The following is a 72,089-nucleotide window of genomic DNA, read 5'->3' as shown; positions in this document are numbered from 1 at the left end:
GTGTGCCAGATTTGGTCTTTGGCCCATAATTTTCTGACCCCTGTTCTAAATCGCTATTGGTTTTTCAGTCTGCTTGTCCTGTGAGTTACTGAGAGAGTTGTATTAAAAACACTAATTAAAATTGTGTGTCTGTATATCTAATTTCTCTCAACTATTGTTTATATATATACAATATACAGTAATACTCATTGTTCTCTGTAGTTATGTTCTGTAAAGTGGCCATGAACACTGAATTAGCAAATACTGAATCATTGCTCCCAGGGGAAATACAGGATTAGGTTCCTGCAAGCTCCTGGTCACAACGTTTTGGTTAGCCAATCAATATGTAACCTGGTTATGTGTGTTTCTGTTTAAGAACATCTTATTTAGTAATATTGTTGATTCATGAACATGAAGTAACAGCCAACAGCACCGTAATTAATGCTTGAACACAGCCTATTAGACATGCTTGTTTTCTGCATAAGGCATATCACAACTTTTTTGCACTTAGGGACACTAGATAGCACTTCTTTTTCTTTTTTTTTTAAATATGGAATTTTATAAATTTATTTTTATTTATTTTTGGCTGCACTGGGTCTTTGTTGCTGTGAGCGGGCTTTCTCTAGTTGCAGCAAGCAGGGGCTGCTCTTCATTGCAGTGCACAGGCTTCTCATTGGGGTGGCTTCTCTTCTGCGGAGGATGAGCGCTAGGCACGTGGGCTTCATTAGTTGCAGCACGCGGGCTTAGTAGTTGTGGCTCATGGGCTCTAGAGCGCAGGCTCAGTAGTTGTGGCGCATGGGCTTAGTTGCTCCATGGCATGTGGGATCTTCCCGGACCAGGGCTTGAACCTGTGTCCCCTGCATTGGCAGGCAGATTCTTAACCACTGTGCCACCAGGGAAGTCCCTAGATAGCACTTCTGTAATACACAATGGGGCCATTCTAAAATGTGAAACCACCAAGAAATAGCACAAAAATGAAAAAAAGTGCTAAATAGACTACAAAAAGGATATGATTACTGTACAGCAGCTGAAACAAGAAGGCAAGGCATTATCTTGTTCAGATTCAGCTGGGAAAACGTGTATTGGGCAAATTTTTTATCATTCTGTGAATGTCTGCAAATGAATGCAAAATCACAAGTACTAATTTGGAAGTTAAAAGTAAATTTTAGTGAGTAGGTGAATTTGCAAATACAGAATCTGAATAATGAGAATTGACTGTATTTGGAAGCTGTGTTGATATGCTGTATTTGGAAGCATATCAATTTATGTTATACCTTCTGTTAAAAGAATCATTTTATCATTTATATATATGTGTATGTGTATATATATATATATATTTCATACTTTCTTACATTCAGGTCTACTGCTTTTCATGTTAATATAACCACATCAATTTTCTTTTGGTTAGTGATTATGTATATATCTTTTTGCATCCTTTTCCTTTCAATCTTCATACATCTGCCTCTATAAATTGTGTTTTCTTTGTTATTTTTATGCTGTCAGTCTTCCCTTTAATTGTATTTGTTAGTCCAGAGGTTGGCAAATTTTTTCTGTAATGTGTCAGGTAGTAAATATTTTCAATTTTGGTAGTCATAAAGTCTCTGATAAAACTGCTAGGCTCTGCTTGTTTTTGCATAAAAGCAACCATAGACAATACAAAATTATTGGGGGTAGGGTGGTTGCTGTGTCCCAATAAAACTTTTATTTTAAAAAGTGGCAAGCTGGATTTGGCCACAGGTCATAGCTGACCGCTTCACTGGAGCATGCCCAGGGTAGTAGAGTGGGATGAAGATTGTAGGAAGTGTATTTATATTTTTCTGCTAAAAAATAAATTAAAAAGACAGAAGTTTTACTAATATACTTATTGAGAGTACAAGTATATAACTCATAAGTACATACAAATTAAGTTATTAATATTTTTACTAATTGAGCACCTCCAAAGTATAAGCTAAAATTAGATCCAAAATAGGCATCCTTTATATTTGTTTCAGCTCTTTACGGTAAACATAAGAACTGTTTTCATGCGTATTTCCTATGTCATCTAATTCTAAACCCAGATTAAACAGAAATGTACTCTTGCAGGCATCAGTGTCATTCAAGGACATAACTGTTGAACTCACCCAGGAGGAGTGGCAGCAAATGGGTCCTATTCAGAAAACCCTCTACAGAGATGTGATGCTAGAGAACTACAACAACCTAGTCTCAGTGGGTGAGCATATAAGCATAACTTACCCTCATAACTCCATACAGAAGGCATTTCCTTTTTATGCATCAGTACACATGAATACTTTAGATTTTAATGTCATTTAGGCTTTTTATTAAGGAATATAATATAACCAAGCCCTACTGAGGGATAGAAAGTGTTTGACTGCCGTTACCAACTGCCAATGATAAATTCAGCTGAGGGCCTTCAGGATGCTGTTCCTGAAGCTTTTTCCACTTCTGGAGACTAAAAAGCTCGTCATCTGGCCTAAGTACTCAGTTGTTGCCTGTTTACAGGTAACTGCATTTTCAAACCAGAGGTGATCTTCAAATTGGAGCAAGGAGAAGAGCCTTGGTTCTTAGAGGAAGAATTCTTAAAGCAGAGCCATAAAGGTGAGTTACTGAGCACTAATAGAATTCTGTGGGGTAGTTAGACTCCAGAAGGTCAGTTTTGCAGTGAACACCTTCATATTTCAAGACTTTTCTTATAAGTCCCAAAGGCACAAAAAACACCAGTCAAAAGAGAATGATTAATAAACTTGACTACATTAAAATTGAGAATTTTGTTCATAAATGATACCATTAAAAGGATGAAGAGACAGGCCACAGAGTAGCAGAGTAGATATACAATACAAGTAACCTAGAAAGGATAAGCATCCTGAAAATGTAAAAACTTCTGCAAGTCTAAATAGGAAAGCATAGCAACTCAGTTTAGGTGAAAGACTTTATATATAGGAGCTTTCAAACAGCTGTTAAATCTTTGAAAATGTGTTCAATCTCATTACTTTTCACAGAATGCAAAATAGAGTATAAGGTGAGGTGAGTAATATGTATAGCATGAAATGAGATTAACAAATCTGGCAATGGCAAGTCATGGGGAAGATGTAAAATATTAAAGACTCTTATTTATTGACTGAAAATGTAAACTGATAAAACCACTATGAAATCAGGAAGATGTTATCAAATAGTTAAAGTTTTACACACCTGTAACCAAGTAATCATTTTCCCAACTGTATACCCTATAAAAAGGCATGATTGTATTCTCTAGAATGAATAAAACAATATTTACGGCAATATTGGTTATTTTTGCCAAAATTGGGCTCATCAGCAATAGAATAAAGGAATAGTATTTCTTAAGGGAGAATTATACAGCTATATGAAATCTTATACAATGATTGCAAACATAATATTAAACAAAAAATATAAATATGCATGTATGGTTACATTTATGTAAATGTCAGAAACAAGCAAAACTCAATTACATTTTTAGGAATTAATATATAGGTGGTAAAACTACAAAGAAAATCAAGGAGGTAAATATCAGGAGAGTGATGAACTCTTAAGCATGAGGAAGTTGTTACCAGGCAGGGATTTTTGCAGAGCCATTTATGTTCTGTTTCTTGACATGGTTTCTAATTCGATGAGTGTTCACTCTATACTGTTAAATTGCACATATAAGTTTTATGCAAATATAAATTATGTTTCATGCTTAACAGAAAGTTACAAGATGAACCAAAAGTAAAATAGTATTCACAGTTCATATAAGCCAGAAAGGATGGGCATCTAGAATGCATAAGGAATTTGGATCTTTGCAGTAAGGTCTTCCATGATACCTCATTTAAAATTGCGCCCCTCATATCAAACTGAAATGTGGAAATTTAGAATGAAGTGATCAGGTTCACTTATCTGCACTTTTGTTAGATGATATAAGTCAAAGGTATCACAGCCAGAATTGAGCAGTGAATCTAATTTAATTACAAGAATTGATTTTCCTTTTATCAGTGTCATACTTGTTTGTATTTCTATGACTCACAGCTGCAAGATGGGTTTTATCCTGAGCTATAAACCTCTTCATTTAATCATGAGGAGGTTGGTGCTATCAATTTAATTTGATTTTGAAAGACTGAATGGAAATAAGGAATGATATCAAATTGAAGTATGAAGACTCTTGAGGATTCTACCAGTAGAGCCTAGATAATGTTGGACCTCTACTGTAATTTACTTCCTCAAACCAAACCATTCTCCTGTTGGGCCTAGCCTATCAATGCTTATTATCTCCTAATTTTCTTGTTATTCTACTTAAGTTTATAACCCCCCATGTTGTATTAATTATCTGGTTTTCCTGCTCCCTAAAATCATTCCCATAAAAGTCTAATTTCTCTCCCTTCTCCACCCAGGTAGGAAAATCCAATTTATCACAATCCAACTACAGATAATGTATTTATAACCAGTTTCCTCTCTAATTTTCACTGTGTCAGTATTATTTTTTAAAGGAGGGTGTCTCTCTCTCATACGCACAAAACCACAAATTAATCTTGAGAAACCAAAAAATGAAATGCAACAAAGGCTATATGTTTATAAGCCTCATCCATAAGAATAGTAAGATTCAAAGTGTTTTCAATTTTTCTGTTTTAGAAGACTACAGAGATGAAAATCTAATCAAGAGGAACAAAAAAATCAAAGACAAACACCTGCAGCAAGTAACATTTATAAATAATAAACAGTTGCCTAGAGAGGAAGAAGAAGTTTTGAGAAAACCATTTAATCTGCACATAGTTCCTGTTTCTTCATCAAAAATGTCCTGTAAATGTGACTCATGTGGAGTGAATTCACAAAGTATTTCTCAATTTATCATTAATAGTAGAACCTACTCAACAAAAGATACAGATTGTTATAATGTATGTGAAAATTTGCCTTTCAAAATTAAACTTGAAAGAACTCATACTGGAGAGAAATTTTATGAATATAATAAAAATCAGGAAGCCCTCAGTTATAAGGAAAATCTTCCTGAACATCAGAAGTGTCAAACATTAAAGCAAGCTTTTGAATTTAATGGGATTGGAAAAGCCTTCTATGTTGAGGCTGCCTGTGTTAAACATAAGAGTACTCATACAGGACAACAATCCTGTAAAGATGAAGAGTTTAGGAAAAACTATGACAAGACAACTCTCTTTGACCACGAAAGAACTGGGACAGGAGAGAAACACTCTCATCTTAACCAGTGTGGGAAATCCTTCTGTGAGAAGTCAGCTATCAAGGAATACAATAAATTTAACATGACTGTGAAACATTGTGAATGTATTACAAGTGGGAATAATTTCAGCAGGAAGTCATACCTTACTCAACCTCAGAGAACTCTCACAGAAGAGAATCCATTGGTATGTAATGACAGAACACAAACCGGAGATAAACACTTTGAATGTCATGAAAATAGGAAGTTTTACCAGAAAGCCCACAAAATATGCCAGAGAACTCACTATGAAGTAAAACCCTATAAATGTAATGAATGTGGGAAATCCTTCTGTCAAAAAGGACACCTCATTCAACATCAGAGAACTCACACAGGAGAGAAACCATTTGAATGTAATGAATGTGGAAAAACTTTCTCCCAAAAGTCACACCTCAGTACACATCAGAGAATTCACACAGCAGAGAAACCCTATAAATGTAATGACTGTGGGAAAACATTTGTCCAGAAGTCAACCCTCAGGGGACATCAGAGAATTCACACAGGAGAGAAACCCTATGAATGTTGTGATTGTGGGAAAACTTTTGTTCAAAAGTCAACCCTCAAAGATCATCACAGAATTCACACGGGGGAGAAATCCTTTCAATGTAACGAATGTGGGAAAACTTTTGGCCAGAAGTCAAACCTCAGAATACATCAGAGAATTCACAGTGGTGAGAAAACTTATCACTGTAAAGAATGTGAAAAATCCTTCTGGCGAAAAGACCATCTCATTCAGCATCAGAAAACACACACAGGAGAGAAACCATTTAAATGTAATGAGTGTGGGAAAACTTTTGCCCGGACATCAACCCTCAGAGTTCATCAGAGAATTCACACTGGGGAGAAACCATTTAAATGTAATGAATGTGGGAAAAAATTTGTCCGGAAGGCAATCCTTAGTGATCATCAGAGAATTCATACAGGGGAGAAACCCTTTCAGTGTAATAAATGTGGGAAAACTTTTGGTCAGAAATCAAACCTTAGAATACATCAGAGAGCTCACAGTGGGGAGAAATCTTATGAATGTAATGAATATGGAATATTGCCTAAGAAGTCAACCCTAAGTGTATACCAGAGAATTCAGGGAGGGGGAAAACCAAATTGATATAATAACTGTGGAAAATTCTTCTGACTAAGAGACCAACCTATTTGACATCAGAAAATTCACAAAGGAGAAAAACCATATAAGTCTGAATATAGGAAGAATTTTGCCCAAAAGGCAACTCTGAGAGTGTATCAGAGAATTCACACAGGATTTCTTTCAAGGTTCTCTGGAAACCCTGTTGGATGGAGTCATGCCTTGTTAGATAACTCATATCACATGCACTGGTAATCTCATTAGTAAGAATTTCATAGCTAAACTAAATTTCCCTATCTCCCTTTCATCTAACTGGGGCTTTGTGACTGTCTAGTAGACTGAGAATGCTCATGTTGTATGCCACACCTAGTTCTGACTTCCTTGGTCCCAGCAGTATCTCAGTCATACATGGAATAGTAGCAACTATCCCTTAGAGAGGAAATGTATCCCCCACTTTGCTGCCTTAAGCAAAGCTGCTGGCTCAGTTTGACCCTCAACTCGTAAGTACTCTAATTGGGCCTGTTTCACTGATGGTTTTGCTAGCTGAAACCACTTGGACACTGAATGTTCAACCTCAGTGCCATTATGCAGACCACAAAACTAATGTGGCTGCTCCTGTCACTGGGCAGAACACAAAGATGTTCTCAACTCTAGCCAGTATTCCCTCTGATGAAACTTGGTGCGTTTTCATTGACTCTTGGGTTCTTACTGTACCTAGCTATCTGACATGCCTGTTGTAAAACTATAGGCTTATAAAAGGATCCCTGTTTGGCACTGTGAACTGTGGGGGGAAAATCACAGCTGCTGAGCACAACGTCTGGGTTGTTCAACTAGATTCACATGGTAAGAGACTATTCTCTGATAAGACTAACTGGAATCAAGTTGCTGATCAAGCCCCCACTACCCTGATTCAGGATTGCTACCTGAATCCATATCATACTGATGGCAAAACATTTACCATCTTACCCTGGATAGACAGTAAAGGTGTGTGTATATATCCAGTGTTTCCTTTGATGTCATTTGATACAAGAATGTAGTTATTTTCTTCTGGATTAGTAGCCAGTGCTCCATATGCCATTTGATTAATTCATCCCTTTCCTACTGATTTTAAATATCTTCATATACTAACTTGTCATTTGTAAACATATTGCATATAACTGACTAATGACCATATTAGTAACAAATTCTCCTTTTATGAACAGGGATGGCACATACCTCATATGAGCCAAAATAACCTGTCTTTCTGGCCTGATAATGTTTCACTGAAGGGTATTTGAATCAAGTTTAGAAAAGGAGAATACCTCCTAGGACTTTGGAAATGAAACATCACAGACCAGTTACATTGTTACTCCAGAGCTGCCAGCAGCATTGTGAAGAAGATTCAACTGCGATAAGAGAAAATAATGTCCAGTTAGTACTATATCCCCTGAAAATCAAGAGATTACTGTTTACTCCATCTTTATAATTGTTGGTAATATAAAGTCATTCTTTCATAAAATTTCTCTGTTTTCTTAAGATACATAGAATCATCTCCTTTACACCCCCTTTCATATATCATCTTTTAGGATTATGATTGGATTTGCTATTAAGTTCAGGACCATCTACCCTCCAAGATGGAACCAGTTCACCCAAGTGGCCTGAATGGGAGGCCAGGTGACAAAGTCCCCTGATGGCACTCATGCTGTATCTGCTGTCTCCTTGGTGAGGAAGCCTCTCCAGATAATACATTATCAACTGGAGACCATGGTCTATGCTGTAGTCATGAATGCTCCATTCTCCCTGCCTGGTTCATCTCCTTTCCAAGTATTAACTTTTATTCCAACAGATGGGTTCCTTATCTAGAGACACTGGCAGAGTCAATTTTCTGTCTGCCTGCCTACTAAGGGTCTTCGAGCTAATAAAAGAAGCCTCCATGAAGGCAGGAAATTTTATCTGTTTTGTTCATAACATGTCCCTCTATGTATTGGGCATTAAAAAATTATGAAGAGTCCCTCTACATATTGGGCACTGAAAAATACGTGTTGAACATAGAATTATAAAAGTGATATCTGAAAATTTTTCCTTTTGATTCTTCAAATTATATTTTGAGATTATTCATTATTATTATAAATAGTTAAGGAAATTATTGCTCTAAGCTCCCACTCAGACTCGTCTTTTGGATATTTTCTAAAATTGCTAAGAGAAAACTCAATATTCAGAAGTGTTCTTCAGATCTCTTTCAGCCAAAACAAAATTTATTTTCAATAAACTAGTATTCCCAGTTCAAAATTATGTCTGCATAGCTATGTATGGGTACATAGCTATAGCTAAGTACCAATCAAAAAAATTGTGCATAACAATAACAATGATAAATTAGATTTTCAGGATCAACCAAATGGGAGGGCAAAATAATTAGTTCTTGGGGTCATGTATTTAATTCATCATATCATTAATTCTCATTTTTACTTCCCAATCAACTTCCTGACAGTTACAAGGAAAAGTTTTTTATTTTCTCAGGTCCAAGAATCTATCTCCTAGGAGACATGTCTGACCCCAAAAGAACAGGTATAACATCTGCTCTGACCTACCTCCATGTTTTGTTTTTCCTTGCCAGGTATATACTACCTCTTCTGTCACATTAAAGGTCTCTCTAGAAGCCTAGCAGAAATAGTATATTCTATCCTTCTACCAGGGCAGCTTCACACTATAATGGGGGTGAAACAAATTTGTTTTGTGGAGACTGCAGTCTCCAAGTACCATTAACCTGCCTGACCAACTGGCTATTTTAGTGATCTTCCAGTTTTCTAAGGAACTGACTGCCAACTGAGAAAAGCATAATTAGCTTAATTATCAGCTAACTAGCTTGATACACAATTAATAAACTGAGAAACTACTTGGAATATTACTCAGCCATAAAAAAGAACAAAATAATGCCATTTGCAGCAACGTGGATGGACCTAGAGATTGTCATACTGAGTGAAGTAAGAGAAAGACAAATATATGATATTGCTTATATGTGGAATCTAAAACAATGGAAATGAACATATTTACAAAACAGAGTCACAGATGTAGAAAACAAACTTATGGTTACCAGTGGGGAAAGAGTGGGGGAGGGACCAATTGGAAGATTGGGATTGACATACATGCACTACTATATGTAAAATAGATAACTAATAAGGACCTAGTGTATAGCACACAGAACTCTAATGAACTATATGGAAAAAGAATCTAAAAAAGAGTGCTTATATGTATATATATAACTGATTCACTGCTGTACACCAGAAAATAACATGACATTGTAAATCAACTCTACTCCAATAAAAATTTTACAAAATAAAAGGAAATCTTCAAACACTTGCAAATTAACACACTTTTAAATGTTTCATGGCACAGAGGAAGTTACAAAGGGAATGAGAAAATAATTTGAAGTGAACAAAAAGGAAAAATCTTGTCAAAATTGGCGCACTGGCAGAGGTTGAGAGTACGCCTGCTGATGCAGGGGACACGGGTTCGTGCCCTAGTCTGGAAGACCCCACATGCCGCAGAGCGGCTGGGCCCGTGAACCATGGCCACTGAGCCTGCGTGTCTGGAGCCTGTGCTCCACAGCGGGAGAGGCCACAACAGTGAGAGGCCTGTGTACCGCAAAAAAAAAAAAAAAAAAAAAAAAATTGGTGCACTGGAGCTAAAGCAGTGCTGAGCAAGAAATTCATACCACCAAAAACTTACATTAGAAAAAAGAAAGGTCTCAAATCAATAGTCTCATCTCTCATCTCAAGAAACAAAAAGAGCAGAGTAAAAAAACCCAAAGCAAGCAGAAGCAAAGAAATAATGTAAGAGCGAGATTCAATCATGTTGAGAAGAGAAAATCTAAGAAACCTGAACTTAATCCTTTGAAGATAGAAATAAAACTGATAAAACTCTACTATGACTGAAAAAAATGATACAAATTAATTCAGGAATGAAAAATATGATATCACTACACAAATACTGAAAGGATAATCAAGGAACACTACAGAAACTCTATGTGTGTCACTTTGACACTTTATGTGAAACCAACCAATATGGACGTCAATATCACAAAGCCACAAATTATGAAAACTCAAGATAAAACAGAAAATCTAAATTTTTCTATAACTATTAAATACATAGAATTCATAGCAAAAAGCATTCCCGAAAAGAAATGTTCAGGCTCAGTTGATTGCAATGAAGAATTCTTCTACATTTAAAGAATTAACACCAGTTGTACCCAACTTCCTCCAGAAAAGGAGGGAATACTTTACAACTCATTTTATGAGGCCTGTACACAAAAACATGACAAAGACAAAAAGAAAACTAAATATTTATATCTCTCATGAATTTCCATTAAAAAATCCTCAAAAGCCTATTAGCAAATCAAATCCAGCAATATATAAAAACTAACATCACAACAAAGTGGAATTTATTCCAGGAATGCCAGGCTCATTCAACATTTGAAAATAAATTAATGTAATCCAACATATTAAACTAAGAAGAAAAATGACATATTAATGCAGAAGAGCATTTGACAAAATCAATTCCATTTTATGTTTTTTTTCTTTAAAGTCAGCAAATTAGGAATAGAGAATGTCACCAACTTGATAATTAATTGAAAACACAGCTAACATTGTACTTAATAATGGAAGACTGAATATCTTCCTCAAAATTAGGACTAAGGCAAAGATGCCCACCTTCATCACTGTTATTCAACATAGTACTGGAAATCTACCCAGCACAATAAGGCAAAAAAAAAAAAAAAAAAAAGGCATATAGATCATAAAAGAAAAACATAAATATATACCTATTTACATATGACATAATTGTCTATGTATGTACAAAAATCCCAAAAAATCCAGAAAAAAATAAAAACTTCCTAGAATTAATAAATTAATTCAAGTTTGCAGGTTATAAGATCAATATAAAAAATAAATTATATATCTATCTGCTACACACACACACACACACGTATCTAAACCTAAAACCCTATTCAAAATATAATTCAAAATGGATCAGAGATTTCAATATAAAATGTAAAACTATAAAATTTTAGAAGAAAAAGGGAAAATATTCTCTTTTTTAACATCTTTATTGGGGTATAATTGCTTTACAATGGTGTGTTAGTTTCTGCTTTATAACAAAGTGAATCAGTCATACATAAACATATGTTCCCATATGTCTTCCCTCTTGTGTCTCCCTCCCTCCCACCCTCCCAATCCCACCCCTCCAGGCTGTCACAAAGCACCGAGCCAATATCCCTGTGCCATGTGGCTGCTTCCCACTAGCTATCTACCTTACTACATTTGTTAGTGTGTATATGTCCATGACTCTCTCTCGCCCTGTCACAGCTCACCCTTCCCCCTCCCAATAACCTCAAGTACGTTCTCTAGGAGGTCTGCGTCTTTATTCCTGCCTTACCACTAGGTTCTTCATGACATTTTTTTTTCTTAAATTCCATATATATGTGTTAGCATACGGTATTTGTCTTTTTCTTTCTGACTTACTTCACTCTGTATGACAGACTCTAGGTCTACCCACCTCATTACAAATAGCTCAATTTCGTTTCTTTTTATGGCTGAGTAATATTCCATTGTATATATGTGCCACATCTTCTTTATCCATTCATCCGATGATGGGCACTTAAGTTGTTTCCATCTCCGGGCTATTGTAAATAGAGCTGCAATGAATATTTTGGTACATGACTCTTTGAATTTTGGTTTTCTCAGGGTATATGCCCAGTAGTGGGATTGCTGGGTCATACGGTAGTTCTATTTGTAGTTTTTTAAGGAACCTCCATACTGTTCTCCATAGTGGCTGCACCAATTCACATTCCCACCAACAGTGCAAGAGTGTTCCCTTTTCTCCACACCCTCTCCAGCATTTATTGTTTCTACATTTTTTGATGATGGCCATTCTGACTGGTGTGAGATGATATCTCATTGTAGTTTTGATTTGCATTTCTCTAATGATTAATAATGTTGAGCATTCTTTCATGTGTTTGTTGGCAGTCTGTATATCTTCTTTGGAGAAATGTCTATTTAGGTCTTCTGCCCATTTTGGGATTGGGTTGTTTGTTTTATTGTTATTGAGCTGCATGAGCTGCTTGTAAATTTTGGAGATTAATCCTTTGTCGGTTGCTTCATTTGCAAATATTTTCTCCCATTCTGAGGGTTGTCTTTTGGTCTTGTTTATGGTTTCCTTTGCTGTGCAAAAGCTTTGAAGTTTCATTAGGTCCCATTTGTTTATTTTTGTTTTTATTTCCATTACTCTAGGAGGTGGGTCAAAGGATCTTGCTGTGATTTATGTCATAGAGTGTTCTGCCTATGTTTTCCTCTAAGAGTTTGATAGTTTCTGGCCTTACATTTAGGTCTTTAATCCATTTTGAGCTTATTTTTGTGTATGGTGTTAGGGAGTGATCTAATCTCATACTTTTAAAAGTACCTGTCCAGTTTTCCCAGCACCACTTATTGAAAAGGTTGTCCTTTCTCCCCTGTACATTCCTGCCACCTTTATCAAAGATAAGGTGTCCATATGTGCGTGGGTTTATCTCTCGGCTTTCTATCCTGTTCCATTGATCTATCTGTTTTTGTGCCAGTACCATACCGTCTTGATAACTGTAGCTTTGTAGTATAGTCTGAAGTCAGGGAGCCTGATTCCTCCAGTTCCTTTTTTCGTTCTCAAGATTGCTTTGGCTATTCGGGGTCTTTTGTGTTTCCATACAAATTGCAACATTTTTTGTTCTAGTTCTATGAAAAATGCCAGTGGTAGTTTGATAGGGATTGCATTGAATCTATAGATTGCTTTGGGTAGTAGAGTTATTTTCACAATGTTGATTCTTCCAATCCAAGAACATGGTATATCTCTCCATCTATTTGTATCATCTTTAATTTCTTTCATCAGTGTCTTATAATTTTCTGCATATAGGTCTTTAGTCTCCTTAGGTAGGTTTATTCCTAGATATTTTATTCTTTTTGTTGCAGTGGTAAATGGGAGTGTTTTCTTGATTTCACTTTCAGATTTTTCATCATTAGTATATAGGAATGCCAGAGATTTCTGTGCATTAATTTTGTATCCTGCTACTTTACCAAATTCATTGATTAGCTCTAATAGTTTTCTGGTAGCATCTTTAGGATTCTCTATGTATAGGATCATGTTATCTGCAAACAGTGACAGCTTTACTTCTTCTTTTCCGATTTGGATTCCTTTCATTTCCTTTTCTTCTCTGATTGCTGTGGCTAAAACTTCCAAAACTATGTTGAATAAGAGTGGTGAGAGTGGGCAACCTTGTCTTGTTCCTGATCTTAGTGGAAATGCTTTCAGTTTTTCACCATTGAGGATGATGTTTGCTGTGGGCTTGTCATATATGGCCTTTATTATGTTGAGGAAAGTTCCCTCTATGCCTACTTTCTGCAGGGTTTTTATCATTAATGGGTGTTGAATTTTGTCAAAAGCTTTCTCTGCATCTGTTGAGATGATCATATGGTTTTTCTCCTTCAATTTGTTAATATGGTTTATCACATTGATAGATTTGTGTATATTGAAGAATCCTTGCATTCCTGGAATAAACCCCACTTGATCATGGTGTGTGATCCTTTTAATGTGCTGTTGGATTCTGTTTACTAGTATTTTGTTGAGGATTTTTGCATCTATGTTCATCAGTGATATTGGCCTGTACTTTTCTTTCTTTGTGACATCCTTGTCTGGTTTTGGTATGAAGGTGATGGTGGCCTCGTAGAAGGAGTTTGGGAGTGTTCCTCCCTCTGCTATATTTTGGAAGAGTTTGAGAAGGATAGGTGTTAGCTCTTCTCTAAATGTTTGATAAAATCGCCTGTGAAGCCATCTGGTCCTGGGCTTTTGTTTGTTGGAAGATTTTTAATCACAGTTTCAATTTCAGTGCTTGTGATTGGTCTGTTCGTATTTTCTATTTCTTCCTGATTCAGTCTTGGCAGGTTGTGCATTTCTAAGAATTTGTCCATTTCTTCCAGATTGTCCACTTTATTGGCATAGAGTTGCTTGTAGTAATCTCTCATGATCTTTTTTATTTCTGCAGTGTCAGTTGTTACCTCTCCTTTTTCATTTCTAATTCTATTGATTTGAGTCTTCTCCCTTTTTTTCTTGATGAGTCTGGCTAGTGGTTTATCTATTTTGTTTATCTTCTCAAAGAACCAGCTTTTAGTTTTATTGATCTTTGCTATTGTTTCCTTCATTTCTTTTTCATTTATTTCTGATCTGATTTTTATGATTTCTTTCCTTCTGCTAGCTTTGGGATTTTTTTGTTCTTTCTCTAATGGCTTTAGGTGCAAGGTTAGGTTGTTTATTTGAGATGTTTCCTGCTTCTTAGGGTGGGCTTGTATTGCTATAAACTTCCCCCTTAGAACTGCTTTTGCTGCATCCCATAGGTTTTGGGTTGTTGTGTCTCCATTGTCATTTGTTTCTAGGTATTTTTTGATTTCCTCTTTGATTTCTTCAGTGATCATTTCATTATTAAGTAGTGTAATGTTTAGCCTCCAAGTGTTTGTATTTTTTACAGATCTTTCCCTGTAATTGATATCTAGTCTCATGGTGTTGTGGTCAGAAAAGATACTTGATACAATTTCAATTTTCTTAAATTTACCAAGGCTTGATTTGTGACCCAAGATATGATCTATCCTGGAGAATGTTCCATGAGTACTTGAGAAAAATGTGTATTCTGTTGTTTTTGGATGGAGTGTCCTATAAATATCAATTAAGTCCATCTTGTTTAATGTATCATTTAAAGCTTGTGTTTCCTTATTTATTTTCATTTTGGATGATCTGTCCATGGGTGAAAGTGGGGTGTTTAAGTCCCCTACTATGAATGTGTTACTGTCGATTTCCCCTTTTATGGCTGTTAGTATTTGCCTTATGTATTGAGGTGCTCCTATGTTGGGTGCATAAATATTTACAATTGTTATATCTTCTTCTTGGATTGATCCTTTGATCATTATGTAGTGTCCTTCTTTGTCTCTTTTAATAGTCCTTATTTTAAAGTCTATTTTGTCTGATATGAGAATTGCTACTCCAGCTTTCTTTTGGTTTCCATTTGCATGGAATATCTTTTTCCATCCCCTTACTTTCAGTCTGTATGTGTCTCTAGGTCTGGAGTGGGTCTCTTGTAGACAGCATATATAAGGGTCTATAAGCATATATAAGCATATATAATGGATATTAGCTCCATTCAGCTAATCTGTGTCTTTTGGTGGGAGCATTTAGTCCATTTACATTTAAGGTAATTATCGATATGTATGTTCCTATTCCCATTTTCTAAATTGTTTTGGGTTCGTTATTATAGGTCTTTTCCTTCTCTTGCGTTTCTTGCCTAGAGAAAATCCTTTAGCATTTGTTGTAAGGCTGGTTTGGTGGTGCTGAACTCTCTCAGCTTTTGCTTGTCTGCAAAGGTTTTAATTTCTCCATCAAATCTGAATGAGATCCTTGCTGGGTAGAGTAGTCTTGGCTCCAGGTTTTTCTCCTTCATCACTTTCAGTATGTCCTGCCACTCCCTTCTGGCTTGTAGGGTTTCTGCTGAGAGATCAGCTGTTAACCTTATGGGGATTCCCTTATGTGTTATTTGTTGTTTTTCCCTTGCTGCTTTTAATATGCTTTCTTTGTATTTAATTTTTGACAGTTTGATTAATATGTGTCTTGGCGTATTTCTCCTTGTATTTATCTTGTATGGGACTCTCTGTGCTTCCTGGACTTGATTAATTATTTCCTTTCCCATATTAGGGAAATTTTCAACTATAATCTCTTCAAATATTTTCTCAGTCCCTTTCTTTTTCTCTTCTTCTTCTGGAACCCCTATAATTCGAATGTTGGTGCGTTTAATGTTGTCCCAGAGGTCTCTGAGACTGTCCTCAGTTCTTTTCATTCTTTTTTCTTTATTCTGCTCTGCAGTAGTTATTTCCACTCTTTTATCTTCCAGGTCACTTATCCGTTCTTCTGCCTCAGTTATTCTGCTATTGATCCCACCTAGAGTACTTTTAATTTCATTTATTGTGTTGTTCATTGTTGCTTGTTTCATCTTTATTTCTTCTAGGTCCTTGTTAACTGTTTCTTGCATTTTGTCCATTCTATTTCCAAGATTTCGGATCATCCTTACTATCATTATTCTGAATTCTTTTTCAGGTAGACTGGCTATTTCCTCTTCATTTGTTAGGTCTGGTGCATTTTTATCTTGCTCCTTTATTTGCTGTGTGTTTTTCTGTCTTCTCATTTTGCTTATCTTACTGTGTTTGGGGTCTCCTTTTTGCAGACTGCAGGTTCGTAGTTCCCACTGTTTTTGCTGTCTGTCTCCAGTGGCTAAGGTTGGTTCAGTGGCTTGTGTAGGCTTCCTGGTGGAGGGGACTAGTGCCTGTGTTCCGGTGGATGGGACTGGATCTTGTCTCTCTAGTGGGCAGGTTCACGTCTGGTGGTGTGTTTTGGGGTGTCTGTGGCCTTATTATGATTTTAGGCAGCCTTTCTGCTAATGGGTGGGGTTGTGTTCCTGTTTTGCTAGTTGTTTGGCATAGGTTATCCAGCACTGTGGCTTGCTGGTCGTTGAGTGAAGCTGGGTGCTGTTGTTAAGATGGAGGTCTCTGGGAGATTTTTACCGTTTGATATTATGTGGAGCTGGGAGGTCTCTTGTTGACCAGTGTCCTGAAGTTGGCTCTCCTACCTCAGAGGCAGAGCCCTGACTCCTGGCTGGAGCACCAAGAGCCTTTCATCCACACGGCTCAGGATAAAAGGGAGAAAAACTAGAGGGAATTAGTAGAAGTATGAGGAAAGAAAGAAGGAAAGGAGGGAACAAAGGAAGGAAGGAAGGAAGAAAGAAAGAAAGAAGCACAGAAGGAAAGAAAGGAGGGAGGGAGGGAGGAAGGAAGGAAGGAGGGAAAGAAGGAAAAAAGAAAGAAAGAAGATACAGTAAAAATAAAATAAAGTATGATAAAGTTATTGAATTAAAAAATTCTTATTTAGAAAAAAAATAAGGGACGGATAGAACCTTAGGACAAATGTTGGAAGCAAAGCTATACAGCCAAAATCTTACACAGAAGCATACACATACACCTTCACTAAAAGAGGTAAAGGGGGAAAAATCATAAATCTTGCTGTCAGAAACCACCTCCTCAATTTGGGATGACTCGTTGTCTAAAGGAGGGAAGGAAGGAAGGAAAGAAAGAAAGAAAGAACGAAGGTAAAGTATAATAACGTTATTAAAATTAAAATTGATTATTAAGAAAAAATTTTTTTAAAAAATCATGGACGGATAGAACCCTAGGACAAATGGTGGAAGCAAGACTATACAGACAAGATCTCACACAGAAGCATACACATATACATTCACAGAAAGAGGAATAGGGAAAAAAATCATAGATCTTGCTCCTAAAGTCCACTTCCTTAATTTGGGATGATTGGTTGTCTATTCAGGTATTCCACAGATGCAGGATATATCAAGTTGATTGTGGAGCTTTAATCTGCTGCTTCTGAGGCTGCTGGGAGAGATTTCCCTTTCTCTTCTTTGTTCTCACAGCTCACAGGGGCTCAGCTTTGGATTTGGCCCTGCCTCTGCGTGTAGGTCGCTGGAGGGCGTCTGGTTTTTGCTCAGACAGGACGGGGTTAAAGGAGCCGCTGATTCGGGGGCTCTGGCGCACTCAGGCCGGCGGGGAGGGAGGGGCACGGAGGGCGGGGCGGGCCTGCAGCGGCAAAGTCCGGCGTGACTTTGCACCAGCCTGAGGCCCGCCGTGCGTTCTCCCGGGAAAGTTGTCCCTGGATCCCGGGAACCTGGCAGTGGCGGGCTGCACAGGCTCCGCGGAAGAAGGGTGTGGAGAGTGACCTGTGCTCGCACACAGGCCCCTTGGTGGCGGCAGCAGCAGCCTTAGCGTCTCCCGCCCGTCTCTGGGGTCCGCGCTTTTAGCCGCGGCTTGCGCCCGTCTCTGGGGTCCGCACTTTTAACCACGGCTCGTGCCCGTCTCTGAGGTCCGCGCTTTTAGCTGCGGCTCACGCCCGTCTCTGGGGTTCACGCTTTTAGCCGCGGCTCGCGCCCATCTCTGGAGTTCCTTTAAGCAGCGTTCTTAAACCCCTCTCCTCACGCACCAGGAAACAAAGAGGGAAGAAAAAGTCTCTTGCCTCTTCGGCAGGTGCAGACTTTTCCCCGGACTCCCTCCCGGCTAGCCGTGGTGCACCAACCCCTTCAGGCTATGTTCAAGCCACCAACCCCAGTCCTCTCCCTGCGCTCCGTCCAAAACCGAAACCCGAGCCTCAGAGCCTCAGCTCTCAGCCCCGCCCGCCCCGGCGGGTGAGCAGACAAGCCTCTCGGGCTGGTGAGTGCCAGTCGGCACCGATCCTCTGTGCGGGAATCTCCCCGCTTTGCCCTCCGCACCCGTTGCTGTGCACTCCTCTGCGGCTTCGAAGCTCCCCCCTCCGCCTCCCGCAGTCTCCGCCCGTGAAGGGGCTTCCTAGTGTGTGGAAACTTTTCTTCCTTCACAGCTCCCTCCCACTGGTGCAGGTGCCGTCCCTATTCTTTTGTCTCTGTTTTTTCTTTTTTTTTTCTTTTGCCCTACCCAGGTACATGGGGAGTTTCTTGCCTTTTGGGAGGTCTGAGGTCTTCTGCCAGCCTTCAGTAGGTGTTCTGTAGGAGTTGTTCCACGTGTAGATGTATTTCTGGTGTATCTGTGGGGAGGAAGGTGATCTCCGTGTCTTACTCTTCCGCCATCTTCAAGGTCCCCCCCTCTATCTATTTCTTCTTGATTCAGTTTTGGTGGGCTCTATGTTTTTAGAAAGTTGTCCATTTCTTCTAGGTTGTCAAATTTGTTGGCATACAGTTGTTCATAGTATTCTCTTATTTTTTTTTTTTTATTTCTGAGGTATTAATTGAGATTTCTCCTTTTTCATTTCTTATTTTGTGTATTTGGGTTCTCTCTCTTTTCTTATAGATGAGTCTGGCCAGAGGTTTGTCAATTTTGTTTACCCTTTCAAAGAACCATCTCTTGGTTTTATTGATTTTTTTTCTGTTGTTTTTTTTACCTCTATTTTATTTATTTCCTCCCTGATCTTTATTATTTCCTTCCTTCTGCTGACTCCAAGTTTATTTTGTTTTCCTTTTTCTAATGCTTTTAGTTGGTACGTTAGGTTGTTTGAGATTTTTCTTGTTTTTTGAGGAAGGCCTGTATCACTATGAACTTCCCTTTAAGAACTGCTTTTGCTGCATCCCATAGATTTTGTATGGTTGTGTTTTCATTGGTATTTGTCTCAAGGTATTTTTAAATTTCTTTTTCGATTTCCTTGTTGACCCTTTGGGTTTTTAGTAGCATGTTGTTTAGTCTTCATGTAATCATTCTTTTCTCATTTCTTTTCCTGTGGTTGATTTCTAGTTTCATGCCATTGTGGTCAGAGAAGATGTTTGAAAGAATTTCTATATTCTGAAACTTGTTGAGGTTAGTTTTATGCCCTAGTATGTGGTCAATCCTAGAGAATGTTCCATGTGCACTTAAAATGAATGTGTATTCTCATTTTTTTGGATGTAATGTCCTGAAAATATCAATGAAGTCTAACTGTTCTATTGTATCATTTATGATCTCTGTTGCCTTATTGGTTTTCTGTCTGGAAGATCTGTCCATTGATGTGAGTTGATGAGTGTAAAAATCCTCTTCTTGTATTGATCCTTTTATCATTATGTAGTGTCCTTCTTTTTCTTTATAGCCTTTGCTTTAAAGTTTATTTTGTCTGATATAAGTATTGCAACTCCTGCTTTCTTTCATTTCCATTTGCATGAAACATCTTTTTCCATCCCCTCACTTTCAATATATATGTGTCCTTTGCCCTAAGGTGGGTCTCTTATAGGCAGCATATTGTAGGCTCTTGTTTTTTTATTCACTCTGCCACTCTTTGTCTTTTGATTGGAGCATTCAGTCCATTGACATTTAAGGTAATTATTGATACATATGTATTTATTGCCATGTTAAACCTTGTTTTCCAGTTGATTCTTTGTTTCTTCTTTGCTCTTTTTCTGCTTTGATGATTTCCTTTTATGCTTGTGTTCTCTTCTTTTTGGTTTTTTTGAATCTATTGTATGTTTTTGATCTGTGGTTGCCCTGTTTTTCAAGTATGTTAACCCCTTCCTATATCTGCTTGACTTATAGTCATATAGGCTCAAACACATTCTAAAAAAAAAAAGAAGAAAGAATCTGCATTTTCTTACTCTCTTTTCCCACATTTTATGATTTTGATGTCCTTTTTCACATCTTCATGTTTATCTTTTTGCTATTCCTTTTATTTATAATTGCTTTCACATATAGGTTTTTTTTTTCTTTTTTCTCATTTTGATCTGTATACTGGCTAATTTAAGTGATTTAATTTCCAATTATTATTTCCTCCTTCATATATCTTCTTGGTTCTTTTCTATTTAGAGGATATCTTTCAATATTTCTTTTAGGATAGGTTTACTATTGCTGTATTCTTTTAGTTTTTGCTTGTCAGAGAAATTATTATTTTTCCTTTTCTAAATGATAATCTTGCTGGCTAGAGTATTCCTAGGTTGCAGATCTTTCCCTTTCAAGACAATATATGTTGCCACTCCCTCCAGCCTGCAGTGTTTCTGTAGAGAAATCAGCTGATAACTTTATAGAGGTACCTTTGTAATTAACTCTTTGTTTTTCTCTTGCAGCCTTTAGAATCCTCTCTTTAACTTTTGCCATTTTTATTATAATATGTCTTGGTGTAGATCTGTTTGGATTCATATTTTTGGGGATGCTGTATGCTTCCTATATGTGGATATCTGTTTCCTTCTTTAGGTTTGGGAAGTTTCCAGCCATAATTTCTTCAAATACATTTTCAATCCCCTTTTCTCTTTCTTCTCCTTCTGGAATCCCTATTATGCATAGATTGGGACATTTTATACCATCTCATAGGTCTCTTATATTGCTTTCTTTTTTTTAAATTGGCTTTCTGTCTGCTGTTTCGATTGGGTAATTTCCATTTTTCTATCTTCCAGATCACTTATTCTTTCTTCTGCATTATTCATTCTGCTATTCATTGCCTTTAGTTCAGGTTCATCTCAGCAAATAAATTTTCTAATTTTGGCTCCTCCTTATAGTTTCTAGTTTCTTTTTACAGTAATATGCATTTCTGTCAGTAGCCTTTCTAAATTCCTTCAGTATTTTTATTACCTCCTTTTTGAACTTCGTGTCTATTAGAATGAAGAGGTTTATTTCATTGTTCCTTCAGGGGAGTTCTCTTGGTCTTTTTTTTTTTTAATTTTTAATTTTTTAAATTTATTTTTGGCTGTGTTGGGTCTTTGTTGCTGCGTGGGCTTTCTCTAGTTGTGGCGAACAGGGGTTATTCTTCATTGCGGTGCATGGACTTCTCATTGCGGTGGCTTCTCTTGTTGCGGAGTACAGGCTGTAGGTGCACGGGCTTCAGTAGTTGTGGCACGTGGGCTCAGTAGTTGTGGCGCATGGGCCTAGTTGCTTTGTGGCATGTGGGATCTTCCTGGACCAGGGCTTGAACCCGTGCCCCCTGCATTGGCAGGTGGATTCTTATCCACTGTGCCACCAGGGAAGTCCTCTCTTGGTCTTTTAACTGGGAGTGGTTCCTCTGCTTCTTCATTTTGCTTATATTTCTCTTAGTCTGTGAGTTTAGGAGAAACAATTATCTACCGTTGTCTTGGAGGGCTATTTATATATGGGAGCATCCCTTTGTAGCTTGTGTGGGCTTAATATTTTTTGGTGTGAAGGTTATTTTTGGTTTGGATGCTTGCTATCTCTTTCCTCCATGTGTGCTGGCCATTATCCCCTTGATAGGGGGTGTGCAGTTATGCTGCCCGTGAATGCTCCCAGGAAGGAGGGGGTAGTGGTTGGCTCCCAGTTGCAGGTCCCTCAGTAGTGGCGGCGGGTTGAGTGCACTCCTCAGGAGGTGGGGGCAGAAGTTGGCCTTGGGTCTCAGGACCCTTGGCAGTAGCAGCCAAGGTGATCTGGGCCCACCTCTGGAGTCCGAGATGGCAGCTGTGGCTTGTGCCCGTCCCCTGAGCTCATGTAGGCAGTGCCCTGCCACTTGAGAGAGCATGTGAAAAAAGAAGTTCCTATGGCAGGCCCACCCCTCTCCTTTCACACCACCCAATGGTGGTGCCCTGCCTTTCTGGTGGGCCCAGGCCTCCCCCCATACTCCCTTGGTTGTGGCGTACCACACCCTTGCCCCCTCAGGATGTCTCCATGCAGCCAATGCCAGTCTTCTCCCCTGGGTCTGGTCTCTGAAGCCTGGGCCTCAGCACCCAGGCCCGACCCACCCCCTCTGTCCCAGCTAATCTCCCCACCATTGAGGGCACTTCCCAGTGTGCAGAAACCTTTATTCTTTCACAGCTCCATCCAAGGGGCACAGGTCCTGTCCCAATTCCTGTCTCTTTTTTTTCTTTTTTCTTTTGCCCTACCCACTTATGTGGAGATTTTCTTCCTTTCTGGAAGTCTGAGGTCTTCTGCCCATATTCAGTAGATGTTTTGTGAGAATTGTTCCACATGTAGATATATTTTTGATGTATTTGTGGGAGAAGGTGAGGTCCATGTCCTATTCCTCCGCCATCTTGATCCAATCTCTTATGTGTATTTGTTTTAGTTTCCATGTTTAAAAAGCTAGAAACGGACAAAGTAGTGAGAGGTAGGTACTCGTTACATGTATTCCTCACAAATGTGTTTGTTTCTATAAGAGGATTCAGGTCTTGTTACATCACCTCAGTATGGCCTTCCACAACCTCCCTATTTATAATGGCACTCTTCATTTCAAGCAGTCCGTTTATTCCCTTGTTTTTTCTCCTAAGCACTTACTAGCTCTTCTAACTTCTGAAATTGTATTTCAAAATTTCCAGTTATCTGTCCTATTTGAAAAATTGGGGGGCACTACATCTCTTTCCCACACTCTTTCTGCTTCCTTTGATGATACTTACTAATCATGATTCCTGAAATCAGCCCAAACTTTGATTTTATCATACTTCTGTCTGTGCTCCCCTAAGTGCTTATTCACATTAGTTGACCTGGTTTAAAGTTGTATCTCTCCTGCCTCAAACATAATAAGGCACAGAATAGGCATACAATGGATATCTGAGAGTGAAAGAATTTTGATTCCCAGTCTTTTTCTCCTCCTAATTTGTCTATCTTTGAGCACTCTATCCTCAAGTTCTGCTCTTTTTCTTCTTATACAATAACTCTTTCCAGGCCTCATCCATACCTGCAGTTTAAGCCTTTTTACTTTATTCTAATGACTTGTGCCCCTTCAGGGCAGCTGTATTTCAGTGTTATGGTCTCTTTATTCTCAAAATGGTTGAAAAAAACTAAATTTTTTTTCTCACAACTCAAATATCCTTCTTTTTCCCCTTCCATAATTATTTTGTCCTGGTAGCCTATTCTCATAACAGACAACCAAGAAATCACTTTAAAGTTCTGAATCATCTCTGTTATCCTCATACCAATCTTTCAATACTTCCTGACATTTTAGTTTTCCTTTGTACTCAGTATTTTCATGTTCTCACGGCCTAATGACATCACCCAAAACTTAGAGCCCTGCTCTTTAATGCCTCAATTTTTCTTATTCCTAATTGGATTTAATTTTTACATAATGTATTAAATTCATTTTTCTCTGGGCTGACAAAATAACTTATGGCTTATAAACTGGGTTTTACATATAACTTAATACATGAAATTTAGTGACCATCAAATAAATTATGAACCCCTCTTACATTATCAGATGTATTTCTTTCTGTTGCCTACCCTGATGCCAGAGCTTATATGATCCAGTCTCCTTGTAAGTGTCACCCATTCATGTGCCATTCTTCCTTACATCACAGTTTTCATCATTGTATGCTTTCCCTATACAGCTACTTAAATTTTATACATTCATTAAATTGCTTAGCATGCCTGGCACAAGGGAGTGTCTCGTTATTTTTTGTTATTTTTGCAATATTAATTTTTGGCTAAGATTCCTACTTCTATAAAATAATCATGGAATATATTAGCCTATTTTAATTTCTCCTTTTTTGTAATCTCCCAACTCAGTTCATGGCTATTTCACAAGAAAATGAGACTTTTCAGACACTCAGTGCTCGATAACATACAGTCATTGAAAGAACACTTTTTCTTTCCTTGAAATTCACTAAAAAGTGTGGCCTCAGTTTTATTCTTCCATACTCAGGTTTGCAATGTAAATAAATATGATTACATTGTGGATTAGCTCCAAAGCCAGGTAGAGGAGAAGTAGTTCATATCAATTCACTCTGAAAGCACTATCTCAAATACAAATGCCCAGCTCAGGTTTCTGTTTCCCCCAGCAGTTACTTTTGATTAACATGAAATTATTCAGTTACTTGTAATTAATTCTTTGCAAACGAAGCAACTGACAAAGAATTAATCTCCAAAATATACAAGCAGCTCATGCAGCTCAATATCAAATAAACAAGCAACCCAATCCAAAAATGGGCAGAAGACCTAAATGGACATTTCTCCAAAACAGATATACAGATTGACAACAAACACATGAAAGGATACTCAACATCACTAATTATTAGAGAAATGCAAATCAAAACTACAATGACCTCATTGTATGTAGTTGATTGATACCTATCACCTCACACTGGTCAGAATGGCCATCATCAAAAAATCTACAAACAATAAATGCTGGAGAGGGTGTGGAGAAAAGGGAACCCTCCTGCACTGTTGTGGGAATGTAAATTGATACAGCCACTATGGAGAACAATATGGAGGTTCCTTAAAAAACTAAAAATAGAACTGCCATATGACCCAGCAATCCCACTATGGGCATATACCCTGAGAAAACCATAATTCAAAAAGACTCATGTACCACAATGTTCATTGCAGCAGTATTTACAACAGCCAGGACATGGAAGCAACCTAAGTATCCATTGACAGATGAATGGATAAAGAAGATGTGGCACATAAATACAATGACATATTACTCAGCCATAAAAGGAAATGAAATTGAGTTATTCATACTGAGGTGGATGGACCTAGATTCTGTCCTACAGAGTGAAGTAAGTCAGAAAGAGAAAAACAAATACTGTATGTTAACTCATATATATGGAATCTAAAAATAAAAAGGTACTGATGAACCTAGCTGCAAGGCAGGAATAAAGAGGTAGACATAGAAAATGGACTTGAGGACACTGGGAGGGGGAAGGGTAAGCTGGGACGAAGTGAGAGAGTAGCATTGACATATATACACTACAAAATGTAAAGTAGATAGCTAGTGGGAAGCAGATGCATCACACAGGGAGATCAGCTCTGTGCTTTGTGACCACTTAGAGGGGTGGGATAGGGAGGGTGGGAGGGAGACGCAAAAGGGAGGGGGTATGGGGATATATGTATACATATAGCTGATTCACTTTGTGAAGCCACTCTTCTTGGCCACCACTGTTGGTGGAGAAGCCGCCTATCACTGGGGGTGGAGATACATTTTCTGATAGGGATTGAGGAGGCCACTTTTGCTGGAGATGGAGCCAGTGAGGCCAATCCCACAAGAAAAGAAGACTCATCAGAATTTAGGTGCTCTGTGTCCCCAGTTTCATCAGGGTCTTCCACATGGCCCCACCCCAAATTACAGAATCCCATTCTTTCCCAAGCAATGCATTCACTTTAACAGAAGACATGCTGTGAGGCTGGGAGGTCATCTTGCATTATAATTCAGCCAATTGCTAGGCAAGGAATCAATTTTTGATTCTCAGAAATATCAGCCGTGTGGCTACAGGAGATATGGCTGTCCCTCAGGGCATTTGTAGAAGCTCTTAGGTCACTTTATGCTGCACCTGAGCTGAGAATTTGAATCCCAGAGCTCATCCTTTTCTTTCACCACTTTGTCCAACAACATTAGAAGCAACCAACACATTATATTCCTTGGTTTTCCAAAAATGTTCAAAAATGCCAAACACAGAGTCACTTAGTTCCTTTCTTCTTTTAAGTGGTTGATGAGGATATTCAATACAGATGTTTTGCATATCTCTATATACTTTTCACACCATGGACTATCAGGGCTCTCTACTACGAAATGGAGTCATTAGCATCTCTAAATCTAATCAGACTAGAGAGCCAATTCCAGAAACCCCAGAACCAATTCAGAAAACTCATCCTTAACATTTTGTTCTTCTAGTACTGCTCGCCATACCCAAATCTTTACTAGTCAGGGTTCTCCAGAGAAACAGAATATATATAGCTATATGTAAATAGTGTACTATAGGAATAGTTCACATGATTACGGAGTTCAAGAAGTCCCACAATCCATCATCTATAAGTTGGAGAACCAGTAAACCAGTGGTGTAATTCAGTCTAAATTCAAAGGCCTGAAAACCAGTTGAGTTGATGGTGTTAAGTCCCAGCCCTAGTCCAGAGGCTTGAGAACCATGGTCTAAGTCCCATTCTGAGTCTGAAGGCCTGATAACCAAGAGCACCAATATTTGTGGACAGAAGGTGGATGTTTCATGACAGTGTACTTGGCAATGATCTCTTAGATATGACACCAAAAGCAGGGCAACAAAAGCAAAAAAAATAAACAAATGGACAAATCAAGTTTAAAAGCTTTTGCGCATCAAAGGACACAGTCAACAGGTGAAATGATGTACAAATGACCAACAAGCATATGAAAAAAGGCTCAACATCACTAGTCATGAAAATCCAAATCACAGTGAGATATCACCTTACACCCATTAGGATATCTAGTATCAATAAAACTGAAAATAACATGAGTCTTAGCTTGGGCCCTCATAACAGTATACCATAGACTGGGCGGCTTGTGTCAGCCAGTCTCATGGTCTAAAGGCTAGAAAGTCTAAGATCAAGGTCCCCACAAAGCAGGTTTCATTCTGAGACTTCTCCTCTTGGCTTGTAGGCAGCTGCATCTCCCTGTGCTCACATGGACTTTCCTTGATGCATGTGCATATAGGGTGAGGAAAAGAGCAAGCTCTCTGGCATCTCTTAAAAGGGCACTAAACCCATCATGAAGTCCCCACATTTATGACCTCATATAAACCTGATTATCTTCAGAGGTCACATTTCCCAAATACTATCATATTGGGGGTTAGGGCTACAACGTAGTAATTTGGGAGGGAACAAAATTCAGTTCATAGAACAAGTGTTAGCAGAGATGTGGAGAAATTGGAACCCTTGTGCACTGTTTATGGGATTGTAAGCTGGTCTAACCACTGTAGAAAACAGTATACAGATTCTTCAAAAAATTAAAAATAGAACTACCACAGGATCCAGCAATGCCACTTCTGGGTATATATCCAAGAGCATTTAAAGCAGGGTTTTGAAGAGATATTTGCACACCCATGTTGATAACAGCACTATTCACAGTAGTCAGGAGGTGGAAAGCAAGCCAAACGTCCATTGATGGATGAGTGAGTAAACAAAAGATAGCATATACATACAGTGGAATATTCTCCAGCTTTAAAAAGAAGGAAGGAAGTCTATCACATGCTACATGGGTGAAACTTGAGGACATTATGCTAAGGGAAATAAGCCAGTCACAAAAGGACAAATACTGTACGTTGGTAAAAGCAGTCTCACGTACGCAGTATTTTGACTCCCACTTGGTCACATAAGAATGGGCCTTGGGTCTGGAACACTTCCATACCAAGAGATAAAGAGCCCACATAGCCTGTGTGAGCTTATCATGCCATGGGAATATTCTCCTTGTTACAGCCACAGTTAGTACTCTCATCTCTGCTTTAAATGTGTGTGTCATATGGCACCTGGCCACCCCCACCGTCATATCCCTCCTCACAGGGAGGGGACAGGGTTCCTTCCACTGCAACATGAGAGGGATGCACATAGGCAAATTGGCCTGAGTCAGCCACCAGGAGAAACTCCCTGGCCATGGAGGACTGACACATACTACTGAGGCTGATCTTGTTCTGTCTCTTCTCTATGTAAGTAAAGCGTTGTTCCATCCAGTGCCTAATTAACTGTGTTGTTTTCCTTGGCAACTCCAATACCAAGATGCAATGTGCAGAAGTGTTTACAGTCCTTCCCCTGGTGTTGGTAACCAGTGCATGGTACTCTGCTGGACACTGGGTATGAGATATGTAAAGTAGTCAAATTCATAGAAACTAAAAAGTAGAATGGTGGTTGCCAGAGGTGGGGGAGGAGAAACGGGGAGTTGTTTATGCCCTCAACATCTTCACATCCCCATCAAGTATAAGTGAGAAGGGCCAAGAAAGTGAGTCATGCCCACACTCATGACTGATTAATTAATATAAAATATCTATCATGATTTGTGTTCCTGTGCTATTTCTTAAAGGTAGAGCTAACAAATATTTTTATACATGATTGATACCTACTATAACTACACTATTAGTCTGGAATATTTAACATATATTCTAATTAAGTAATTGAATGCTCTGTGTTATTTTGCTGGATTCCTGTTAAATTGGCCTGAAAGAATCTTTATTTATTAAAGTATCAGGTGGTTTTAGAAAAGAAGTATTAAATGATTTCTATCTAGAGCACGATCAAGTTGAAATATTGCCATTTGTACAGTTAAATTCACTTACAAAGAGAAACCACTGTTCGTTCAGTTAATATTTCCAGAACATGTGACTGTTTTAATTTACATTTGTACCTTATCACTTGAGGACAAAAATAAAGTGACAGTTAAAGTAACAACATTGAAATGTAAAATCAGAATAAAATCATGCCCTTTCACAATATTCTATCTAGACAAAGTTGTAGACTGTGGTTCTTTAAGAATAGCTCAGATGGGAACTTCCTCCTCATAACTACACTCTCCGCCACCCTCCTCAACCCCCAAAAACACAAACACAGACATTCTCCTCAGGCTCCACCAAAATAAATTTAATTGTGAGCTTATCAGTTATGAGGTACAGGTTTAATTTATCTTACCACTAAAGAAACAGCAAAGATTTTCCATTAAATACTAGATTTAGAAACTTTATAGAAAGTCCCAGATTTATAATTCATTCTGTAATACTGGCACAATGCAGATTGTTCTGTAAAATTCATGGAAAAAATGTTCCAAAGAAACAAATTTTTCTCCTAAATTATTCTCCCAAATCAGTAAGTTAATAAAATATCAAAGAAGCTATGGTGTAACATAACCACATTTATTTTTGAAATTTTAAAAGGAATTTTATGATCTTTCAGCTGTATAAATTATGATGCTTCACAAAGGTGAATTTTAGGCCTTAAGGAAGGTAACTGTATTTTCCCAATTCCTCCATTACTTTGAAAATATAAATACCAGGTTCCAATGTTTAAACAAATGGGAGTCACTGTTTCTGATATGGATTTAAACAGATTATAATATATGCATATTAAAAAAATATATTAATGCCTACTTAACTTTTTTAACTACTTGGGAATTGATAGTAATGTCATCACCTATGCCAAACAAAGAGTGACTCTCATAACCTTCTCTTTTTGTTTTCTGCATTTTTATCCCCTCAAGACCTGCTTACACAAGAAACAAACTGTCTTCTGTTGTACTGCAATCCAAATTGATCTCTCCTTGCCATAGAGAAAATTTGAAAAAGTTTTCTTTAAAGCCTTAATTAATTTAACTTAGTTGATTTGATTTTGCAATAACTGCATTAATGTCATATAAATTAAGAAACTTATCTACCATCTCTGAGCAATTCCAGGATAAGAAACGAGAAGCTGTAGCTTTTCAATCACAGACTGAAAAATCCCTATCATTTAATGTATAAGTTTCTTTGTGTTTGGTTCAAAGCAGTAGTGGCTCCTATAGCTATTTTGATGGTCATCTGATACCCCACTTGCTACCTTTATCCAATGAAGTCCCTATTTCTGCCTAAGTTTTCCTCTTGTAGTGGATGTTTAAGAGATTTAAAAAGAAGAATGGAAAAGCCAGAAAGAAGACAAGACCTATGAAGAAACAAGTCAACAAAACTGCTTCATCAAGCAATTTGGACAGTTCCCCTGAAGATGGTGAGCTGAGCAGTGCATACCTGGTAGTAAGCTCCCACCCTTGTATCTTTGAAGATGGAAGGAAATAGGGAAGATGAAAAAAATGAAGTCTTCATTAGAGCACTCATTAACCTAATGAGATCAGTAAAAATGTCAGTGATTGCCAAAGGTTAGAGAAGCAGGAGGGAAGAATAAATAGGAGGAGCACACAGAATTTTAGGGCAGTGAAGTAATTCTGTATGATACTATAACAGAAGACACATGTCATTATACATTTGTGAAAACCCATAGAATGTACAATGCCAAGAGTGAATGGGAATGTAAATTATGGACTTTGGGTGATAGCGATGTGTTCATGTAGGTTCATCATTTTAACAAATATACACTCTGGTGCAGGATGTCGATAGTGGGGAAGGCTGTGCATGTGTGGGCAGGGGGTATATGGGAACTCATCATACCTTCTGCTCAATTTTGCTATGAACCTAAAACTACTCTTCAAAAAAGCCAATTTTTTTTAAGTTGATATTTATTTCCCACTCACAGAAAAGATAATAGGGTTTTTGTTGAACTTATTTGACTGTATAATTATATCCCTTTCATGTATGCTGAAAATTTTTTTAAATTGAAGTATAGCTGATTTACAATGTTGTGTTAATTTCTGCTGTATATATATATATATATATATGTTTATATGTATTCTTTTTCATATTCTTTTCCATTATGGTTTATCACAGGATATTGACTATAGTTCCCTGTGCTATACAGTAGGACCTTGTTGTTGATTACTTCTTTGCTGTATCCTGCAGAATACATATAAAAGTCTTGAAATAACAATGCCAATATTGTATTGATACTATGTATGAAATAGGCAACTGATAGGAACATATTGTATAACACAGGGTACTTTACCTAATGCACTATGGTAATCTAAATGGAAGGGAAGTCCAAAAGGGAGGGGATATCTGTATGTGTATGGCTGATTCCTTTTGTTGTGCAGGGGAGGCTAACACAACACTGTAAAGCAACCATACTCCAATAAAAATTAATTTTAAAAAATGCTAATATTGGCTACTGAATAGAATTTAAAATTTCTTAGTATTCTTTTTTTAATCTTGGAATATATCCTCCTAGGGATGTACAGTCAAAAATGCTCTGTTTTAGAGTCATTTGAAGTAGTTCTTCAGTATGTGGTTATGCCATCAGCTTGACATACAGCTATGTTCACTATAAAAAAAATAGTTTATTTTTTTCAATTTTTAGAAATTTTTTCATTTTGCTTTAATTATGTAAATATTTGCATGGTTACAAGTCAAAATTATAAAAAAAAGGAACATTCATAGAAATTTTGCTTCCATCCTCATCTCTGCAATTCTTTTCCTCTCTCTTTAGACCATTAGTTTTCTTAGTTTTGGTTTATCCTTTCATTGTTTCTTTTTGAAAATACAAGCAAATGCATTTAAATATAGTCACACTCCCTTCCCTTTCTTACACAAAATTTGCAAACTATAAAAGTATTTTGCATCTTGCTCTTTTTTTTTTTGCTCAATAATGTATCTTGGAGATCACTCCATATTGGTATATAGAGATCTTCCTGCTCGTTTTTACAGCTGCATAGTACTCCACTGAATGAATGCAACAGGGTTTTTTTTGTTTGTTTCCTATGATAGAGTTTTGGGTTGTCATAATCTTTTTGTTATTAAAAACAGTGCTGCAGGGACTACCCTGATGGTCCAGTGAGTAAAACTACACGCTCACAATGCAGGGGGCCCAGGTTCAATTCCCGCATGCATGCCACAACTAAGAGTTCCCATGCCGCAACTAAGACCCAGTGCAGCCTAAATAAATAAATAATTAATTAATTTAAAAAAAAACAATGCTGCAATGAATAACTTTGAAATGTGTGCCAATTTTAAAAAATCAAAGTTAGTTGTAGTAAATGCAATAATAAGCTTATAGGAGTGTTCCAGCACTGTGGTAATCATTCATTGATAGTAATTAGTAATAACCTACATCCACATTGTCTTCTTATTGAATATTGTTTTATTTGCCCAGATGTGAACCTCCCACCATCACTCAGATACACACTGTCTACTCAAGTGTTTACTATGGAGTTGCAATCCTCTTATAAACTCCACATTCCTTGCCACAATGATAGGTCTATGCTTAGGTACCTAATCCAAATTGGGTCCATCAAAGAACCTCGATTGAATGGTCTGGGTTTAGTAATCTGACTCAAACTGTGCCATTCAGGGCTCTTCTCTGGCTTCTATACGTGAGACCTAGGAAGGGTGTTTTATTCTGATCACCAATTCCAGTGTGTGTGCTGCGGTGGAGGGGGGTGAGGGTTCCTCTCCACTCCTCCAAACAATGTTCCAGACATTAGCTGGGTATCCTAACAATTCAACTCCATTTTGACATTATCTACTGGGAGATAGTATCAGATTCCACAGGTCATGGGTTCAGTTCCACAAGAATGGCCCCCCTTACTTCAGATGTCAATCACAAGTAGTAGGTCCCCAAGTTACCCACAACTTCTGTCCAGTTTAGTTAAAAGTCAAAGGTTCCCATGAGGGCTCTCAGGTTTTATTAACTTGCTAGAGCAGCTCAGAGAAACATTTTACTTACTAGATCACAGTTTTATCATAAAAACAATATAACTTAGGAACAGCCAGAAGGATGACAGGGCAACGTGTGGGGAAAGGACATGGACCTACTATGCTCTCTCTCTGAGCATAGCACCCGCCCCAAACCTCTGCATGTTCACAAGCCTGGAAGCTCTCAGAGCCTCCTATTATTGGGGTTTTTATGGAGGCTTCATCATGAAGGCATAATCAATCATTAACTCTATTTTTAGGCCTTCTCACTCCTTAAGAGCATGGGAAGTGGGGCTGAAAATTCCAAGCTTCTAATCATGGTTTGGTCTTTCCTGTGACCAGCCCCTATCCAGGAGCTATCCAGAGCTGCCTCATTAGAATAAAAGATGCTCCTATCACCCAGGAAATAACAAAGGTTTTAGGAGCACTGTCAGGAACCAGGGTCAAAGACCAAATATTAGAACAAAAATGCCTCAAGAGCTCTTATCACTTAGGAAATTACAAGCATTTCAGGAGCTCTGTGCCAGGAACTGGGGGCAGAACCAGTATATATTTTCCATTACCTCACAAGGGGGAAGCTCAATTCATCCCCAGTGGAGTGTGTGCGACATGATTCTGGGAGTAGCCATGTTCTCAGGCATTGTATAAGGGGACAAGTTGAGAAAAGGAAACCCACCCATAAAGAGATGCAAAACTAGAGAAGAAGGAAGAAGTTCCTGGTGGTGTTTTCTTCTGAGACAAGCCATATCTATGCCTTTCCTGCTATTTTGTTACATGCAACAATAAATTTCTCTTTTATTCTAAAAAATAAAAAGGAAATTAGGCAGTGAATTAAGGCATTACATGAAAAATAGAATTAGCCAACAAAAAAGCTCATAGTAGAGTCAGAACCTACTTTGATTCTTAACTCTATTGTTTTCTCTCAGTTTATCTAGATTTTCAGACAGAAGAATTCACTGCACCTGGGACACAGTAGGTGCTCAATAAATGAGAGCTGTTTGAACAGATGAATGAGTAAACAATAGATGCATCATTATTTCTTTTCAGTGATTATTTTCTCAACGATCTAAACAAGTAGATTATAATTCAATCTGAAATTAGAATATGTTTCCTAAATCCAAGAGTCCCTGAATTTCAAATTGGTTCTCACACAACTGATAAAACATTGTTTCATCATCTGTTTACTAAATTCGTAAAGAAAGACTCAATGTCCTGGACTGGTAAATTTTAAAGAAAGAGGGAAAATATTCTCTCTGATTGGTGTTCTTGTGTGGCTATAGAACATTTAAAATCTACCCATTGCAAATCAACAAGAATTTTATCTGCATGTTACTAAACAACAGTAGATACCACAAATGTACTTTATGAAACCACTTTGCAAGTAGAGCAAACTTGTTCCATTCATCAAGGGATGCTTGCTCTTATTTACTAAAAACTCAAAGAGGCATTCCGTTTGCAAAGCCTTTTGCTACAATTCAGCAAAGATATTAATCATTAAGATAAGTTACATATCTTGAGATCTTTCATCTTAAATACAAACCTACTGAATGAAGAGCCCAATGAAGAGCGATAACAAACAAATTACTTAAATGGAAAAAAATAATATAACAAACTATTAACTATATATAAGCAGTAACTAAGGGTGAAAAGATAACTCTAAAGAATATCCTAGGGCTGAGGAAGAGTGCTCAAGGAAGGAACAAACTTGTCAGGAGCTCCCTCCGCATGGCTAGAATTCAGTTTCTTCTGAGATGTGGATTTAGCCCATTGGATGATGGAGAAATTTGCTGGGTTTCCTAAGCCAAAGCTGGTCCATAGTCCAGGCAAGCGGGAAATACTCCTTCAGGCTGCAGGTGGGCAGAGACTACCAGATAGGCATGCAAAAGGAGCTGGGCATCAGGAGCCCACTGAGTGGTATTAAGCCTGGCATGTGTGGTGTCCACATTGGGAGAACAATAGGAACCAACCCTCCAGGGTGCAAGTGGACTGAGGCTGGCAGTTGGGTGAGCAGAGGGAGTCAGGGCATCAGGAGCCCATCTATGGGCAGTGCAGTGTGAGGCCTGGGGTGCACAGTGTTCACACTGTGTGGGCTGCAACAGGTGGTCACTGGGCCTGGGCTGGGACTGCAGGCTCACCAAGGGATTACCCGCTCCTGGATGCCCAGTGAGACAGAGCATTGCTGAAGTCCCCACACGTGCACCCCTGGTAATTGTGAATTTGGAGCAAAGTGTGGCAAACAGAAGCACATCAAAACAAGAAGAGAAGCCCTTTCTCCTGCAATGTCCCTCCAGCACCCCTGTTTTAAAACGTAGGTCTTATTATTATTCAGGTATGGTAAGGCCAAGTCAGGAGACAGCTGCCATTGAAAAGATAGTTTGTTACAGTTCCCAAGAGGAGAGAGCAGGCCATGCCACGTAGGGCCACACGGAAGCATCAGAGTCAGTCAGGAGGCAGGGGGAGTGAGGGGAAAACATGGGCAACAGCCTTTATTGTGGTTTTCATGGGAAGGAATGGGAGAGGTAGGGTAAACAGGCTTAGGATTGAGTAATTTTAGTGAGCTCCAGGGTGTAGGGCCTGCTCCTAGCTGTCTGATAACTGGCCCCGTTATAACTAGTGCAAGGGAACAGTGGCCCATCGTGTGAGAGCCCAATGAAAGAGTGGTGGAGGGGTATGGGCTCTGGATTGTTTAGTGTGCATCTGAAAGCTGTGCTTGCAGGCAGGCCTTTGCTGTCTCTAGGAACTGGCTTCTAGGCAGTCCCTCCAGGGTCAGCAAGGCCCCAAATGTCAAACCATCAGAAATACATGGTTAATACAGCCCCCTACTGACAAAATGTGTTTACTGCAAAGGAGAAATGCTTACTACCATAGAGTTAAGTAATGAAGGGTGGATTTGCAGCTGAGATGCATTCATTACTAACCAGCACAACTATACAGAGATTGATCATCCTGTTTGAAGATTTTCAACCAGTTGAGTTCAGCTCTGATTGTTTATTTATTTTTTATTTCATTTATTTTTGTCAGTGATAATATCATCTTTGGAAAATGGATCTCTCCTTGCTTTGTACCCTGTAATGGTCATTTTGGCTTTTTCCCCAGTGTCTCTTTTATTCAAATAATCAATTTAAACTAATCATGGATATTTAAGTCTTTTGCCAGAGACTGGTCTAGGGAAGGGCACGTCTAAGCTATGTTGACCTGAAACAAATAGACTTCCAGATTTTTCTCCAGAAAAGATGGGTTTATTCCAAATCAGTAGGGAATTGCAATTCTGGGCCTGCAACCATAGTGAGCTACATGCAAGTTCACCACCGCAAGGGAAGAAGAATACTTTTATAGAGGGAAAAGGAAGTTGGGAGGGCTATAAGAAGCAAAGAGTCCATGGCTTTTCATTGGCTGAGTCCTTGCCAGGAAAGGAGTCTTTCTTACAAATGCAGGGCTTGGCTATCGCTGCAGAGCATGAGAGCGCCCCCTCCTGTTTTGCCAACTCTATTTAACTCAGGTTGCTGTTTTATCATTTTTTATAGCAAATTTAGGTAAGCTAAACCAAAAGGAGAAGGTTGCTAGGGCTTCTGGGGATGAACATGTTCTATGTCTCTTCATCGCACCTGAACTAGAAAATGCAGCTCTGTTGCAACTGGGATGCATCTTGTGACCAGCCTAAGGGCAATGCCGATACAAAGGAGGATTGAACCAAGAGAACAGCTAGGAAGGAAGCCCTGATTTTACCACACCTAGAAACTGACTTGTCCCTGAATTTCCTGTTATGGTAGATAATAAATATCCTTATGATACAAAACAGTTTGAGCCAAGGTTTTCTGTCACTTGAAAAGAAAAATATCGTAACTGATACAAGTTCTCATTATACTTTATTCATACTTCTGCTATATTACTTATTGCCCTTCATCACAACTATTTATTCTGAGTTTATCTTCCCAACTAGACTACTGTCTCCTTCCCTTGAGCTTGGCTTCATTATCTTAATCTTTCTAGTTTCTAACAATGCCTGACACAGGGAAGTTACTAAGTAAATATTTCTTGACTCTGTGACTGGTTCTGCCTGTTGCATCCTGATTTCAAGGATTTGGGGCGCTTATATGAAACATAGTCTGTAGTCGTAAGCTTAAAGTGTAAAGGAAACTATAATACGTTGCAATTAATACTCCAAAAAACAAACACATTTGAGAGTAACCAAATGAAACATCCATACCAGAATTAGCCAAATTCTGTGGTGATCATTTGTGGCTTTACTCATGCTTTCTTCCTGTCACTTGGACTCTAGAACATTTTTTTAAACTTTACTTTTGGAACTAATTTTAGAAATACAGATGAATTGCAAAATAGTACAGAGCTCCTATTTACCCTTTACTCACTTTCCTCTAATATTAACATCTTATATAGCTATAATACATTTGTTAAAACCAAAAAGTTAACACTGGTACAACACAACTCACTAAAGTTCAGACTTTATCCAGAGTTCCCCAGTTTTTCCACTAATGTCCTCTTTCTGTTTCAGGATCCAATTCAGAATACCACACTGCATTTAGTTATCATGACTCCTTATCTCCCATCCGTGATGGTTTCTTGGTCTCTTATGACATTTAACACTTTTGAAGAGTATTGGTCAGGTATTTTGTAAAATGTCCCTCAAATTTTTTTTATCTAGAGCTTTTTCCATTTTTTTTTTCTTCTTTTCTGATGTCTGAAGCTTTCTAAAAATTCTTTTGTAGTAATAATAATGCCCTATTTTAGGATATTTTATGCTTTGCAGACCAACGTCACTACATTCCTTTGGTGATTCTCATCTCCACCTGGAGAAGTGACTGAGAAAGAACATTTCTCCCCATATATGGGAAAGCACTCATGGAAAGATGCTGTAAGGAGGAGGCTGAAAGCACCAAAGCACCTGTAGGAATGAAGCCTGTGAGACGGGCTGGGACTTGGGACCTGGGACCCTTTGCTGCAGTGCTTATGATCTCGGGTGGCCTCAGGCTGCAGCGGCTTGGAACAGGATTTCAGTTCCCAGCCACAGATTGAAGTCAGGTCACAGCAGTGAGAGCACTGAATCCTAGCCACTAGACCACCAGGGAAGAGTGGCCAGTGACAAGGCCCTGGCCTGTCAGCTGTGTAGAAATGAATTTCCACTTAGAGTCAGAAAATAGTGAAACAAGTGTTATGAGGAAGAAAAACAGCACATATGGGGCTTCCCTGGTGGCGCAGTGGTTGAGAGTCCGCCTGCTGATGCAGGGAACACGGGTTCGTGCCCCGGTCCGGGAAGATCCCACATGCTGCGGAGCGGCTGGGCCCGTGAGCCATGGCCGCTGAGCCTGCACGTCCGGAGCCTGTGCTCCGCAACGGGAGAGGTCACAACAGTGAGAGGCCCGCATACCGCAAAAAAAAAAAAAAAACAAAAAAAAAAACAAAACAGCACATATGTGTGGATAGACACACGGGCGGGCTCAGAGAGGGAGTCATGCCCTCCCGGTAGTTTGAATCACCTTTATGGGGCATTTCTTCCAGGTTTCCTTTGGCCAATCATCTTGCTTTGCCTGGTTCTGAGTCCGTATATGGTATATCTCAGGGTCCTCCCATGCGCACATCTCATAGCCACGATGGATTCTAGCGAAGAGGCCTATGGGTAGGTTGGCATCACTTGCTGTGGGGTGGTGCCCCCTCCCTTTTGACCTCCGAGGAGCCTCTCTACGCATGTGTAGTCAGGGAGGTCTCCTTGACTTCGAGAATGAGGAATATGTGGTCTTTTATCTCTAATCTGGGCAGGGCTCAGCTCTTCTCCAGCTCCTCAACTTGGAGTATCTGTCCACAGAGGACAAACTCCAGCTGCTCAGCCTGGGGCCCATCTATCTCCTGCCTCACTTACACCTGGACAAACATCTAGTCTAGTCCCAGCAACAGAATACAAAGAAACTATAAGGGACTAAAAATAACTGTGTATGCGCAGTTGGGGCAAAGTATGAACAACAAGATGCAAAAAAACCAAAAACCCAGCTGCCACTTCTGAGGTGTCAGGAGCAAAAGCAGGGTACTGTGCATGACCCCTGCACACAGCACCACCAAGGGGGTGGCAGGCCACCCACACCACCCCTTCCACCTGACACACGGGTCCGCCCCTACCCTCACCCCATTTAAGGGATCATTTTGTCCCAGCTCAGGGAGCCTGTTACTTGTTTTCACTCCCTCGTGCTGCAGCACCAGTCCCAATAAAGCCTTGTCTGAATTTCTTGTCTGGCCTCTTATCAATTTCTATTGATTAAAGAGTCCAAGAACCCAGGTCGGTAACACCTGGACATGAGGTCAGTGAACTGGACCAGGCCTGAAGGGAGCTGGGCTTGAACTTGTAAGTTACCCTAAGAGGGTCAGATTCCTTACCTCCATGGGCGTAAGTGGTTTATAAAATGTCTTCCAGTACTAAAATCCTCTATTATCTGTGTATTTCATTTCTCCTGCTAATATTGCACTCTATTGACACTAATCCTTAACAGCTAATAATAAAACCCAAAAGTTGCCTTTCAGAGATAGCATTCTACTGTACTTTCTTCTTTCTTAGACAAAGGGAGCAAAGTGAAACCTTGCTCTCTGGGCAAGGCTCTCTTCAAAAGGCTGATAGGGTATATTGGCAACAACTTATCCCTTTAGCCTAAGTTACTTCTCAATGAATTAACCTCTTGGGAGACACATGCCTTGTTTCAGAAAACCAAGGTTCATTAGTGACAGTAGCGGACATGAATTCACCAGGAATGTACTATTTTCAGACTGAAGTACAGCTGCAGAACTCAGCCAGGTGTGTGGGTGATAATGGCATACCAGAAACATAGTGGAGGAGAACAAAATGAAAAATGAAAGGCTCGGGAGTGGGGAGGAGGGTACAGGGAGAAGTACAAGAGCATAAGGACAAGCAAAAAGAAGTTTATCCATTTATGAGTATTTATTGGGTACTCTCTATGTTCCAAGCTCTGTGATAGATGCTGGAGATATGCAGAACAAAATGGACATGGACTTGTTTTCGGGGAGTTTATACTCAAGAAATGGACAAGAAGGGCAAGGGAGGGATAAATTAAGAGTTTGGGATTAGCAGATACAAATTACTATATATAAAATAAATAAACAACAAGGTCCTACTGTATACCACAGGAAACTATATTCAATATCCTGTAATAAACCATAATGGAAAAGAATATGAAAAAATATATATACATATATATGTATATATATATGTATAACTGTATAACTGAATCACTTTGCTGTATACTAACACAACATTGTAAATGTAACTAAACTAACACAACATTGTAAATCAACTATACTTCAATAAAAAAAGAAATGGACAAAAACCAAATAATTATTTAATCATAACTGTAACAAATGCTTTTTAAAAAAAAAGTGTGCAGTGTACCAAATAACCGGAAGTTAGGAGGTCAGGAAAATTTGGTAAGTTGGAATATTTGATGGTCTGGAATATATGATGTACCAAGTAACATATTCCCAGGTTCAACCAGGAAGTTTTGGGGAGCTTTGACCAGTTATTGGTCACAGTGTGAAGACAGTGTGGTTAGAGTCAGTGGTTAGCATCTAAACCAAGGAAACCTGGGCATCTACTGTCAGGTGAGGCTCACCTCTGGAATAATCTGAATGAAATAGAGCTGGCTGGGTGTTAGGTTGATGGGTTTCTGTGGACTGGCAAGCCTGCAGTTGCATACGTCCTCTGAGCTCTGCCCTGCTTGTTTCAGACAGTGGGGAACACCATTTCTGTAAGGCACTGTGACTACCTTGCTCCCATTCATACTCGATCCACGCCAGATGGTGAAAGGTCTCTTAGCGCCACCCTATCTTGCACATTCCATGCATTCACCAATCAGACAATATTCATGGAGGCCTACAATGTGTCAGGCCTTGCGCCAGTCTGCGAAGATATTACAGTGCTGCAGAAGGCAAGGAGCTTACTGCCTGATTCAAAGCTTTCCAAACTTTCTTGGTTCACAGTAGTTTATTACTTAGTGTCAGCAGTTTATTCACAACACCCTTAGGCCAAAAGAAATTCCTATCAATTTCTTTTATTTGGAAGTTAGATCCAAACAACTTAATAAGTATTTATGTCTGAACAACTTAGTAGCTATTTGAAGATACAACTATAAATTAAAAGAAAAAGTAATATTTTTATTTCATCCCAGAGTGTGCCTGCCTGTTGGACACTGCACAACTTCTCCAATCTTGGAATCAGACTGGACGTCCCCAACCTCATTCCCTAAACACAGTGATTTTTGTGCGGTTTTAGGTTTTTTTATAATTTTTAAATTTTTTTATTTATTTTTGGCTGCATTGGGTCTTCGTGGCTGAGTGTGGGCTTTCTCTAGTTGTGGTGAGCGGGGGCTACTCTTCGTTGTGGTGCTTGGGCTTCTCACTGCGGTGGCTCCTCTTGTTGCAGAGCACGGGCTCTAGGCACAAGGACTTCAGTAGTTGTGGCACGTGGGCTTCAGGAATTGTGGCTCACGGGCTCTGGAGCGCAGGCTCAGTAGTTGTGGCGCACGGGCTTAGTTGCTCCGCAGCATGTGGGATCTTCCCAGACCAGGGATCAAACCTGTGTCCCCTGCACTGGCAGGCAGATTCTTATTCACTGCACCACCAGGGAAGCCTGTGCAGTTCCAGCTTTTTATCACAACTGTTAGAAACCCAACTTGGCAAAGATATGACATTATTCAAAGAAATATAGTAGAAAAGAAATGTAGTCTAATGTGAAATCGTGAACTATCTCCACTCACAAGCTGGGTGTCAGGAGGATAACCTCTGCTTCCCTCAAGTATTTAAAATATCCTGCTGTGCCCCTGAGAGTGCATCTGTGGCACCCCAGCACTGGTGGAACATGACTTAGAAACAGGTCTATGGTTAGAAATGTCCAAACCCACAGCAGAGTTTCTCAAACTGGGAGCACTTAAATGTGTGTTCAATAATGTATGTCTTCACACAACTGAAAGCCAGAGGATTCAGGATCAGTCTCTCCTGCACTTTGTGGCAGAGTGAAATTGGTCACTTTTACCTCACTAGCACTCTGCCCTTGATAAGTGTGATCCTGAAGGGGTTCCACTGGACAAATACCATAAATAGAGGATCGTATTTTCTGAACCACAAATCCAGAAACAAGGGTGGGTGAACTTATAAAGACAAAGAACCTAAATGTTGTCTGGTTCTGCCCTGGAAGACTTGGACACATGGTCACCATCTATGAGAAACCCCAGTGCAAGACCAACCTCCAAGTCCAGCACGAGCTGACTCTCACAGAGCCTGCAGAAATTCCTAAATTCCTCTATGCCTGCTTGCCTGCAGCCTGCCCCAGGAGAAATTAAGGTAGAACAGAGCCATTTAACTCCATCTTCCTCATCCCTCTCAATCCATCATTTACACACACACACACACACACACACACACACACACACACAGAGTTATATCACTTGAGGGGCCTGGTAAACAGCTTTAGCAAGAAAAGTCTGAAGAAAGGACATGAACTCCTGAAACACCCTAGCACATTTATAAATAGATTTATTATACCTGCTCTTAAAAAATATAACTGAGGGAATTTTCTCAAGTGATAGCAATGGTCCATATTTTTATAGGATTGTGGATAACGGGTGGATAATCAGGCAAAACTCAACTGTGGACAGATGCACAGATTCTGACAGAGTAAAATAGAATCTAGGTGGTGGATATAGGAGAGTTCCCTGTAAAATTCTTTCAACTTTTTGGGCATGTTTTAAAATTTCCATGATAAAATTTTGGCAAATTTTTAAATTTAAAAATTTAATTAAAAAATAAAATTTAACTCCACTTAAGATTTGTACATTACACTGTATGTTAATGATACCTGCAAAAAAACAAAAAAAGCACAAGAACTGAGGAGGGAGTGGGTTAAAAACAGACTAGAAGGTAAAACAAATCTATCGGATCATAAATATGGATGTGCTTGGTAACGGGTTCTCTTGAACAGATAAGAACTAACTTTGACCCAGGCGGCTACGGAGAGCAGGGGTTGCTTTCTTCCTAATTAACTCCTTTCTCGGCTTGGATCTCTCTGTCTCTCTCTCTACCTCCCTACCATGAATGGCTGAGTCAGAAAACGCGACAGCGGTTCCGTACCTTTCCGGAGCTTCGGAACCACCGGAGATGCGTACAAAGACTTGCCGAGTCCTAACCTGGAAGACAACGTGTGCGCCCCGGATCGACCCCGCGCGCCTCACTCTCGCCGGGCGCCACAGCGGGTCTGCACCTCAAGCAACTCCGCGCCGTGCGCCCCGCTCCGCCGTGCGCCCCGCCCCACCGTGCGCCCCGCCCCGCCTGTACGGCCCGCTCCTTACGGCCAGCTTGGGTAGCGACCCGGCCCACCAAAGATTCTGACCCCCACCCTCGCGAACCAAGGGCCCGCGGATGCAGGGCGCGATGGCCGCCCCATCCGTGGCCCCGGTCACGCGGCAGATCAGCGGCCGCGCCGCCCCAGCCGCAGTCCCAGACCCGAGCGGCCCCGAGAGCGGGCAGTCCCTGGCCGCCGCCGTGGCCGACCTGCCGGTGCTGGACGCCTCCGGGAGGCGGGTGCTGTTCGGCGCGCTGTTCCGGGAGCGCCGGGCTGTAGTGGTCTTCGTGCGGGTGAGCGCGGGGTGCGGGACGATCCGGAGCAGGTACCTCACCCGCAGGCTGGGACGGAGGTTGCTTCCACGGCCTACGCTGAGGGGTGGTTACATCGGGCCCCTGGACGGGTCCAGGGCCCGAGAGCGGAGCCCGCCGGGCCTGGCCCTTCCCGTGTTCATCCACTAGAAGCTTCCGGAATGCGAACTGCTCCTCTCGCTTCCTTGAACGGGAATGGAAAAGCAGCCCGCCAAGCGAAGGCCATTTTCTCAACGAGCGAAGAGGCCTAGCACAGACTGGGTGCGGCCTAATTTCAATGCATGTTTGGGCGCCCCGACACCTCTTTCTACCCGTCTTGGGTGTTGTGTTAATTAGCATCACGCATAATGAAGTACTTGGCCCTTTCTGACCCCGGGTGTGTTAGTTGCTAACTTGTCCTTCTTGCCCATATTGGGATTTCAGCATTTCCTGTGTTACATCTGCAAGGAATATGTAGAAGATCTGGCCAAAATCCCCAAGAGTTTCTTACAAGTAAGTTTCCTGAGAGTGAGCAGCAGCGAGCCCCGCTTCAGGGCGGCCTGGTGAAAATCACCTGCCATTTATAAGGAGTGCAACGGGATGAGGTGCGGAGTGCACCACCTCTCCAGCGCAGACACTCACAAACCCAGATTCTCACCATCCCACACATCTCTCCAACACCTCCAAAAAGGGGAGGCACGCGTTAGAAGTCTATTTCTGGCCTGTTCATTATTGCCTGGTTGTAAATATACTAACCATAATAATAATTTTGATGTTACCTAATAACCTGCCTGTTCTCAAATGTTGATTGATAATGACCAAAAACAGAAATGCTAAAAATATTTCCTTCCCTTTATTTTTGTAATAAAGATACTCCAAATAGTTGTTCGTTATAGGAAAATACTAATATATCCTAAAGGTGAAAATTTGTATTGTTAATGGAATGCATGTTCCACATTGGTCTGACAACCACATACAGGTGTGTTTCTTCAGGCATATAGAGGTTTGTCCCCAGCTGAGCTTTTGAGTGACCGCATTGGGTAGATTTTGTAAAACTAAGATCTATTTTCAGCAGACCTTATCAATTGAGATGTGAAAGAATAAAATTGTCTGATTAAATAACCCTACTTTAATAGTTTTTATTCTCGTTTAATGTATGCCTTTGGGGGAAGTGTAGAGAACTACTGACTATATTGTTTTGAAATTCTTACTTAGCAAAAGAATTATCTGAATTAATTGAACATTTTAGCATACATCTCTTTGCTTTGACTCACACAATTTTGCTCTTTATACCATTCTTCTAGAAGCCTATAGGTGGCATTAGAATGGAACAAAAGAGTTGGATTAGGGGAAGTTGTATGAAACATGTGATTTCCAATAATATGTACATGTCTTTTTTCTCTCCTAAAGGAAGCAAATGTCACTCTTATAGTGATTGGACAGTCATCCTACCATCATATTGAGGTAAATATATAGCAAATTGAGACTCTAACAGGTTAAATCTCTTTCAGACGTAAAAATTATATTATTTGAATCACTAAATGTAGGCTAAATTTGCTAAAATTAAGTCAGATTATCACTATTTTTCTCCATTTCTTTTTATTAAAATTCTAACTATATTCTTTTTTCAGCCTTTCTGTAAACTGACTGGGTATTCTCATGAAATCTATGTTGATCCTGAGAGAGAAATTTATAAAAGATTGGGAATGAAAAGAGGTGAAGAAATTGCCTCCTCAGGTAAGACATGATATGTCTCAAGTAGAAAACACTAATGGTGTATTTCACATTTCACATATGCATATATATGCATAGGGGAACAAATGGTAAATTCATAAATCAGCCTGCTTTTTATGATTCTAGTAAGTGATCCAGATTCATGAGACTCTAAAAGATTCATTTGTTATATGTAATGACATGGAAGGCTGTTGGCGAAGTACTAAATGAATGAAAAATGCAAGTTGCAGAGCAGTGTTGTTAGTATGATTCCATTTTTGTAAAAATAAAAACCATTTTCATAAAGATCTATACTATATATGTGTGAAATGAAAAATGTTTTAAAAGATATTGCAATGATTACCCCAAGGCATGGGAATGAGAAAAATGGTTTTTGAATTTTTTACAATAAGTACATTTTACTTTTGTAATTACAAGAAAAATAATATTGCTTAAGTTAATATATTTTCATACCTCAACACCATGGCTTTGAATGCTCTATGTTCTTTAATAGATGAAATCTTAGTTTTCATTTAAAGCCCAGCTCAAAGGGGCTCTTAATAGCTCTTCAAGCAGAAGCAATTGCTTCCTTCATTGTATTTTAATAGCACCTTGTACTCGATTATATACTCTATAATTGCACTTAAGGTGGTGGGTAGTATAGTTAGTTGAACAGTTTGATGTTTTATTCATCTTTATATGGTCCATATTCCCTGCCCTTACACAATTCTTTACAATTAAGTGTATAATAAGCTTTAGGTGAACTATTTATGTGTATATTAGGTAGAAAGACCTTGGCTTCTGAAACACCAAATAAGAGAACTCAACTTGAACTCAAATCACTTATTCTCAACAAATGCTGAGAATGACACCCATGGCACCCACTGTGTTGGATGTTCCTGGGAGGACTGTGATAAAAGACACAGCCCCTGCCAACCCAATGCTCATAATCTACTCTGGGAGACAGAAGCAAACAGTCAACTATATTACAGGTTAGGGCTCATAAAAGAGGAGAGCATGTACTGGCAATACCTATAATGCAGAAATGCCTATAACACCAGAATTGCACAGGGAGAGAAGAATCTGGAAAGGCTTCTTAGAGGCGGTGTTGTCTTAAGCTCATTCTTTAAGGAGTTAGCTGGGTGAAGTGAGGCTGGGAATGGTGCAGCTGACAGAAAGTAGCACGCACAAAAGCACACAGGTATGAAAAAATGAGACTGTTGGAGAATTGCAGTTCCCTGTGTCTGGCCAGAGTCTAGGAGCCAGTTGGGGGATTGTGTGAGCCAGGGGACTGAGTCTGGGAACATGCCAAGGAGTTTGGATTTGTTCTGGAGGCAGTGGGGGAGTCATAAAAGAATTATATTTAGTGGAGAAGTGATACAGTCTTGTTGCCAGGTGGAGGAGCAATTGGAATGTTCCAAACGGAAGTCGTTGATATTCTTGACAAGTTTTTAGTAATAGTCTAGAAAGAAATGACACGGCCTGAAGTAGGGATGCAGAGGGACAGATCACAGAGCTACTTATGAGGTAGAGTTGACAGGATCCCTTTACTGAAGTTTTTAAAGAAAGCAACCCAAACTTTATTAAAACCAATGATGAGGTAGCATAAATACAGAATTTGCTCTTTTTTCCCCCTCTCTTTTTAGTATAGGAAATTGCAACAGTACAGATTGTGAACCTTTGTCTTTGGTAGACTGTTTTCCTGTGCTATAGCGGAGTCTCAGCATGTGTAAGGTCTGTTTGTCATTTAGCCACCTTAGATATAAGCTGTGGGTTTCACTTTAGTAACACCTCACCATCCATTGCCTCAATAAAGATGTGGAATTGCAAAGAAAACAGTTGCTTGTGATTATAAGAGAGAGTATATTTAAATCATTTAAACTCCTTTGATCTGTGTTAAAGTACTGTATTTCCAAACAGAAAACATTAGGTTCTCACAAAATAATTTTTTAAAGTTCCTGCCTGAAAAAGTACAGATCTCAGAATCAGTTTCAGAATAATCCTACTTGAAAATTATGACACTGAAAATAAAATATAATAATTTAAAGTTAATGGGACAGTTTATAAAGACAAAGTGGAAGAAAATAAAGCCACTAAATTCAAGGGAGTAATGGGTTTACCCAGTATTTCATTTTGCCTTACCATAAGCCAATTTATGGTGTTAAATCTACAATGATTACTGTAGACAGCACGTAAGCACAAGGCAGAAAACATGCCTCTTATAATACTTACTTAATCTAATGTTTCAAGTTAAAATTCTGGTCTTGAGTCCAAGAATCAAACTAAGCGAAAAAAATGAAAAACAAGAGTTTTACACATAACTAAATTCATACTAGCAAAATTAGATTGTGCTTTACAGCAAAGATTGTGAAATTCTAGGTTGTGAAATCTTCTTCAATTGAATTTCTAAAATTTCAGAAGTTAAATGACCCTTCTTCAGACGTGAGGAGATAGTTTGGATTTAGGAACATCTATTTTAAGTGTAAAATCCTAAAAAGCAGTAAACTTTAGTCCTTTACCCATGTCTCTAAGCTAATGAGCCTGTATTTGTTTCTTGGTGAGATGAATGTCCATCCTAATATAAACATGAAAGAAATAGAAAAGTTGGAGAGATGAAGGAAATAATAGGTATCTGGAAATATTAAGAAATCGGGCAGGTCAAAGGCAGCATAATCATCAAAATAAAAAGCAAAAAGCACTAGTAGGAACCGACTGCAGGGTTGAGGGTTGAGCTCTGTGCTGTGACCCGGCAGGAGAAGATGAAGGGGACTGGTAACTGCTGTACACTGGTGGACATGCACCCGGAGGGGCAGACGGTGGGTAAGAGGACCTGGGCCATGGTGTCTTGCTGCTCAACCAGTCATTCTCTGGCCTCAGAACTGGTGGAGTCCAAAATTTAAAAAAACTAAAAAGACATAAAAGGCAGGGATAGGAAAAAGATAAGTTACAAGAAAGGTAGAGACTGAGCTTCTTTACTCAAAGGGAGTGGAGGACTTCCCCGGTCGCGTGGTGGTTAAGAATCCGCCTGCCAATGCAGGGGACGCGGGTTCGAGCCCTTGTCTGGGAAGATCCCACATGCTGCAGAGCAACTAAGCCCATGCGCCACAAATACTGAGCCTGCGCTCTAGAGCCCATGAGCCACAACTTCTGAAACCATGTGCTGCAACTACTGAAGCAACAAGAGAAGCCACTGCAATGAGAAACCTGTGCACCACAACAAACTAGAGAAAGCCTGCGCGCAGCAACAAAGACCCAACCCAGCCAAAAATAAATAAATAAATAAAATATTAAATTACTTTTAAAAGAAAAGGGGGTGGGGGAGTGGAAGTGAAGTATCAGTTACTGTGAGAAAGGAAATAGACAAACTGACAGCCAAGCAAAGATGGAGTGGTAGCTATAGTTGCTATTGTTACAGCTAAACCGCAAAGTCTCAGTAGCATAACGTGGGAGAAGGTTCTTTTTCTTTCACATTTCAAGAAGGGTATATCTATTGCGTGCTTGTCCAAGCAGCAATTCGGGGACACAGTAGGAAAGACTCAGGCCCTTTCTATCTTGTGGCTCTGCCATTGTCAATCCAGACTTCGAAGGATGTAGAAGAAACATGGAGAATCACTCCCTGAGAGGTTTTTAAGAGGTGCCCTGGAAGTGGCACACATCATTTTACTCATTGGTTAGAGTGTAGTCACATAGCCGTACCAAACTCCAGGAAATGTTTAGCTGTGGTCCCAGAAAGAGGAAACGGGTTTTGACAAGCGTATAACAGTCTGTGCCACAATGTCTCCTGAAGAGGAATGTAGTTATCTATTAGTTGGTAAGAGACTAAACAGAACACAAATGGGGAATTAAAAAGGAAAGCACTACCAGTTTGACAAGTCTGTAGCTGACATTTTTCTGTGGGAGAAAGTGATCTGGGTCTGTCATCAGTTCTTCCTTTAAAGCAGTAGTTCTCAACTGGGAACAATTTTGACTCCTCCCCCCAGGGGACATTTGGCATTGTCTGGAGACATTTTCAGTTGTCACAGCTTGGCGAATGGTGGCTGCTACGGCATCTAGCAGGTACAGAGAGCAAGGATGATGGTAATCACCCCACATTGCACAGGACAAAGAATTATCTGGTCTAAAACATCAGTAGTGAAAGGCTGAGAACTGTTCTTTGAAGGAAGAAAAAAAGACAAGTCAAAAGTAAGATGACACATAAGAAAGAGACTGTTTTCTAGAAATACTAACATTATCTTAATATCTAATCAAATATAAAATGACAACGTCTAAAGACAATTCCTAATATTTCAGGACAGAGCCCCCATATAAAATCAAATATACTCTCAGGAAGCATTCGGAGCCTGTGGCGGGCAGTGACTGGCCCTCTTTTTGATTTTCAAGGAGATCCAGCTCAGCAAGGTGGAACACTCATTTTAGGTCCAGGTAAGCATCAAAGCCCAGCTTCAGCAGTACACTTTTCGTGCTTTTTAGAAGTCCAAAGGCCATCCACTTTCTTCATAAAATAGCCACCATGTAAAGACGGGCAACTGGACATGCTAACAGTCAGGGTGCTGTGCTTTCATAGGGGTCATCGTTTGTTTTCAAATGCTCCTGTGTATTTTTGATGTTTGTTTACTGGATGTAATGTGGCCATGATTCTCTACCTGAGTGATTCCAGGTATTTGGGATAGAAGAAATCAGCAGTGGTTTGGTGACTTCTATGTGGCTATAACACTCTTTAAAAATTTCAGTGGAGGTGAACGTTTTCAAATGGGAGAAGACCATCAAGAACTTTTTTTTATCAATAGAAGAATCAAATCTAGTTATTTATATCTAACAAAACTAGCAGACTTGCCCTATGTCAGAAAGCAAGTCAAGGGGAATTCCCTGGCAGTCCAGTGGTTCGGACTCAGTGCTTCCACTGCAGGGAGCGTGGGTTTGATCGTGGTCAAGGAATTAAGATCCTGCATGCTGAGCAGCATGGTCAAAAAAAAAGGAAGCAAGTCAATCCCAGGGGCAGCTTATTCAGCAACAGTTACTCTAAGCTGCATCCTTTAAATAGCTTTCTTTTTTTATTATTTAATTTTTATTCTATATTGGAGTATAGTTGATTTACAATGTTGTGTTAGTTTCAGGTGTACAGCAAAGTGATTCAATTATACTTATAGCTATATCCATTCTTTTTCAGATTCTTTTCCCATATAGGTTATTACAGAATATTGAGTAGCGTTCCCTGTGCTATACAGTAGGTCCTTGTTGATTATCTATTTTATATATAGTAGTGTGTATATGTTAATCCCAAACTCCTAATTTATCCCTCCCCCCCCACCTTTCTCCTTTGGTAAGTTTGTTTTTGAAGTCTGTGAGTCTGTTTCTGTTTTGTAAATAAGTTCATCTGTATATTTTTTAGATTCCACATATAAGTAATATCATATGATATTTGTCTTTCTTTGTCTGACTTACTTCATTTAGTATGATAATTCCTAGGTCCATCCATGTAGCTGCAAATGGCATTATTTCATTCATTTTTGTGGCTGAGTAATATCCCATTGTATAAATGTACCACATCTTCTTTATCCATTCATCTGTCCATGGACATTTAGGTTGCTTCCATGTCCTGGCTATTGTAAATAGTTCTGTAATGAACATTGGGGTGCATGTATCTTTTTGAATTATGGATTTCTCTGGATATATGAACAGCGGTGGGATTGCTGGATCATAAGGTGGTTCTGTATTTAGTTTTTTAAGGAACCTCCATACTGTTCTCCATAGTGGTTGTACCAATTTACATTCCCACCAACAGTGTAGGAGGGTTCCCTTTTCTCCACACCCTCTCCAGCATTTATTGTTTGTAGACTTTTTGATGATGGCCATTCTGACTGGTGTGAGGTGATAACTTCATTGTAGTTTTGATTTGCATCTCTCTAATGATTAGTGATGTTGAGCATCTTTTTGTGTGCTTTTTGGCCATCTGTATGTCTTGTTTGGAGAAATGTCTATTTAGATCTTCTGCCCATTTTTTTATTGGGTTGTTTTTTTGATATCGAGCTGCATGAGCTGTTTGTATATTTTGGAGATTAATCCTTTGTGGGTTGCTTTGTTTGGACATATTTTCTCCCTTTCTGTGGGTTGTCTTTTCATTTTGTTTATGGCTTCCTTTGCTGTGCAAAATCTTTTAAGTTTAATTAGGTCCCATTAGTTTATTTTTATTTTCATTACTCTAGGAGGTGGATTCAAAAGATATTGCTGTGATTTATGTCAAAGAATGTTCTGCCTGTGTTTTCCTCTAGGAGTTTTATAGTATCCAGTCTTACATTTAGGTCTTTAATCCATTTTGAGTTTACTTTTGTATATGGTGTTAGAAAATGTTTTAATTTCATTCTTTTATATGTGGCTGTCCATTTTTCCCAGCACCCCTTATTGAAGAAACTGCCTTTTCTCCATTGTATATTCTTGCCTCCTTTGTGGTAGATTAATTGACCATAGGTGCATGGGTTTATTTCTGGGCTGTCTACCCTGTTCCATTGATCTATAAATAGTTTTACTGATCAATTTGTACCACCTGAAATTCCTTTGGCTTCCCTCTACAAAATGGTTGGGCATTGGATCTCTACCATGTTCAAGTATTGCAGTCAGGAACAAACACCCAAAAAGCCTGGATCACTGTGCTGTAAACTGATTTTTCTTGGTTCTTCTTCATGTTTAAAACTGTTCATATTAGTGAGTGTAGCTTCTACAGGTTATAAAATTAACATTTACTTTAATAAATTCCAGATGTCTATAAGGAAGTCTTTAGAAGGAGGATTTTGACCAACTATCATAACTTTTTTGGTTTTTTACAGCTGGAACACTATAGCTAGCTAAAATCTTTCATTTTATTTAATCTCCCTTTCCCTCTCTCTTATGAATTTACACTAGTTAGACTAGTCAAAAAAAAAAAAAAATCAAAGTAAACAGAACACAGACTATAAATTACGACTATTTGGGCTTCCCTGGTGGCGCAGTGGTTGAGAGTCCGCCTGCCAATGCAGGGGATGCGGGTTCGTGCCCCGGTCCGGGAGGATCCCACATGCCGCGGAGCGACTGGGCCCATGGGCCATGGCCGCTGAGCCTGCGCGTCCGGAGCCTGTGCTCCGCAATGGGAGAGGCCACAGCAGTGGGAGGCCCACGTACCGCAAAAAAAAAAAAAAATTACAACTATTTTATTTGAGCAGATAAAAGAATTGTGAACATCTAAGTGTATTGTAACTGATTGTCTTAATGCCCTTATTTTTTTCAGCCTCTTTTGGTCTATGGTTATAATGTAGATAGCCTATTAAACCAGTATTTGGGAGTGAATTTTTTAAGGAAGTGATTTATTCTATTATTACATTTAAGAAACAGATGATTTTCCAGCTTGATATTTATGCTAATTCCATATTCTGCCTGTTTGACAGGATATTTTATTTAATTACATTTAATAAAACCTAACAGACGGTTATAATTTAAGAATCTTTCCCGTTGGATCTCATAAAACATTACGTATTAGCCTTATTTAACGATAATTTTTGTCATGCTTTATTACCTTAATTAAAAATTATTATGTCATTATATAGAGAATATTATGTACTCCAGGTAAATAATGTTTTCTTTTGGACTAATTTAAAGTTAAAATGCTTCCTTGATTCTAGTAAGCAATAAATCTAATGAATAGCACTGCATGTCAACCTTTACCTTTTATTCTTATTCTCTTCTAGGTAACAACATCCATTTTATACACTGTGATAGGAATAGGTTGGATCACAAGCCCATCAACTCTGTTTTACAGCTTGTAGGAGTTCAGCACGTGGACTTTACAAGCAGACCTTCAGTTATCCATGTGTGACATTACAGACTCTGTCGCTTTCAAATGGACCTTGGGATATGACCTGAATTGTGGGAATGTAGTATACTTGTGCAGTGCCTAACTTGTTGGCTCTTCCCAGCCTTTGAGGAGTTATGAAACCATAAAGAGACCATGTACCACCAGTTGAATAGCATGCTGAGAGGCATTAGTTGTCAAAAATGTGATATATATTTATAATTTTATAGCTTTTGAAGTTTTATTTTCTATAAAAATTTTTGTAAAAAAATTATTTTATTTTTGTAAAATAAAACTTTAAAAGCTATAAAATTATAAATACCATTCTTTATTTTACATTATGATATATCCATTCAATGAAGGTTTTTTTGGCCATTAAAATCATAAATTCTTTTTTTTTTTTTTTTTTTTTTCTTTTTTTTTTTTTGCGGTACGCGGGCCTCTCACTGTCATGGCCTCTCCTGTTGCGGAGCACAGGCCCTGGACGCGCAGGCTCAGCGGCCATGGCTCACGGGCCCAGCCGCTCCGCAGCATGTGGGATCTTCCCGGACGGGGGCATGAACCCATGTCCCCTGCACCGGCAGGCGGACTCTCAACCACTGCGCCACCAGGGAAGCCCTAAAATCATAAATTCTTATAAAGAACATATAAGGAGAAAGGGAAGCAACCCAAGACCATTTTATCCATTGAGAAAAGCAGGATCTCAAATTCTGTAAACAGTATAATCACATTTTTGTATGTATATGTTTATATTTTTGTATGCTTAGAAAGAAAGACAGGAAGTAAACACACCAGAGTATCACCAGTTAAGTGTCTCTAGGTGGTAGGATTACAAGTGTTTTTATTTTCTTTTCCATACATTTTTATATTTCTCAACTATTCTATAATGAACATGATTCATTTTTTTGGCAAGGAAAAGGTCTTTAAAATTATACGAAGAATATATCCCTACGTAGCAAGTTCCACAAAGGTACAATTATATAGGCTGCAGTCCACAAGTTTCTATCCTGATTGTTTTACTCAGAGGAAATACAGCAGATCGAACCTTCACAGAGCCTGTGTTCACAGCATCTTGACCACACACCCACCGTCCATTTCACTAGGATTTTGTTTGGGGCAACAGGGGCGGGGGTTGCTGGTAAAATGAGAAAAATATGTTTTAGATATTTAAGATACGTATAATCAGTATGCTTTCTGAAAGGAAATTTTAAGAATTGTTTAAACTAAAAACCAAAAAAACTGTAATTTAAATGTACACTGTGGTTTGGTTGTATATTCCTGGACAGTTTCTATTTCTCACCTCCAAGTTTCTTTTATTTAGTAGACTATTGTCATCTTTTATTTTTCTGGAATCATAATATGTTTTGTTGGAAGAGTCCCAGGAATTCTGGTGAAAAGTACAGCAAGGGCTTCCCTGGTGGCACAGTGGTTGAGGGTCCGCCTGCCGATGCAGGGGACACGGGTTCGTGCCCTGGTCCGGGAGGATCCCACGTGCCGCAGAGCGGCTGGGCCCATGAGCCATGGCCTCTAAGCCTGCACGTCCGGAGCCTGTGCTCTACAACGGGAGAGGCCACAGCAGTGAGAGGCCTGCGAACCGCAAAAAAAAAAAAAAAAAAGTACAGCAAAATTAAAGTATTTGTAATTATTAGCAAGTATAATACTGCTTTGAACTTATACAAGCATATGGAGTCATACACAAAATATAAATTTAAAGTGTCCAAAAATTTGAATCTATTTTCATGTGTATATAAATGGAAAATCATGTTTTTAATCAATAAAAATGAGTTATCTTATAAAAGTTAAAATTAAGGTACTTTGTGCTATTTTTTATAGTAAGGAGACTGGTGGCCCAGATCCTTCTACTGATTTTAGACTTAAAACTGCTGAATCATAGCTTACACAAAATTTATATATTTCCATTTATAATATACATTATAAAAACGTACACCACATTTTTTAAGATACATAAATGTTCTTTATGTAGTTTCATGGAGGAACAGTTACATAAATACAGTGCAGTAGTAAATTGCCTACCCGAACAAACATTTAATATAAAAATTACTTATAATAGGTGCTGTGAAACATATAAACATACTCCATATCCAATAATGTACTGGACGCAAAATTTTGAAAAACCTTTTGGTGATAAATATGTAGAAGTGCTGGATAAAAAAATAATAACATCTAACAGTTTTGTGGTGCTAATTATTTGCCAGGTACTATTCCAAGTGCTTTACATACATTAGCTCTGTGGAATTGATATTACTATCATCATTATCATTGTCAACTCCATTCTACAGAACACAAACAACCTCTTTTTTTTAAGTTGAATTTACAAGAAAGTAAGGAAACTCCACAAGGGCCAAACAGAAGCAGAAACCAGGCTGTTGACCATGTGTTGAAGCCATGGGCTGCCCTGAGGGCTGTCCCCCTCCCAGGAGTTAGAGAAGGCTGTTCCTTGGCCAACTCAAAGGCCTTACACTGTAGAGTTAAAAGTAAGGCCACTAAAGCACTACCTGAGACCTGGAACTTCTGAGGGCTATGACTGTAAGAATGGGCTGCAGTCAAATCCATCTATAGACCAAGGAGCCCTGTGAGGAAATATGTTGTAAAGTTTCTGCAATGAACCTTTGTGGCAAAAAGAATTTCAGTAAAATGAAAGTTCATGTTTAATTTAAAAATTTAAAAAAATTCATTTATTTTTGTTTCTCAAGGAGATTGATAACTAATAGCCTGCATAAAATGTTTGTTCGTGTTGCCATCTACCATGGGGGTGGGGTGCAAACACTGACCACATGAAAACTGGAAGACAAACTTTCTAAAGAAGCAACAACATCTACTTCAAGGTTAAGAGTTATTTTAAGAAGAGTGTTCCAGAAGATGATTTAAGACATGCAGTTGCAGAAGGTACACTTACACATCATTCTGTGAAGAACGATTTTTCATTTAGATCAGAGTTCTTTTAAATTAATTTCACTTATGTTCAATTCCAAGTTTTCTTGTGCACATAGCTCTTTATGTACTGGCTCTGTTAGCAGAAAACTCCGAAAACAGTTTCAGGATGCCAGTTTTAAATCAGTATTATCAGATGCTTCAAGTAGAAAATCAGGTAAACTCATTCCTTAAAAAGGAGCTTAAAAAAAAAGATTCTTTTTAAATCCAGTTTACAAAATGAAGGCAAAACTTTCAGAAGATGAACTATCTGACAGTATGGTGTGTGCTACTCTAAATTCAGTTTAAAAATTCAACGCTGAAGAAAAACTGATTTGTTTTTGTGGTGACAATATGAGCATAGATTTGGATGAATATATATTTTGATAAAAGTAATGTTCATACTGTATTAAGAAACCTATGGGGCAGATGTGTTTTGGAATGTGCTGTGGTGCACGCATAATTCATAATTAGGTCCAAACAAGCTGTCAATCAAAACAGATTATAGTTGTTAAAATTTACCAATTAAAAATTTTTTATTGTGGTAAAATATATATGGCATAAAATTTACCGTTATAAGCATTATTTATTGTAAAGTATACATAACATAAAGTTTACCATTTTAACATTTTTAAGTGTACAGTTCAGTGGCATTAGGCATATTCATATTGTTATGCAAGCGTCACTCCTATCCATCTCTAGAATTTTGTTATCTAATACTGAAACTCTGTACCCATTAAACAATAACTCCCCATTTGCCCATCCCCCAGCCCCTGGTAACCACTGTTCTAATTTCTGTCTCTATAAATTTGACTGTTCTAGGTACCTCATGTAAGTGGATCGTACAATATATACCCTTTTATGTCCGGCTTATTTCACTAAGCATAATATCCTCAAGGTTCATCCATGTTATAGCATGTATCAGAATTTTATTACTTTTTAAGGCTGGGTGTTCTTGGGGGTGTGTGAGTGTGTGTATCACATTTTGCTTATCCATTCATCTGGATAGTTGGGTTATTTCTACATTTTGGCTATTGTGAATAATGTTGCTATCAACATTGGTGTACAAATAACTGTTTGAGTCCATGCTTTCAATTCTTTTGTGTATATTCCCACAGCGGAATACCCACAAGTGGGCATTCTGTTTGTTTTGAAGAACTACTGCACTGTTTTCCATATCAGCTGTATCATTTTACGTTCCCACCAGCAATGCACAAGAGTTTCAATTACTCTACATACATTTTTCTGTTTTGCTTTAAAAAAAAATAGCCATTCTAATGGGTATGAAGTGATATCTCACTGTAGTTTTGACAAAATGTGTCAGTTTTAAAAAATGTATATACAGAGTGATAAGGCAACACAATGTGTGAGAGAAGCTGATGGTGAATAGCAATTTTTTAAAAAGCGAGCATGACACTGGGCACTTTATTGTTGTTGCCCACCATTAAGCAGACATTAGAAATGTTTGAAGTGTTGAACAACTGCTCTGGTAAGTCAACCTGTGCTGTTCTCACTGATAGTGAACTTGTTTTTTTAATGGATCCTGTATGTTTTGATTTCTTCTGTGTAGTAAGTTGGAAATATTTAATGAATTTACTCAATGAATGGTGTGCCAAAAAAACTATCACTTTTGAAGCTTTTAGCGAAACTGTGATTGAAAACTAACCTTACAAATAAGAAGACATTGAAATTGGCCCTTAAGAAGAAAACTAAACAAAATAAATAATTGAAAGCTCAAATAAGATGAAAGATATAATTGTTAAATTCTATAACTTTTTTTTTTTTTTTTTTTTTTTTTTGGCGGTACGCGGGCCTCTCTGTTGTGGCCTCTCCCGTTGTGGAGCACAGGCTCCGGACGCGCAGGCTCAGTGGCCATGGCTCACGGGCCCAGCCGCTCCGCGGCATGTGGGATCTTCCCAGACCGGGGCACGAACCCGTGTCCCCTGCATCTGCAGGCGGACTCTCAACTACTGCGCCGCCAGAGAAGCCCTATAACTTTGTTTTATAGTTTCTGAACTTATGATAGAGCTCCTATTTTTAATTGGGTAAAAGTGAATTCTGCATCAGAAAGGAATGAAATTTTTTTTAAAAAGGAAAAAAATGCCCTATGATTTTATAGCGTCAAAATGTGAAACATTCAAAAGAATTTTAAGTGGAGAATTTATTTTATGAGTTTCATCTTGTAAAAATTATGTGTTAAAGAAAGGCACTCTGGGCTTCCCTGGTGGCGCAGTGGTTGAGAGTCCGCCTGCCGATGCAGGCGACGCGGGTTCGTGCTCCAGTCTGGGAAGATCCCACATGCCGCGGAGCGGCTGGGCCCGTGGGCCATGGCCGCTGAGCCTGCGCGTCCGGAGCCTGTGCTCCGCAACGGGAGAGGCCACAACAGTGAGAGGCCCGCGTACCAAAAAAAAAAAAGAAAGAAAGGCACTCTGAGTGGAAGCAAAAAATCAGTATCTGAAAATGTTAGGGCTGAATTATTTTCTTTTAATTTTTTATTGGATTATAGTTGATTTACAATGTTGTGTTAGTTTCAGATGTGAAGTGAATCAGTTATACATATACATATATCCACTCTTTTTTAGATTCTTTTCCCATATAAGTCATTACAGAGTATTGAGTAGAGTTCCTTGTGCTATACAGTAGGTCCTTATTAGTTATCTATTTTACATACAGTAGTGTGTATATGTCAGTCTCCCAATTTATCCCTCCCCCACAAGTATTTGTTTTTAATATGAAAATATTGACCTGAAAATATCCTTCATTTTGCAAAATTTGTCCTGAGCTTACCAGGTACCTCAGTATCTGTAGAGACTGAATATTCTCAACTTGAAATGTGGACTACAGAGAAAACTCAGATGAAGAGGTCTACAATTCTAATTCATTTAACCATAAAATGCAACGTTAGAGAAGGTTGCAAGGAATTTTATATAAAAGTTAAAAATAATAAAACCATATTGAAAAATACAGTTTTCAGAAATATACCAATGACGTAGTATTAGAGACAGATTCAACTTACAAATGGACTAAAGTATATAAACATGGACTAAGCATAATTATTCTGCTTGCATTATTGTTATTTTTATTATTATTATTACTTTTTGCCACATGGCTTGTGGGATCTTAGTTCCCCAACCAGGATTGAACCCGGGCCCTCGGCAGCAAAAGCACAGAGTCCTAACCACTGGACTGCCAGGGAATTCCCTTTGTAAAGTTCAGATAATCAATATAAAAAGTTTTAAAATGTATAGAAAAATTTTTAATAGTTTTTGAGTAGATTATTATAGGTCCCCTCACACTGCAACAATTGTCAATCAATATTTCAAGAAATTATATAATCTTAATTATCTTGTGGCTTTTTTCACTCTCATATGTTCTGGTTTGGACTATAGGTTATATGGTCACCTTCATTGATGGATGAAGCAAATAAAATAAATTTTAAAAATTAAGGATAAAGAACAGTTGAACAATAGAAATAATAAGCTTGATTTAATTAGCAAATTAAAACAATAATTATAAGCACTTATCATTCTCAAGAACATAAAACATTAACCATATATTATCCCTTAAAGTAAATCTTGATAAATTTCAAAGACTCAATTTCATACAGACCACGTTCTGTTATCACACTGCAACGAAATTAGAAATCAATAACAACAACAAAAAACCTCTATAGACATTTTTAAATTTAAAAAACACTGAAAGTCATGGGACAAAATAGAAATTGTGATGGATGTTAAGAATTAGAACTGAATAATGACAATATTCATGGAATTCTTCAGAAATAGTATTTTAATGTAAATTTATACCCTTAAACACTCATATTAGGAAAGAAAAAAAAGGCTGAAAATTAATGTACTAAGTGTTCAACTTTAAGAAGTTAAAAAAGCAGCAAACTAGGGAATTCCCTGGGGGTTCAGTGGTTAGGACTCTGGGCTTTCACTGCTAAGAGCGTGGGTTCCATCCCTGGTTGGGGAACTAAGACCCCACAAGCCATGTGGCGAGGCCAAAAACAAAACAACACAACACAAACAAAAAAAAAAGAAGCAAACTAAACCTGTATAAAAAAAAAAAAGAAAGGAGATAAAAATTAGATTGGCCATTGATTAAAGACACAAAGAAATAATAGGGAGGGACTTCCCTGGTCATCCAGTGGTTAAGAATCAGCCTTCCAATGCAGGGGACACGGGTTTGATCCCTGGTCGGGGAACTAAGATCCCACATGCCGTGGGGCAATTAAGCCCGCACGCCACAACTACTGAGCCCGAGAGCTCTAGAGCCCATGCGCCACAACTAGAGAAGCCCGCACACCACAATGAAAGATCCCGCGTGCTTCAACTAAGACCTGACGCAGCCAGATTAATTAATAAATTAATTATTTTTTTTAAAAAAAGAAATAATAGAGAGATACAACAGGCCCAAATCTGGTATAAAGTAGACAAATCTCTGGCAAAACTGATGAAGGAAAAAAAGAGAGTAAGTACAAATATTAGTAGTAAAAAAGGGACATAGCTACATGCATAGTAGAGATTAAAATATAAAAAAACTCTGAATAACTTTATGCCAATAAATTTGAAAATTTAGAGAAAATGACTATATTTTATCTAAAAAAATAGTAACTTTTCAAAAGTCTTAAAAAATATATAATAGAATACTATGTAGCCTTATAACCATTTAAAAATTGAACCAGCAGTTTCTTCTTACAAAGAAAACACCAGATCAAGAGGTAAATTCTACCAAATTTTTACAAGTGAATTCTACCAAATTTTCAAGGAAAAGATACTTCCAATGTTTTTTTTTTAATTGAAGTATAGTTGAATTGCAGTGTTTTGATGTTGTATTAATTACTTTTGTACAACAAAGAGACTCAGTTATAGGTATTTCCAATCTTATACAAACTTTCTGAGAATAGAAAAATGAGACTAATTTTACCTTGCTACTTCAATTGGACTAGGACAATAAAAGAAAGGAAAATCATAATTTTGACTCTCCCATGAACAAATGCAAAATTCCTAAAATGAATATTGGCAAGCAGAATCAAACAATATATAAAACATTTAATTTACCACAATAGAGTATTCCAGGTATGCAAATTTGGTTTTACAGATAAAAATTAATACAATTCACATTATCACATTTAAAGAAGAAAAAATGTATATAGTTATTTCAAAGAAGCAGAAAAAGCACATGATAAAATTTAGCCTCTGTTCACATTAGAAAAGAAAACCTTAAGAAATCTAGGAATAAAAGGGAATTTCCTCAATTTGATAAAATCTATCTGCCAAAAACCTACAACAGATATCATATTTAATGAGAAAATGCCATAACTATTCTATTTTTAATATTTATTTATTTATTTGGTTGCACCAGGTCTTAGTTGCAGCAGGTGGGCTCCTTAGTTGTGGAATGCAAACTCTTAGTTGTGGCATGCAAACTCTTAGTTGCGGCATACATGTGTGATCTAGTTCCCTGACCAGGGATCAAACCCCAGGCATTGGGAGTGCGGAGTCTAACCAGTGCACCACCAGGGAAGTCCCACTATTCCTTTTAAACAAAGGACTATGATGAGACTGCTCATTTTTACTGCTAACATTTGACATTATACCAAATTTCTAGCCAGTTCAAAACCACAAAAAAACTAACAAAAAGTATAAGAATTAGAAAAGAACTAAAACTCTCATTTATCACATATGCCATAATGGTCAACATAAAAAACCAAAAAGAAAATACTTAGAATTAGTAAGGTACGTTGCTGAATATGACATCAATATTCAAAATTCAGCTGCATTTCTACATACCCTTAATAAATAGAAAACCTAATTTTAAAATCATTTATGGGAATTCCCTGACGGTCCAGTGGTTAGGACTCTGTGGTTTCACTGACCATGGCCTGGGTTCAATGCCAGGTCAGGGAACTAAGATCCTGCAAGCCGCGCAGTGCAGCCAAAAATAAAATAAAATAAAATAATTTATAAGAGCAATAAAACTTATAAGGGACCCAGGAATAAATCTAATGTGTTAAACCTGAGAAAATTATATAACTTTATTAAGAAATATTTAAAGGAGCTGATAAATGTAGAGGTATAACATATTCATAAAGAAGAATTCTCATTATCCTAAAAATGTTAGTTATTCCCAAATTGATCTACAGATTCTTTTCATGGAACTTGAAATGCTGGTTCCAAAATTTATGTAGAAGAGCAAAAAGTCAAGAAAAGCTAAGATATTCCTGAAGAACAACAAGCAAGAAGTGTCTTGTTCTATAAGATATCAAAATGCAGAATACAGCCATAACAATTAAGATGGTGTGGAATTGGCAACATATGTATACACAGGGCTTCCCTGGTGGTGCAGTGGTTGAAAGTCCGCCTGCCGATGCAGGCGACACGGGTTCGTGCCCCGGTCCGGGAAGATCCCACATGCCGCGGAGCGGCTAGGCCCGTGAGCCATGGTCGCTGAGCCTGCGCGTCCAGAATGGGAGAGGCCACAACAGTGAGAGGCCCGCGTACCGAAAAAAAAATATATATATATATACACACACACACACACACACACACACACACATATGGAATAGAATAGAGAGTCCATACACATACGTGGATACTTGATATATGACCAAGTCTATGTTGCATAAAGGATAGAGAATTAATAAATAAATGGTACTGGGATATTTGATTACCATAGGATAAGATAAATACACTAGTGCAATATTTGTAAGCCACTGTTTTTCAAATCACTATTATTTTCAGCTAAATCTAATCCTCTAATAGATTCCTAACTCACACCAAACACACAAACTCCACAAGAATTAAAGACCTAAATGTGAAAACCGAAACGGTTCTACTTTTATTTCCTGTAGGAGAATGTCTTTTTGAAATTAGGGTAGGAAAGAAATCCTTAAATAAGATTTTAAAGAAAGCAAAAATCATAAGGGAAAGACTGAGACACTCCATCAGATCAAAATCTTCGGTTCAATGGGTAGCAAAAAAGAAGAAAATAAATTGGGAAAAGATATACACAATGCCTATAACAACAAAAAAATGATTAATATCAAGAATATATCAGAACTTCTACAAATCAGTTTTTAAACAAGATAAACAACATAATAGGACAAATAGGCAAGAGATCAATCACTGCAAAATTAGAGGGTACAGTACACAAGATCACCCTCCCTTCTGACACCCACTGCCATTTCAAGGGGGTCCCAAAACCATACTCAGGTTTGATAATTTGTTAAAAGGACTCAGAATTCACTGAAAGCTGTTATACTCACAATTACAATTTATCACAGGGAAAGGATTAAAATCAATAGGGCTTAAAAATCTTTAAAAGATTAAAATGAGCCAAGGGAAAAAGCACATAGGGCCAAGTCCAGGAAAGCACCACATGCAGAGCTTCCAGTTGCCCTCTGCCCTTGGACACTGTTTCTTTCCTGGCACTGATGAGTGACGATAGGCATGGAGTACTGCCAACCAGGGAAGCTCATCCAAGCCGGTATCCAGAGTCTCTACTGGGGATCCATGGTTAACTCCCCAAGTGGCTGACCTCAGTCTCCAGCCCCTCCAGAGGTTAAGCTGATACCACATGACTCAAAACTTCTACCATAAATTGCATTTTTTAATAGCTTAATTTTTTTTGTTTGTTATTTTAATTTTATTTTTATTTTTTTGGCTGCATTGGGTCTTCTTTGCTGTGTGCAGGCTTTCTTCTTTGCTGGCGAGCGGGAGCTACTCTTCGTTGCGGTGCGTGGGCTCCTCATTGCGGTGGCTTCTCTTTGTTGTGGAGCACGGGCTCTAGGCACATGGGCTTCAGTAGTTGTGACACACGGGCTCAGTAGTTATGGCTCACAGGCTCTAGAGCGCAGGCTCAGTAGTTGTGGCACATGGGCTTTGTTGCTCCGCGGCATGCAGGATCTTCCAGGACCAGGGCTCGAACCCGTGTCCCCTGCATTGGCAGGCAGATTCTTAACCACTGCGCCACGAGGCAAGTCCCAATTGCATTTTTTTAATTGAACAAATTTGACATTTAACACTGTGTTAATTTAAGGTGTACAATGTGTTACTTTGATATATATTATAATATGATTGCAGTTGTAACAAAATTTTTCACGTTATATTTTTATAGTACAACAATACTGTTGTTTATATTCATTATACTGTGTATTAGATCTCTATGGTTTATTTACTACTTGTGGCAAGTTCGCACCCTAAACAACATCAATCTTATCCCCTCACCTCTCATGCCCTGGTAACCACCATTTTACTCTGTTTCTTAATGGGCTTGACTATTTTAGATTCCACATATAAGTGACATCATACGGTACTTGTCTTTCTCTGTCTGACTTAGTATAATTGTACTAAGTCCATTAATGGACTCGAGGTCCATTAATGTTGTCACAGATGGCAGGATAACCTCCTTTCTCACAGCTGAATAATATTCCAGTGTGTGTGTGTGTGTGTGTGTGTGTGTGTGTGTGTGTGTGTGTGTGTATCTCACATCTTCTTTATCCATTCATCTCTTGTTGGGCATTTAAGATTGTTTTCCTATCTTGGTTATTGTGAATAATGCTGCATATATCTCTTCAAAATCCTGTTTTCATTTCCTTTGGGTATATACCCAGAAGTGGAATTGCTGGATTGCATGGTAGATCTATTTTTAATTTTTTGTTTTCCGTAGTGGTTGGACCATAAATTATTGGTGTTCGGGTTTTTCCATAAGGTGATACGGAAAAACCTGAACTAACCTTCTGGCCAACCCAGTATATTGTTAATCCTATCATTAGTCTATCTGGTATGACCCAAGGCCCTCAGGCAAACAAAAACTCCTATCAGGCATTACAAGGACTTAGAGATTATCTCTAAGCAGCCAAGACCAAAGGCTAGACCTCTTTTGGGGAACGACCATGTTCTTTACTATACAACCACAAATTTATAGGGGAAAAAACCTCGTAAAAGGCTAATAAACATACAAAAGTATGTCGAACCTCACTAGTAATTAAGAACTTGCAAATTAAAACTACAATGAGATACTATTTTATACTCAGGAATTTGGTAAAAAATAAAAAGTATGACAATACAGGTGTTGGGAATACAGAGTCATGGGTACTTTCATGCACTGACAGTGAGAGCATAAATTGAAGAAACAATTTACAGAACAATTTGGCAATACCTAGTAAAATAAAAAACATGTATAGCTCTAGAGTCAGTCTTATATAAATCAGAAAAATGCACAAGAATGTCTACAGCAGCATTGTTTGTTCATGGCTATCAACTGGAGACATCCTAATGTTCATCACCAGGAAAGTGGATGAATTAATTGTTGTATTAGGTTTCAAATAGTATGTATTGCTAAGGATACCTACATATGTATTACAGTTTTAAAGAAATGCAAGGGAATGATAAATAGCAAATTAAGGATAATGAAAATATTTTAGGGGATGAAAGTTGAGATAATTAGAGTGGTTATGGTGGGCTATGGCTGAGTTGGCAACATTTCATTCTTAAGTGGCATAGTGGGTACATGGGTATCTGTAATGTCATTCTTTATACATTTTGTATTCTTAAATGGTGTATAGTACTTTTGAAAATTAAATGTATAGGTGTATATATACATACACACATAAATATATATAATATATTCAAAAAATATATATATACCATAGCCTGTTATGTAGATGTATTAATTGCTTTGTGCCTTACATTATTATCCAATAATTGCCTTTACAGCTTATGCATTGAAAGAGAGGGCAGTCATCAATTTTATATTTATACATGGGAAGTGGAAAAATAATTTGTACACCTTTAGAACATGTAGCTCTCCTTTCAGTTCCCACCTAAAATGATAACACAGAGGTGTATTTCTTGCTTGGGATCTGTGCTGCAGTTCTGCCTTACAGGTGATGTAGACTGATAATCAAGGAAAAGATGTTTTGGAGTTCCTATTATGTGTTAGGTACTGTGGGAGACTTAAGGGATACATAAAGCAGAATTTCTGCCTTTAATCATTCAGAATATATTTCGGGAGGGCAGGAGGAATATCAAGGTAACCAACAAAATAGAGTAGTAAAATAAATAGCCCACTGGAGGGGCAGTAAACCTCACAGTGGTTTGAAGAAGGTCCTGCAGGGAAATGCAGGAGACTGAAGTGCTTGAAGAAGGTTTGCACGTGAATTTCTAAAAGCAGCTCACAAGGACCCCAAGTGTAATTGGCCTTATTCATCATGATGAAGTATTTGATCAAAGCTCTTTTGGAAGTAAAGCTTGTTTCTAGAAAATTATTTTAAATATTATACCAATCTTCTTACAGTGCCATATTTAAACATAGGTAGCACTCAGAATATTTTAAAGGTTTCTTTAGAAATAATTCCAGCTCTGTTAACTTTACTCTGAGAGCAGCCTATAATCACTGACATTTCCAGACGTTGACTCCTAAGGACTTAAAATGCCATATGTGAATGTATTTACTGATTTGATGTAAATAAAAAATAGCTTCATATTTCCAAGCAACATGCCTACATCTCTTATAAACACAACATTCATCTTTCTTTCTGCCTAAACCAGCGCACTTTCCTCTCCATTTTTTAAAACTGAAAGCTCAGCTTTTTTTTTTTTTTGCGGTTCGTGGGCCTCTCACTGTTGTGGCCTCTCCCATTGCGGAGCACAGGCTCCGGATGCGCAGGCTCAGCGGCCATGGCTCACGGGCCCAACCGCTCCGCGGCATGTGGGATGCTCCCGGACAGGGGCATGAACCCGTGTCCCCTGCATCGACAGGTGGACTCTCAACCACTGCGCCACCGGGGAAGCCCGAAAGCTCAGCTTTTGATGTTTTGTTGCTTGTGTCTATATTGGCAAGTATGAGGGCCTCCTGTCAATTAATTCTGTTTGCCACACAAGAGGAAAATGAAGCAAAAGAAAATGTTTTTAAAAAATGTATTGGAGGGTCTTCCCTGGTGGTGTAGTGGTTAAGAATCTGCCTGCCAATGCAGGGAACACAGGTTCGATCCCTGGTCTGGGAAGATCCCACATACTGAGGAGCAACTAACTCCGTACGCCACAACTACTGAGCCCGCATGCCACAACTACTGAAGCCCTTGCACTGCAACTACTGATATCCACAGGCCCAGAGCCTGTGCTCTGCAACAAGAGAAGCCACTACAATGAGAAGCCTTCACGCTACAACGAAGAGCAGCCCCTGCTCACCGCAACTAGAGAAAGCCCACACACAGCAACAAAGAACCAACGCAGCCAAAAAAAAAAAAGTATTGGATGGGCTTACCCGGTGGTCCTGTGGTTAAGACTCCATGCTTTCACTGCTAAGGGTGTGGGTTCAATCCCTGTTCGGGGAACTAAGCTGTAAGCTGTGTGCAGTGGCCAAAAAACCCAAACAAAAAACAAAACCAAAAAACCCCCCAAACAAACAAACAAAAACCCAAAACAAGAAAAACAAAACAAAACAAAACTATACTGGAGACATTTTTCCAGGAAGACATACAGACAGGTACATGGAAAGATGGTCAACATCACTAATCATCAGGGAAATGCAAATCAAAACTACAATGAAATATCACCTCACACCTGTTAGCATGGCTAGGAGCAAAAAGACAAGAAATAATAAATGTTAGTGAGGATGTGGAGAAAAGAGAACCCTTGTGCACTGGTGGAGGGATGATACATTGGTGCAGCTGCTATGGAAAACACTATGGAGGTTCCTCAAATAATTAAAAACAGAATTACCATAAGATCCAACAATTCAACTTCTGGGTATTTATCAGAAGGAAATAGAAACATTGACTTGAAAAGATATCTGCACTGCCATATTCATTGCAGCATTATTTACAGTAGCCAAGACATGGAAACAACCTAAGTGTCTGTCAATGGCTGAATGGATAATGAAGATGTGATATATATATATATATATATATATATACACACACAATGGAATATTACTTAGCCATTAAAGAGAATGAACTCTTGACACGCGACAATATGGATGGAACTTGAAGACATTATGCTAAGTGAAATGTCAGACAGAAAAGATAAATACCATATGGTCTCACTAATATGTGGAATCTAAAAACAAAACAAAACAAACAAACAAAAAAACTCACCGATAAAGAGCACAGATTGTTGGTTGCCTGAGATGGGGCTAAGGGGGTGGGCAAAATGAATGAAGGAATTCAAATGGTACAAATTCCCATTTATAAATAAATAAGTCATCGGAATATAACGTGCAGTATGGTGGTTATAGTTAATAATAACTGTATTGCGTATCTGAATAGAGTTTTTCAAATATGGATCTTGAAAGTTCTCATCACAAGAAAAAAAAATTGTAACTATGTACCGTAATGAACGTCAACTAGACTTATTGTGATCATTTAAAAATATATACAGATGGGCTTCCCTGGTGGCGCAGTGGTTGAGATTCTGCCTGCCGATGCAGGGGACACGGGTTCGTGCCCCGGTCCGAGAAGATCCCACATGCCGCGGAGCGGCTAGGCCCGTGAGCCATGGCCGCTGAGCCTGCACGTCCGGAGCCTGTGCTCCACAACGGGAGAGGCCACAGCAGTGAGAGGTCCGCGTACCGGAAAAAAAAAAAAAAAAAAAAAAAAAAAATATATATATATATACACACACAGATATCAAATCATTATGTTGTATACTTGAAATTAATATGTCATGTCCATTATATCTCAAAAATGTATTGGAAACAATGATCCATCTATGTTTTGTAATGAAGAAAATAAAATATAGTACCAGAGACATTCTGGTAGAGAGACCTGTGACCACAAACATTTTAAGCATCTTTCTCCCACTTTTTTAGGGAAAAAATGTAGCTAATTCTTAATGTTGAGATATTATTCTAATATTGACTTAGAATCTATGGACTGCAGTGTAATCTTACATATCTTTGTTAAAAATTATAGAAGTCATTCTGCTTGTAAGTTTTCTTAGGTCATTTTGTTTTAAGATATAAAAGTAAACCACATATAGGGTATATAATAACCAATATATGCTTGCATTTACATAGACTATATATGGATATATAAAAAAATTGAAAACATTGTTTACCTATAGGAAGGCAGCCAGGTGATTTGCAAATGCCAGAGGGATGGAGACACTTTACTGTCTATTGCTTTGCACTTTCTTAATTTTGAGCCATGTGGGTGTATTATCTATTTAATAATTAAACAGTTATTTTTATAAATAATAATCATCCAAATTGTCACTGCACTATAACCTTCTCTACATTATTTGATACTAATTGGTTATAGAAGTTTCAACTGCAGTACCACAAAGAATAGCAACCTCATTGCTTTATAATCCCAGTTCTCCTGTTATCTTGAACCGTATTATTTTCTATTTCCCACACACAAAGCAAATATTCTCAGTTACACTGGTAATCAGGCAAATGTAAATTAAAACAATGAGATGCCATTTTTCTACCATGTGAGAGGAGTTCTGGAGGAAGTGCTGCAAGGAGCGTAGCTCAGGGTAGGATTCTGTGGTGGTCAGAGAAGACCATACATCAGTTAATACTTGAATAGTTGTGAAAAGGAGTAAGAATTGGCCATACAGAAAAGTAGTGGCAAGGGCATCCAGGAAGAGCAAGTATATGGAGGAGCACGGCACTTTGGGGACTCTATGTGGCTGAGCACAAGAGGCAGTGACAGAGTCACAGGAGGGGATTTTCAGATGAGACCAAAGCCAGATCACAGAGGTCTCATATACTTTCTAAATATCATTACCCAATGAAGGGAACTGGGCCTTCCTGAAAGAATGGATGATTCTAGGACCAGGGCTCAGAAAGGACAACTTAGACATGTTCTTGTGTCAGAACATAAGAAAGCACTAAAAAATTGATGAGGACATGTCAAAAAGACACAGAAGCTAGTACGAAGAGCCACCCACTAGTCAAACCTGGGACAATTTGAGCATCAAAATATACAATGTGAGGGATTATAACACATTGTAGAAAACAAGTGATCATCCATCCATCCACCTACATGTATACATACATACGTTCATACATACATAAAAGGGAGAGAAAAGAAAGCTCTTTTTTCTACTGAATACGAATTTTTAAAAAAATTATTGAAATATAGTTGATTTACAATGTGTTAATTTTTGCTGTACAGCAAAGTGCCTCAGTTATATATATATAACTTTTTCTTTTTCATATTCTTTTCCATTCTGGTTTATCACAGGATATTGAATATAGTTTCCTGTGTTGTATTTGTTGTTTATCCATCCTATATATACTATGTATCTACTAATCCCAGCTCCCAAGCCTTCCCTCCCCCACCTCTCCCTTGGCAACCACAAGTCTGTTCTCTATGTTTGTCTTTCTGTTTCATAGATATGTTCATTTGTGTCGCATTTTAAATTCCACATATAAATGATATCATACGGTATTTGTCTTTCTCTTTCTGATTTACTTCACTTAGTATGATAATCTCTAGGTCCATCCATGTTGCTGCAAATGGCATTATTTCATTCTTTTTTGTGGCTGAGTAATATTCCATTGTATATGTATACCGCATCTTCTTTATCCATTCATCTGTTGATGGACATTTAGGCTGTTTCCATATATTGACTATTGTAAATAGTGCTGCAATAAACATTGGGGTGTGGGACTTCCCTGGCAGTCCAGTGGTTAAGACTCTGGCTCCAACTGCAGGGAGCATGGGTTTGATCTCTGGTCAGGGAAATAGGATCTCGCATGCCTCACGGTGTGGCCAAAAAACAAACAAACAAAAAACATTGGTGTGCATGTATCTTTTCGAATTATAGTTTTGTCTGGGTATATGCCCAGGAGTAGGATTGCTGAATTATATGGCAACTCAATTTTTAGTTTTTTGAGGAACCTCCATACTGATTTCCATAATGGCTGTACCAATTTACATTCCCATCAAAAGTGTAGGAGGGATCCCTTTTCTCCACACCTTCTCCAACATTTATTATTTGTAGACTATTTTTAAAAACTTATTTTGGCCACACCCCACAGCATGTGGGATCTTAGTTCCCAACCAGGGATCAAACCATGCCCCCTGCAGTGGGAACACAGACTCTTAACCACTGGACCACCAGGGAAATCCCATATTATTTGTAGACTTTTTAATGATGGCCATTCTGACTGGTGTGAGGTGGTACCTCATTGTAGCTTTGATTTACATTTCTCTAATAATTAGTGACGATGAGCATCTTTTCATGTGCCTATGGGCCATCTGTATGTCTTCTTTGGAGAAATGTCTATTTAGGTCTAGGATGCCAACTAATGAATGTAGAAGACAATTAGAAAATCACCAGTCTGCATCGTATAGTATAATACAGAATAGTAACAACTCATTTGAAATCATCAATGTGTACTGAATCACTGGGTGAAAGTTTGTGGTCTTAAAGTATCTCCCCACAAATTGTTTATTAGATACAAAGGGAAAAATTACACCTTTACAGTGGAAAATCTGACAGACAACACCTTAATGAATCAAAGTTCATGAATTACCCGGAATGGGGGAAATTGACATCCTGGAGTCCTAATCTGATACATCAAGGATACACCATCACAGCAGAGAATTCCTGCAAAAAATGTACATCCTGAGGCTAATCTTTAGGAAAAGCATTTCTTCCTGGGTCAGGGGAAAAAGTGCTATAAAGGACAGTATTAGGACAACTGGTGAATTTTGAAGATGGACTAAATATTCGATAACATTGTAAGGATGTTAAGTTTTCTGAATTTGACAATGACATTATGGTTATGTAAGAAAATGTCCCTGTTCTTAGGAAATACAGTCATGATGTCTGTAACTTACTCTTGGATGGTTCAGATACTAAAGTTTTTCCCCTAAATTAAATTTTCCATAGGTTTGAAACTTTTAAAAATTAAAATTAAAAGTCCCAAATCCTTATGCTGTACACCTTAAACTTATACAGTGTTGTATGTCAATTATATCTTAATAAAACCTGAAGAAAAAAAAGACAGAAAATAAAGATCACTCTCATAGAAATGTATAGGACGGTGCAGAAAATAAACTCAAGAAGACTTTCCCTACATGGGGCAGGGAGCTATTAGAACACTGTAATTGATAATATGATGCTACTAGATTCGCCGTTTTGAAATTTTACTAGGGGAGCAGGGGGAACATAGTCCAGAGCAAGTCTGATCCCCAAACTCATCACTTGGATCCTCTAAATATATTTTAGTGTTATTT

The 72,089-nt window shown here is 38.5% G+C and overlaps 2 protein-coding genes across 5 annotated transcripts in view; both read left to right on the top strand.

Annotated features, from left to right (window-relative positions):
• Positions 1-9,801, top strand: part of ZNF510 (zinc finger protein 510) — a 24,628-nt gene extending 14,827 nt beyond the window's left edge. Inside the window, exons 4-6 of the mRNA XM_030832910.2 lie at positions 2,062-2,188; positions 2,479-2,574; positions 4,597-9,801. Of these exons, the coding sequence (XP_030688770.1) occupies positions 2,062-2,188; positions 2,479-2,574; positions 4,597-6,296 (1,923 nt within the window). The 3' untranslated portion in view covers positions 6,297-9,801. The remainder of the gene's footprint in view (positions 1-2,061; positions 2,189-2,478; positions 2,575-4,596) is intronic.
• A 32,832-nt stretch (positions 9,802-42,633) lies between these two features.
• Positions 42,634-53,324, top strand: PRXL2C (peroxiredoxin like 2C). Of its 4 annotated transcripts, XM_030832908.3 has the most exons (7): positions 42,634-43,425; positions 43,867-43,935; positions 44,833-44,886; positions 45,054-45,159; positions 49,426-49,557; positions 50,303-50,359; positions 52,851-52,981. In XM_030832908.3, the coding sequence occupies exons 1-6, from the start codon at positions 43,210-43,212 to the stop codon at positions 50,317-50,319; spliced, it is 594 nt and encodes a 197-aa protein (XP_030688768.1). In that variant the 5' UTR covers positions 42,634-43,209; the 3' UTR covers positions 50,320-50,359; positions 52,851-52,981. The 4 variants fall into 4 exon arrangements, with proteins under 4 accessions (XP_030688768.1, XP_030688767.1, XP_030688769.1 ...); XM_030832907.3 differs by lacking the exon at positions 50,303-50,359 and having other exon boundaries at positions 42,635-43,425; positions 49,516-49,557; positions 52,851-53,324; XM_030832906.3 differs by lacking the exon at positions 50,303-50,359 and having other exon boundaries at positions 42,644-43,425; positions 52,851-53,324.
• Positions 53,325-72,089: the final 18,765 nt, after the last annotated feature.

This window comes from Globicephala melas, chromosome 6 (genome assembly GCF_963455315.2).
Source record: "Globicephala melas chromosome 6, mGloMel1.2, whole genome shotgun sequence".
Taxonomy (NCBI): domain Eukaryota; kingdom Metazoa; phylum Chordata; class Mammalia; order Artiodactyla; family Delphinidae; genus Globicephala; species Globicephala melas.
Note: the sequence above shows the minus strand (reverse complement) of the source record. Positions and strands in the feature narration are given on the sequence as shown.

Excerpts from the sequence above, each read along its gene's own strand:
- PRXL2C (XM_030832906.3), top strand. The coding sequence starts at position 43,210 with ATGCAGGGCGCGATGGCCGCCCCATCCGTGGCCCCGGTCACGCGGCAG. Across the intron at positions 43,426-43,866 it reads CTGTAGTGGTCTTCGTGCGG|CATTTCCTGTGTTACATCTG; the intron begins GTGAGCGCGGGG and ends TTGGGATTTCAG. Across the intron at positions 43,936-44,832 it reads TCCCCAAGAGTTTCTTACAA|GAAGCAAATGTCACTCTTAT; the intron begins GTAAGTTTCCTG and ends TCTCTCCTAAAG.